The 63,924-nt window shown below is 34.4% G+C and overlaps 4 protein-coding genes across 7 annotated transcripts; 1 reads left to right on the top strand and 3 right to left on the bottom strand.

Annotated features, from left to right (window-relative positions):
- Positions 1–1,974: 1,974 nt before the first annotated feature.
- LOC110795457 (pentatricopeptide repeat-containing protein At5g47360) lies at positions 1,975–8,405 on the bottom strand. 4 transcript variants are annotated; one of them, XM_056830625.1, is made up of 6 exons: positions 6,451–8,405; positions 5,902–6,239; positions 4,294–4,702; positions 3,604–3,640; positions 3,259–3,470; positions 1,975–3,073 (listed from the first exon to the last, which is right to left on the bottom strand). In XM_056830625.1, the coding sequence occupies exon 1, from the start codon at positions 8,071–8,073 to the stop codon at positions 6,646–6,648; it is 1,428 nt and encodes a 475-aa protein (XP_056686603.1). In that variant the 5' UTR covers positions 8,074–8,405; the 3' UTR covers positions 1,975–3,073; positions 3,259–3,470; positions 3,604–3,640; positions 4,294–4,702; positions 5,902–6,239; positions 6,451–6,645. The 4 variants fall into 4 exon arrangements, with proteins under 4 accessions (XP_056686603.1, XP_056686602.1, XP_056686600.1 ...); XM_056830624.1 differs by lacking the exon at positions 3,259–3,470; XM_056830622.1 differs by lacking the exons at positions 3,259–3,470; positions 3,604–3,640.
- Positions 8,406–23,296: 14,891 nt separating this feature from the next.
- Positions 23,297–26,724, bottom strand: LOC110795051 (ent-kaurenoic acid oxidase 1). Its single transcript, XM_022000031.2, has 8 exons — positions 26,290–26,724; positions 25,369–25,696; positions 25,101–25,257; positions 24,666–24,938; positions 24,443–24,526; positions 24,126–24,311; positions 23,751–23,869; positions 23,297–23,651 (listed from the first exon to the last, which is right to left on the bottom strand). The coding sequence occupies exons 3-8, from the start codon at positions 25,194–25,196 to the stop codon at positions 23,561–23,563; spliced, it is 849 nt and encodes a 282-aa protein (XP_021855723.2). The 5' UTR covers positions 25,197–25,257; positions 25,369–25,696; positions 26,290–26,724; the 3' UTR covers positions 23,297–23,560.
- Positions 26,725–30,724: 4,000 nt separating this feature from the next.
- LOC110794618 (ent-kaurenoic acid oxidase 2) lies at positions 30,725–34,769 on the bottom strand. Its single transcript, XM_021999588.2, has 9 exons — positions 34,483–34,769; positions 34,047–34,374; positions 33,722–33,871; positions 32,866–33,183; positions 32,486–32,569; positions 32,326–32,404; positions 31,533–31,639; positions 31,263–31,381; positions 30,725–31,168 (listed from the first exon to the last, which is right to left on the bottom strand). The coding sequence occupies exons 1-9, from the start codon at positions 34,713–34,715 to the stop codon at positions 31,078–31,080; spliced, it is 1,509 nt and encodes a 502-aa protein (XP_021855280.2). The 5' UTR covers positions 34,716–34,769; the 3' UTR covers positions 30,725–31,077.
- Positions 34,770–39,952: 5,183 nt separating this feature from the next.
- LOC110795059 (uncharacterized) lies at positions 39,953–41,980 on the top strand. The gene has a single exon (XM_022000038.2). It carries the CDS (start codon positions 39,953–39,955, stop codon positions 41,978–41,980), a length of 2,028 nt encoding a protein of 675 aa, XP_021855730.2.
- Positions 41,981–63,924: the final 21,944 nt, after the last annotated feature.

Genomic DNA, 63,924 nt, shown 5'->3' with positions numbered 1-63,924 from the left:
CCAAAGACCCACCTACATCCCTACTCTCTAAAAAAACATTAAAAAAATTCCACTACCCCCACCCTCACCCCCTTACGGCCTTACCCCTTTAAAAGTTTGACACACATCCCATTACCTATATTAAAAAAATAGTCACTCCGTCTCGGAATACTCGCAACGTTTTGATTTTTTACACTATTCAAAAAATTCGCTTTGACACTATTTTATTTCAAATATACGAAAACAAATGTTAGTATATAATGAATTGTTGGCTTCATTTTAATATATATTTTCAAAATATTAATATTTTATAAGTTTTTATAATACTTCCTCCGTCTTTTAATACTCGCAACGTTTGTTAGTTTCACGCATGCCAATGCACAACTTTGATCATTTATATCTTAAATTCTCTTTATGTAAAAATTATAAAAAGTTGATATTTTGAAAATACACATTGAGACGAATCTAACAAGATCCCAAATGACTATGTTTTATCTTATATAAAAAGCACCAAGAATAGTCAAAGTAGATTATATGAATAGTGGCAAAAGTCCAAACGGTTGCGAGTAATAAAAAACGGAGGAAGTATGTAATTAAAGATAGTCGTCAAAGTTTGACATTGACAAACGTGTCCAGTCAAAGCGTTATGAGTATTCCGGGACGGAGGAGTATCCACTACCAACTACCATCTAGTAATTAAATAAAAAGTCAATTACGATATATTAAACTATGTGCCGATCAAACCATTTCGAATATTCCGAGACGGAGGGAGTAGTTTAATACCGAAGAGGCGAAGACATGAGATTAAAACCCAACTTTATCAGTAATGCATTTAGATCCCTGTAGAATTAAAAAACCAAAACTTATCCAAGTTTAAAACATTTCAACTAATCCAACTAATCACAGATTAGGTAAGTCACGTAATTTTCACCAATAAATAACATTAATTGTCAAGAAGTATAACTTCGTATTCGATCTTTTAGCTACCAAATAACCACATAATATAGCTTAGGAAAAGAAAAAAACCTAAAACAAGCCAACTACCAGATATGCTGAAACATAAAAAAAATTTGCATATGAAGAACTACCAGTTAAGGGCAGGCAAACTTTGTACAATCGTCAATTCGTCATCCTATCCTATCCTATCCTATCTTATCCGTTCTATTATTAATTCATTTTGCGTAATCTTCTTTATAGATGATGTTAAATATGCTGATATCTTCAGCCACCAAATGGCGTCATTCATTTAAGACCTGTAACTCCAAACTCACATGGTTGTTCGCTCCTTTGGGGTCCGCTAACATGAATCGTCGTAGGAGATCGTCATTGTCACCAATCAAACCAGAAAGGAGCAGGAGGTAAAAAGAAAAAAACAAGGAAGAGAATGTGGAATTAATGAAAATAAGATAAGAGAAAAGTGTATATATATTATAGAAGAAATATTGTAAGAAATAATAAAAAAAAAAAAGTAAAGTTTAAAATAAATGAATAAGTAAAATAAGTCTTTTCAAAATAGCATGTAAAAATAAAAAAATTCAAAAGAATTTTAAAAAAAAAATAAAAAAAAAAGTAAATAAAAAATAAATAAAAAAATAGAAAGAAACAGAAACATGAAAGCTGTATAAGTCAAATGAAGTCATCAATAACCTGACACAAAAAAGCACGACATGCTACAACACCTACAGGCACGCTAAATTTAGTAAAAATAGGTTTAAGCACGACGGCCTGATCAGAACCGACGGCACATGGGTCTGGGTCCTATTTTGGAACTTTTGACCCGGCCCGATATAGAGTTGGCTTTATGTGGGCCAGTCCTTTTCAGGCCAACGCCCGTGAACTCAATCGCAGCCCAATCCGACCCACAACCATCTTTAAAACGACATAAACATCCTTACCTAACAACTGTAAAACGACCTCAACATCCTTACCTAGCAAACATGTAGTCTACAACTCTACATCAACATCCTTACCTAGCAAATTTAAAAGGAAAGCAAGGAAAAAATAATCTTCTCTATTTTTATTTCATCTGCCTCAGGGAATGCGACTAATCCCAGAAATATATTACCGTCACTTACTTCGTTTCAGTTATCAACTTATCAGTCATGACTAACGTAAAACTTAACAGAAAAAAAAAAAAAAAAAAAAAAAAAATTGTCTAAGAAATAAGTATCATCCTTGTCCATTTCAAGAATATCACAGCAGTTATATCATAGCATGAATCCGGTAATGGACTCTTTTGGAAAATGAAGAGATCAACTTACTTACTTACTTACTTCCAGCCTTGTTGGCACTGAACAAATTGAAAAACTGCCCGTAAAACGAGTTAACCAGGTGAGCAAATGAAGTGATGGACCCTTTAGGCAAGTTAGCGATCCATCGAACGGCCGGACCTCTAAGTGTAGAACCAAACCCTCTACACATACAAGCTTCCCACTTATTTTCTGGGATTGGAACTCCCATCATCAGTACTTTGTATACAGCAACATGATAAGTTGGATCCGCCAATCCGTCATATTCTGGCATATTTGCCAGCACCTGGAAGTAGTGTGGGAGCAAAACATAAATGATTTCGTCAACAAAAGGAGTGTCATTGAATTGTTCGAGGCATTGCGGGATGGGAACCCCGGTTTGAATGCTAGCAAATGCTATGGAATTGATGTTATAGATCTGGGATTTCAGGGAATAGTTCTCATCCTGAAGTGCTGCAATTTCTGAGTTCATTGAGATCAGACAGTTTCGGAGGTCCCTCTCCCTCATGGTTGAGCAAACGATCCTTGATTGGCAATGTTTGGGTTTAGGCTAGGGTTTGTGAGAGTGGAAAAAAGGAGTCCAAAAAGACTGAGAATGAATGCTGAAAATGGTGAACAAACGATCTTCCGTTTATAGGTGTTGTAGTTCTAGCCGTTGGGAGGTTTGTTGAGGAAGTTCTTCAAATATTTGATATTCTCTCCTATTTCCATGCGATCTTCTGTGATCTTGTTTTCAATTTTCACTGGCCAGGGAGTTTTGTTGGTTGACTTGGTAATATTCACCTTCCATTTGTTGCAATGAAATCTCTTCAACCTTCAAGATTTGACATGTCAGCAAACCTGCACTGTTATAAAATTAGTGTTAAACACAATCATTAAGAACTTCAAAGCATATTTTTGGGTCTTCAACCATAAGTTTGCAGCAGAACCCAACTCAATTATTTATTCGTGCAAGTGAAATAATTGTCTAATTATTTGGAATATGAACTGAAGCAACAACAACAATAAGATTATTGGAAAAGATAGTTACAGTTTCAACAAGCAAGAACAGAAATTGTATATCCTCATCACAAGATGCCTGTTTTTCATCTTTTTCATCACTCCCTCTATCTGAAATAAAAATTGACTTCAAGGATACAATCCAGATTAGCTTCTTTGAGATACACATTCAAATCTCTTCAAGATATCCATAACAGATTTCTATCACACTTTCTCCGTTACTGTTAATTTGCAACACACCCCCTTGGTACACAATTTAAAAAATAGATTAGAAAGGTATTATCCAATCACTTCCTCAAATAAGGTGCCAGTGAAGGTGTGTTTGTTGCAAGTATTAAAAAAGGGTTACAATATTTGAAGCAAGTTGCACTAGTACCTTAATTTTACATCATACGAACATACTTTGGAAAATTCTGAAAAAAAGGAATAGCACAAACATGTTACAAACTTACAATACAACGCCTGAAGGGCACGCAAGATAATCTAGAAATTTTGATCTTCTGATCAGCAACTACAAGTTTTACAATCTGAGAACTATGTGAAATATCCAAGATGAACTGAACAAAGTAGCCTAACCTAACACTCTAACACTAACAGATGCCTTCCTTTTTCTCTACATAAAAAGTTCTATCTCAAAAAACTCACAATTTGGAAGTGCTAACTTGATTTCATAATCCAAATCACAGTACCACTTTGTCTAGGTTAAGATCTACAAGCCCTTGGCCTTAGCAACAATCACACTATCACGACCAAAAGGCAGGACCAAATGCTAAATTAAGTTCATTTATTTGTTCACCTTCTATTTCCTGTTTCGTGTGTAAATTGAAAAGAGCACATTCAAAAAGAGGCTTACTCTATACTCTGCTCCTCCTGTTCATTTAACAATTACTAGTTGTTGGACCGTGCCCGCTACCAGACCGGTCAAAGCTCAGAGATAACAGAAAATTTCCCAGTAAAATGCATTATTCTTCAAATTCAAAAACACAAGTTAACATATACTGACCAGAAAGTAATGACGTTTGGAGTGACAAAGATCCAAACCATTGTTAAAGAAAAGATAATATACCCCATTTCAAGAAGAGATGTTACGCTAGATTCCTCTTCAGAAGCCACCAGCTTATCTCTGCTTCCTCACTCCATTCCAATATCTTTATCACTGGAACCCTCCACCTGATTGTGAGTGGCACCAGCAACTTCTATATGCGGAACTTGAGGAAGGCCTTCCCCCGGAACATCAGGGTCTAACTCTTTCACTCTAACACGCCGACCTCGACCAACACCATCAGTTTGCCTAGCTCTTATTGCTGCTTTAGCTACAACATTTGTAGTATACGCTCCTCTCCCTCTACCACCACCTCCTCGCCTCGTTTTGTTTCGGGTAGGTGTAAGAAAATGTTCACCCCGGTCATTCAATTCAGGGGGAGGGTACTGAAGATCACTATCTCTCTTCGATCTTCGTGCTCCACTTTGCAAGTCTAGCATCATCCACTCATACAAGTTACATCCCTCGAGATTACAACATAATCCTTTTCTCCTTTTCTACCACAACATAAGAAATCATTTCATTCAAAAAATCACAAAATATTTTGCTAATAAAACCAATTAATTCAAATATTGCAACCAATCTATTCAAACTATTATGCAGAACTTGCAAAACCCACTTTTAGTACTCACATAAACCACTACCCATTTTTGTTTAAAACTAACAAAACATGGCCTAAAAGAAATAAAGTTAACCATATACATCTCAAAAAGCATATGGAGTACTAACTTTTTCGAGTGTTCTCAGAGTAATTAGTCTTATTCCACAACAAGTTACATATCAAAGTCTAAAACACATATCAGAATCTAAAAATTTGTACCATCTTCTAGTTTCACCACTCAGATATTGCCAAATGATCCTGCTCGAGTACCACATTCCATAAAACAAGAACATCCATTCTAAAGGTTCCATGTATAACAAGTAAATCTGAATGTCATCAAATTCTAACACGTCTAATTCTAGAAGTACCACTAATATAAAAGGGGAAAGCATTTCAACAGCTAGATTTTTTGTATGTTTTCTCGTCAATTTAATAATCTGGCCAGTTGCAGCAAAGGGGAAAATGACGAGTCCCAATCACCAGAAGCAAGAATGTGACACATAATTTGATAAATGGGCAAGTCCCATGTCATGGGAGAGCTCAGGAAAGGCAATAATACGTAATGAACCGTACACCCGCTAGATCTACCTTGATCACTAAGAAACAAAGATGGTAATCTTATTCTTAGACAATGCCAACATTGAAGAGATAATCTTTTTAATAGTTTCTGTAAGAAAGTTCTCAAAGTAAATTATAAGTTGTTAAGCCTATGTCCAGTTTGTTTTTATTGTTACTTTTTACGTATAAAAACTCTACAGAACAACAGTGTGACAGATATTTCAAACACAGACACACAAGCACGAGCACACATTAGCAATTTAGCATCACCAAACGGTGATAATTTCAAGAATAGCTCCAGTTCTATCAAGGAAATGCAATTAGTCTAGGGAAATAATGCCCGAGAAAGCATTTATTTCAAGATAAACTAACAGAAACATGATCAAAGTACATGTCACAAAAAGAAAAGATAAAAATATGAAAGTTAGCCATGTAGGAGTTACTTATTGAAAATGAGATGGAAGCACACCAACCTCATAAAAAAGAGTCCAGCAGTAAACAACAACCCTCCCACCGCCCAAGAAACCCGTTCAGCAAACAACATTTCTGTCACCCACTGCTGGAAATCTTCTAGGGGTCCGTAGTAACCATCTTTCTGGAAGTTGCTGGTTTGTGGCCTGTTCCACGACTCTACAATGGAGTCTAGACTTGCTTTCCCACCGTAGCAAGATGTTTCCTCAATGGTAAGGCCTGAATCTCTGTGGTTTAACAGAAAAACCTGCTGCACGGCGAAATTCTGTACCATTAGACATCTCACTATCTCAGAGGCCCTACCACATACAAAGTTGCCTACTCCACAAGGTGCAAGAACCTGGGACACAATGTCTGATCAGGAAACTCCCAAAAAATCTTAAAGCATACTATATGAGTCAAAATCATACACTGTGAATCTGCCATTGTTTGCAATGTAATACAAATAAAATAGTAGATTCTAACCACTGAAACCTCAGAATGTAACATCTATCACTTCATTTCTTTCCTATTCCCCTGCATTCCTCACATCACTCCAATATTATGCTTACCATGTACCACCAACAAGTAGCAACTTTGAAACTCTGCCTCAGTAATGTTCGTCTCACAAAGGAATTGGACCAAGATTGCACAACCAACATGCTTTTTTCTGTTGCCGATGAGTAGCTTAACTTTATAACAAGAAAAGTCCTCTGGGGATACAAGTAATAAGGACTGTAACTAAAGAAAGAATGTGTAGTTCAGCTTTATTTTCTAATCTCACACAATTCTGCCAGTGACTCTATCCCCATTGATCCTTTTAGGTGCTTGTGAATGTCATCAATATAATAAGCATTGATTTTAATCCCTTTCTCAACCATAACATTGGCCAGTTTCGCCACCTCTACCACACGGTTTTCCTCACAAAGACCAACAAGTAATGCTGAGTATATATCAGAATCAATTGTCAATACAAACCCCTTCTTCTCAATATCCTCATATAGACTAAAAGCATCTATAAATCTTCCTTTGAAACACAAATCCTTCATCAAGACACTACATGATAACCCATCTGGCCTCACATCACTTCCCAACATCCACATGAAAAGCTTCTCTGCCTCCTCAAATCTTTTGATCCTCAACAAAGAGATCACAAGGGAACTATAGAATTCACCTCGTGACACGTGATTTCCAACAACTACATCACTAACAAGTTTAAATGCCTTGTCTATGTACCCTTCACCACAAAGTCCTTGGATCAACACACTCATAGTTATCCTATTAGGATGACACTTAAAACTCTCCATCCGCTCCAATATCGGCAATGCCTTAACAGAGTTGCCATTTTCACACAAGCTCTGAATGACTGACGTATAAGTTATAACATTTGGAGTACACTCCCCACCTTCCTTTTCCATCTCACCCAACAATTCCAACGCTCTCTCGAAACTACCAACTCTACAAAGCCCATCAAGGAGAGCAGAGTATGCCACCAAGTTCGGAACACATCCATGAACTTTCATAGTCTTAAACAACTGACAAGCATCTTCCAATCTACCAGCATAGCTAAACCCCTTAAGCATTGACATATAAGTAATCATATCAGGACACAAATTACATGATTCCATCTCCCTCATCAACCCCATTGCCATATCAAGATCCCCCTTATCACAAAACAACCCAATAACCACATTATACATGGTCGAATCCGGTCGACAACCAAAATCACCCATCTTTCTCAATACCCACAAACCCTCATCAGCAACCCTAGCTTCTCTACACAAATTAAGAACAACTTTGAACAATTTCACATTAGTTTGACAACCTTCAACCGAATAACACTCGAGAATCTCTCTAATCCTACTTGGGCTTCGGCGAATTTGGAGCAACTTACAAGCTAAGCTATACATATATTGAGTATGCCTATACTTAGGCTGGAGACCAGCCCATATGAAAAAACGAAGACCCAATTGAGGTTGATTTGAGGAAAATCTACGCAAAACCTCACCAACACATTGAACATCTAATTGAGCAGTAATTTTAACTAGGGTTTTTTCAGGGTTTTGGGGGTAATTTAAGAGATGGGAGCAAAATTCTTCTGCAGTTGAGAAGTTAATTCTTGTAATAAGTGAAAATGATGGGTTTTTTAGTCTAATTGCGAAGGAAAGGAAACGAGGAATTGATGAAATCGCCATATCAGGTTAGAGAAATGCAGATTTTCAAAAGAGAAGGTAAATCAGTGAGTTAATTTAAGGAGAATGAAAGATAGAAATCAAAACCGAGATTACCTTGGTGAGAAATACTTCGTACGGAGTATCAGGTTAGATGCTATGAAATTCTTGTGACGAGGAAAGGAATGGAAGAAGACTATTGTGGTGATGAAGGTTCGACCGGCATCACAGCCGCAATCGCCGGAATTTTACTGGGCCTTTTCATGGATGAGGTGATTAGAGGTTGGATCAACAAAAAATTGAAAAATCCGGTTTGGTGGATAGTTGAAGTTGGGTTGGACCCATTTATTAGGCTGGAGCCCAGATAACGAAGACCCACTATAATTGAGGTTGTTTCGACGAACATTTGACATTTGACAGAGAATTCAGTTTGCCATTTTATTCATTTGAACAATCATGAAATACATTGAATATTTCCTTAGCCTAAATTCACCATTCACCAACATGTTTAATTGATTTTGTATTGATTTAATTGTACCGAATAACAACACTATGTACATAAAGCTTTTATCAATAAGCTACTACACGTTTCATGTTATTATTGCATAAAAAAAATATATAAGTACATGCTAATGTTATTAACGCAGTAACACGAGACATCGTCCGGGCCCAAAAAACTAGCTCTAAATTAAATCGAAGTGAAAGATAGAGTCCCAAATGAGAAAACCTTTTTCCGAGTGAAAAGTAAAAGTTCATAAACAAAACCTATTAAATAAATATAAAAAATCAGACCAAGAAACATGACTCAACTCAAGGTGGTTCGTCAGCAGGTCCAAAATCTAGTCCATGTTAAAATGTTAATCTAAAAAATTCTAGAAAAATATCCATTGTAATTCTTGATAGTGTGTAGAAAATCTAGTAAGAAGAAATAATCAGAATAACCTATAGGACTAACTTAGTGAGTTAAGTAGAATTCTCTAGAAACAATTTTGAGAGTTATCTAGCTAGAACAATCTTAAAGAAATAATCACAACTATAAATACGCCTCTTTTAAACGCATTGTTAGGAAATAGCCCAGAAAAAAGTTGGACGTGGAATTCACTTTGCCATTTTATTCAGTTGAACAATCATGAAATACAATGAATATATTACCTTAATTAGCCTAAATTCACCAAAATGTTTAATTGACTTTGTATTAATTTCATTATACCGAATATACAATTGACAATGGTTATTTACATAGCTTATGCTCAATCTTTATTCTAATTAAACCTAATTGAATCCTAGAGCCCGAAATGAGAAAACCTCTTTCCAAGTGGAAAGTAAAAACCTATGGACAAAACCTATTAAACAAAATAAATAAAATCGGACCGAGACCAGGCCCAAGATCTAGTCCAACCACCTAGTCCGGGGTAAGGTGGTGTGTGGGCCTTGTAGCAGTGCGTGGCCCATTGCTTGCTTCAACAAAAACTGTTTTTTCCATGATCTTCAAATTCTGATTCCGATCTGAGAAGCATATATTTTCGACCATTAAACAGTAAGTGGTTTCCATCTCAAAACATTACTTGAGTAGTAATTTTTTGACTTTTTGGAGTGTGTTCACGATCGAGTACCCGTAGCTTTGTACGATAGTTCGTTAATTACTTGAGCAGCAAGTCTTTGGAGTCGTGTGTCACAAGTTCCATATCATGCACCAGTTTTGTCAACTAACGTATTTTCCATCACCCATCTTGAACGTACGTAACCATCAAGAATTCGTACTCATCTTCATCAATCAAGAATCAAGATATCGAGTCACAAATCTGCAATATATCTTGTTCAATCAATTTCACACCCCTCCGAAAAGGAAACCTCTAATAATCCGCTACCAAATACGAAACGAGTTGTTTCAGAGGATTCTCGAAGTTTTGCACATCTTCACTGCCATTAACACCCATTTCTGCCAATTTATCTGCACAAAAGTTTCCCTCTCTCTTTTGATGTTGAAATATGCAACGCATCATCTTACTTGCTAGTTTCTACATTCCAATTAAAACCATAAGAACAATCTCATTCTTTATCCAAGAATGTTTCTCAAAGTTGCGGTCCACGTTAATAAGATCAATAGCAATTTTGGAATCCCACTCAATTATCACACCCTTAAAACAAACCTTGTTCTTTCGCTATCGTTAATCCAACTATGATCGCTTTGATTTCACCTTCTACTACTTGTTCTGTTCTTGGACCGACGTGTTTATCAAAATGATCTCCAATACAATAACCAAACCTCTCAATAGTCCAAAATCAATGATCACCCCTAACAACTACTCCGTATCCGATTCTTCCGTTACCCTTAATGCTAGCATCTGTATTTATTTTCACGAACCCGGGTGGTGGAGGAGCCAAACTGATAAACACTCTTCTCTAGTCTGGTGTTGCGGCATAGGAATAAATCTAATGGGAGGTTAACATCCATAATGTAATGGCAGTTGGAAAATGTGATGCATCATTGCCATGACAAATGTTTGATGTGAAAAGAAGTGAAAACTTAATCTAAATGAATACAAAAATATGCGTGTTTAATTTGGAACCCTAATAAAAATGAATGAAAATTAATTATACTTTGTATAATATAGGCTAGGATTGAAAAACAGTTCCTAATAGGATTCGACAACTTAAGAATTTAAGACAATCCCTAATGTTTGTCGAAATAAAACGATTCTTAACGTGATAAACAATCAACAAGGCAGATTCGGTTATTTGGCTAGCTATTTTTTAACTCGGTTATAAACACTCAACAACGCTAGATTTTGTGTTATTTGACTATTTTTTTTACTCATTGTAAAATGTAAATAATCCAATACGCACAACGCTCTCTCCGTATTTTTTGGTAACTCCTATACTCATCTCCAAATTGTTTATTATTTTTTACTTTCTTATTACCTCATTTAAATCATACGGAGTAAATAGTTCATTTTTGGTAACTTTTACACCTCACTTATTTTTTTTTAATTTCTTTATTGCTAACTACCCACTCACATTATTATTATATAATTCAAATATGATTTCTTAATATTTTTGTTGGTCAATATGTGACTCCTAAAAATATGTGGAAATAATATATAATAAATAATCTGATGCTCGGAATATTATACGAGACAACTTGAGATCAAGTATAATTAATAACTAGCTCCCCTTCAAAAACGGGCAGTTATATAATTGTTATTTAACCGTCTTTTAAAATATCACAAACTTCAAGTTTCTGATCACCGACCAAAGAGAGAGATGGAGTGAAAAAGGTTAATTAAATATATATATATATAAATTAAATGGTGAATTGATATTGAACAAAGAAAATATATAAAGTGGGGGAGGTGTTAAAAATATAGCAAAACAAAAGAGAAAATTGAAAGAAAAAAAAAACCAAAATTGGTGGATGACAAGTGTCATCTAATCATCTATTGTTTCGCTTTTTTAATACTACTAGCTAACTAGCTAATAAATTGAGTTTATAATAGAAGCTACTGTTAGGAATTGTTTTTCCTTGATTGTATTTCTGTCACAAAGGTGTTATTTATACAACCTAGCCTACGGGCTTAGATACAAGTATAGCCTAATTACAAATGGGCTTGACATGTTAGGAATTGTTTTTCCTTGATTGTATTTCTGTCACAAAGGTGTTATTTATACAACCTAGCTTACGGGCTTAGATACAAGCATAGCCTAATTACAAATGGGCTTAACACCCCCCCTCAAGTTGGAGCATGCAAATCACAAATGCCCAACTTGTCAAGTAAATACAAGAATTGTCGTTTGCCCAATGCTTTGGTGAATATGTCAGCGAGTTGGTCGTCCGTGCGCACGTGGGTTGTGCGTATAATGCCCTCCTGAATGGCGTCTCTCACGTAATGACAGTCCACCTCTATATGTTTTGTGCGCTCGTGAAACACCGGATTCTGAGCGATATGTAGCGCAGATTGACTATCACAATATAAACTCATTGCCCGTGGATGACTTATGCCCAAACTGTCGAGTAGGGCTTTTAACCATTTTAACTCGGCCGTGATAGCGGCCATAGATCAATACTCAGCTTCGGCCGACGAACGAGACACCGTGTGTTGTTTCTTGGTTTTCCAGGAAATGGGGGACCGACCAAGAAACACCAACCAACCACTAATAGAACGTCTCGTCAATGGGCAGCTTGCCTAATCAGAATCACACCAACCAGACAACTGTAAGTCGCAATCGGAATGAAGAAGAATCCCCTGACCCAGGCAACCTTTTAAATAACAAACCGTGCGCATGGCAGCGTCCCAATGGGCTTGACGAGGTGCTTGCATAAATTGAGCTAGAATATGAACTGTGTAGGCCAAGTCAGGGCGAGTAAAAGATAGATAGATAAGCCGACCAACTAACCTCCGATACATCTCAGGATCGCCGAATAAGTCTCCTGTAGACGTGGCCAGCATATGGTGTTGTTCAATGGGACACCCTGCTGGTCGCGCCCCCAATAAGCATGTCTCTGCAATAATATCAAGTGTATACTTTCGTTGACACAGAAAAATTCCCTCGGGACTCCGTGCTACTTCGATGCCAAGAAAGTATTTCAGAACGCCCAGATCTTTCATATGAAAACACTCCCCCAAGTATTTCTTAAAATCAACAATTGCAGACGTATTGTTTCCGGAAATTATAAGATCGTCCACGTAAACAAGTACGCTCAACTGAATAGGGCCTTGGGTTAATGTGAATAATGAGTAGTCGGAGTACGATTGAGTGAATCCGTACCTCTTCAGAGAGGTTGCTAACTTTGCAAACCAACATCGTGGGGCTTGACGAAGGCCGTATAATGACTTTTTCAACCTACAGACCATACCGGGCTTCGCGCCTTTAAACCCTGGTGGGGGTTTCATATAAACCTCCTCATCTAGATCACCGTGAAGAAAGGCGTTGTGGACGTCCATCTGATGTAGCTCCCAGTTCTGAACTGTAACCATTTTAGCAACTGGGGCGAATGTCTCGTTGTAGTCAATCCCTTCCACCTGGCGATTGCCAAAAATTACCAGACGAGCTTTAAGTCGTTCTATCTTACCATCAGCATGAAATTTAATCTTGTACACCCATTTGCACCCCAACGCTGTCTTACCCGGGGGTAACTCCTCCATAACCCAAGTTTCATTGTCCTCCAGGGCACCGATTTCCTTCTGCATAGCCTCCCTCCATCCCACATCTTTCATGGCCTCATTAAATGTTCGAGGCTCAAGTCCTGCAATTACAGCTGCAAGAAATATACGGTGTCTAACAGAGAATTTGTCACAATTTATATAGTGTGCTAATGGATATGGAGTACCTGAAGAGCTTGTAGTGGTCGATGATGGAGGTGATGGACTCAATTTCGGGACAGTATGTGCAACAAAATCGCGATGCCAGCCCGGTGGACGTCTCTCCCTCAAACCGCGGCCCAATCCAATAGGCACCGAGGCTGCAGGAGGTGGTTGAGCGAGAAGCTCGGCTGACTGGGCATCGTGGTCGAGAGCAACAGGTTCAGCTGGCTGGGCAGCGTGGTCGAGTGCAACGTCTGGCTGAGCATCCATGAGTACCGTAGGTGCTGCTGTGTGTGGCAGCTCCATGGGCACAAGTATAGGTGCACTTGTAGGTAGCCCATTATCGGATGTAGACAGGAGCTCACCCTCCTCCAAATCGTGGCCCATATCATCCAAGATGAAACCATCAGCTCTCATATCAAGATCGGACTCCGTGTTGGAAGCTACGTTGTCCCTAAATGCTTCGTCGTCCAAGAATGGAAACACATTTTCATGAAACACAACGTCACGAGGAACAAAAATCGTACCCTTTTGAAGATCATATACTTTCCAGCCTTTCTTGCCACGGGTATACCCAACGAACACACATTTTTTACTACGCGGTGCAAATTTATCACCCTTCGCCTTTTGATCGTGAACAAAACACAAAGACCCAAAAACTCTCAGCTCATCAAAATCAGGTGGTTGGTCGAACAAGATGTTGTATGGAGTTTTGTTATCCAATAGACGAGATGGTGTACGATTAATTAAGTATACTGCCCCAAGCACACATTCGCCCCAAAACTTAATAGGTAGGTTCCCTTGAAACATCAAAGCATGTGCCACATTCAATATATGCTGATGTTTACGTTCAACCCGCCCATTTTGTTGCGGTGTACCCACACACGAAGATTGAAAAATAATGCCCTGTTCGTCGAAATAAGGAAACAGACATTTGAATTCGGTGCCATTATCGCTTCTAACTACTTTGACAGATGCCTCAAACTGTCGTTTAATCATAGCAAAAAAAGTTTTAAATGCAGAATAAACTTCAGTTTTTGAATTTAATAAATAAACCCAAACTCCCCTGGAGAAATCATCAACTATCGTTAAAAAATAACGTGCACCACAAGTAGACGGAGTTTTATAGGCTCCCCATAAATCACAGTGTATCAATTCAAAAATATTACTGGCTCTACTTTCACTAACAGGAAAACTATCTCGTGACTGTTTCGCTTGAGGGCATACATCACATGGTTTATTCAAAACTTTCTTGCTAGAACTAGTACTAATAGTAGGAACTAACTTGACGACTTTATCCGACGGATGTCCCATTCGTCTATGCCACAACTCAAATTCAGAGATCTCGGGAACTGTCACTGCACTTACTGTAGGAATTCGTCGAAAGTAGTAGAGTCCATCCTTCCGTTCACCGGCCCCAATCAGGCTCCCCGAGCGATGGTCCTGTATAGCACTCAAAGAATTATTAAATGTGACAAAGCAATGAGACTCGTCTGTCATTTGAGACACCGATATTAAATTACAGTGTAAAGTAGGTACGAATAAAACATGTTCAAGATAAAAATTATTGGTCAAGGACACTCGGCCAGCTCTCGTAGCCACTGCTTGTTCACCGTTCGGAAGTCCGACTTGACGTGGCTCAATATCCCACACATCAATTAAGCACGACTCATCCCCCGTAACATGATGGGATGCACCGGTATCAATGATCCATGATGACGAGAAAAACTCACCAATCATCCTGTCAGGCTTAGGATTATTAACCATATTCAGCAATACTTGCAGTTGATCAGGTTTGAGATCTTCAAGAGTAACCCCAGATGATGCTGGCTGCTCTTCTCTTGACGGTGCTGTTGGGCTGACACTGCTCACAGCATGAGCACGGACCAGCGAGTTGGATACAGATTGCTTGCTGGTCGTACCAGCGTTGGGCAAGGGCTTGGATGCTGTCGCATTCCGTTGGCGAGACTTGTCGTGCCACCATTCGGGATATCCGTGCAGCTTGAAACACCCTGCATTATCATGTCCCATCTTTTGGCAATGAGTGCAATGCAACTTCGACTTGTCCCTCCAGCGATCACCTCTTTTCCAGCGATCAGTCGAGAGTGCAAAGACGTGAGTCTGTGCATCCTCGTGTGCGGTTGTCCCTTTTACCAAGCCACGAGACTCCTCTTCTTGTATTAGTGCTTCAAGGGAACTCTTCAACGTTGTGGGAAGTTTTTGAGAGAGCAGGTTCGTTCGAACCACCGCGTACAAGTTATCATCGATGCTAATTAGGAATTGATGCAGCTTCTCTTCGTCCTTATCAGCTTCATATTTCCCTGCGACATTGCAAGTGCACAATCCACATGTACAGCCATGAGGGGGTTTCAATTGGTGCAAATCGTCATAAAAGCCCATCAGAGTATTATAGTAATCTTCAATGGACGTTCCTTTGCCATGGCGGCACTCTGTGATGCGAGCATGTAGTTGTTGCAGTCGTGGTCCAGTAGCCACGCAGAACCGTTTTTCAAGGTAATCCCATAGAGGCTTGGCTTCCTCCATGTATGGAATAGAGGTAGCAACCTTGGGTAACATAGTTTTGGTGATCCAGGAGACCAACATGGAATTGTTCGTCTCCCAATCCAGCAGTTTATTGGTGTCCGTTGAATTCGGCTTCTTGATCGAGCCATCAACAAATCCATATTTCCGACGTGATTTCAAGGACAAGGTGATTGCCCTTGACCACGCTAGGTAGTTGTCTTTGCCCTTGAGGACCACGTGAGTGATCAAGTTTTCGGGCTGGTCTCCGGCGCATAGGTAGAACGGAGAAGATGGGTCGATTTTCGCCTCTGCCATGGGAGTCTGTTGGGCGAGGGTTCAAGAACGGCTAAAAAAAATTTAGGGTTTTGTGTTTATTGGCTCCGATACCATGTTAGGAATTGTTTTTCCTTGATTGTATTTCTGTCACAAAGGTGTTATTTATACAACCTAGCTTACGGGCTTAGATACAAGAATAGCCTAATTACAAATGGGCTTGACAGCTACACAAATAATTTGAGTAGTCTTTCCTAGCATCGGTATTTATTTTTACGAACCCTGAAGATGAGGAACCCAACCAATAAACTTTCCCTACTGTTGCCGATGCTGATGAGGGTTACTACACTTAAATCTTGTGTAAAGAAAAAGAGATTCGCAAGGTTATGGTAGTGTTATCCAGGCTTTTATTGACTATTATACTTATCTGTTGGGAAAAGCTGAGTGTTCCAGAATAGAGGTGAAAGGCGGAGGAAGTATTTGCGCATATCAGATATGTATGGGCAAATACATATCAGAACAAAAGACAAAATAGGAAAAAAGACAAAAAAGAAAGTAAATGGTACTTTTTCAAGCAAAAATGGTACTTTTTTTTACAGAATGGTACTTCTTTTTACAGAATGGTACTTTTTTAACATGAATGGTAATTCCTTTTTTGTCTTTTAGCTATTTGTCTTTTAGTTGATATGTATGTTGCCATACATATCAGATATGCGAAAAAACAACCTCGTGAAAGGCGTGGTGATTGCTCAAGGTGCAATTTTGAATCAGTCTCAACAATTGAAAAGAAGTGAAACTAAAATATTATAACCCAATGAATCTAAATCAAAACAAGGAATATTGTGTGTTTAATTTTGAACCCTAATGAAATGAAACAATTCAATTAACAAGGTAGTTTTGTTATTTGGTATTTGTTTTTGTTATTAGTGATTGTAAAATTATTCAATACGTGATATACATCGTACTAGAAAACATCTCATTGAGTTTATGATAAAAAGTTACGCAAATAATTTGAGTAGCCTTGATTCCTTAAATCATGAAACTGCATATACACAATGACGGCTTATTTGTAGCCAATGGACAAATGATGAAGGAAAATAGCTAAAGACACTCGAACGAGCGCGTTTTCCGGACAAGATCTTGATCCTCCCCCCAAAGGGTTGGTATATGTTCCATGTGTCGGGCGCGTCTGCAAAATGAGATTAGTTTTTTTTGAATGAGCGATAAGGACAAATAAATTATAAATAAATGCAGTAGACTTGAACATGCGACCTATTGTATAATTGTACAAAAACACTCAGTCTTAAGTCTTAACCACTAGATCAAGACTTCATTGGTTGCAAAATAAGATGTTAACATCAGGGTAACTATCAAACCAAATAATTATTAGCTTAATTATGTATTAGTAGTTCCAATTAAAATTGATTATAAGATTACTTACATCCCACTATATGGGTTAAATGACAATGGATCTTCAAATTTTGATGGATCATTGTGAACTTCCCTTAGCCAAACAATAAAACACTCCAACCTTTTGGTATTATGTTAGCTTTAAATTCAATATCATCGGTGGCTTTTCTGAAAACAAATGCAGAGAGGTTTGTCATCCTTAGGGCATGCTTGGATTGGGTGTAATGGATTATGGGGGTAATAAAAGTCAAACCACCATAATAAAAGGACAATGAAGGTGAATTGAGGTGGTTGCAAGGAGGGTGGTGTGGTGGTATTGTGATGAGAAGTTGTGGTAGTGGTGGTGTTGTGAGGAGAAGGGAGGAAGGGGGCAAGTATTACCCCCCAAATGAGGGTAATAATCACCCTAGTGGGATGGTGGGTAACTATTAACCCCATGATGAGGGTATTTGTTCCCCCTTCCCTTTTATTTTCTTCTTGCCAACACTAGCTTGTTCCCTTTGCCACCACTTCATCCCCTCATCATCACCTTTAATTACCTTAGTTTGACTTTTATTACCCCTTTAATACATTACCCTCAATCCAAGCATGCCCTTATTGTTTCTTCCGCAACATGTACGTAGTAATAAGCAATACTACGTATATAGAGTATTCAGAGGCGTATCTACATTGAAAGTACGTTGATATAATATACGTTTTACCTTATTGGTATACTTGAGCTTTGATATATCTTCATATGTGATGCACCCGTTGTTCTTCTCCTTAGACATAACGTTGTTCTCCTCCTAATTTTAAATTATATTAAGAAGTCAAACAAGTACACGTGACATTTTAATTATCCATTTTCTATGAGATTCCACGTGAGATACACAGAGTAAAGTCAACCCCGTTTTTGACAAATTTACCAAAAAAGAGAGTTATTTGCCCGAAGTTTTAGAAGAACATGAGGGGATTTAGCTAAAAATAGAAGAGACCAGGTGACTGCATAAGCAATGGAAACATGACCAACAAGGATCAGTGCCCTCAAACGGAGGAAGATAAAGATTATTTGGCTAAGGTTCCTTATGCATCAGCCATTGGGAGTTTGATGTACGCAATGGTTTGTACAAGACCAGATATTAGACATGCAGTGGGAGTTGTTAGCAGGTTTATGTCAAATCCAGGAAAAGTTCATTGGTAAGCAGTGAAATGGATTTTGAGGTATCTACGAGGTACCACAGAGAAGTGTTTGTACTTTGGTAAAGGTGAACTAAAAGTACAAGGTTATGTAGATACAGACTTTGGAGGTGAAGTCGACCATAGAAAGAGCACCACCGGCAATATATTCACAGTTGGAAATACAACGGTTAGTTGAATGTGCAGTTACAGAAGATTGTTGTTTTATCCACTACAAAGGCTGAATATGTAGCAGTAACTGAAGCCAGTAAAGAGATTATATGGCTTCAAGGTTTGTTAACTGAGTTGGGATTCAAGCAGGAGAATAATGTTCTATATAGTGATAGTCAGAGTGCGATACACTTGGCAAAGAATTCAGCATTCCATTCTCGAACAAAGCATATTGGGCTTCGATATCATTTTATCCGATCTTTACTAGAGGATAAGGTGTTAAAATTGGAAAAAGTTCAAGGAACTAAGAATCCGGCAGATATGTTAACTAAGGCGGTGACTATTGACAAACTAAAGTTATGTTCCACTTTAGTTTGGCATGCATGAGTAACATACGAGAAAGTTGTACTCCATGGAGTAAGGTGTGAAGACAGATTAAAATCAGTCTTCAAGTGGGAGATTGTTGGATAATTAACAAACACTATTATTTTAGTTTAAGAAAAAAAAAAAAAAAAAGGAAGCAATGTAATCCTTAGAATTTTTTAGAATGCATGCATGCATTGTCTTAAATTTGATAGGATAGAAATAGTTTGCTAATTTAACAATCTATCTTTAAAAAACTAAAAACTATATAAACGTATGTAATAAATTTTAATAACTATCCCAAAACAAAAAGAAAAACACAAAAGCAGATAGAGAGAGAAAAGCTTTAAGAGAATTTTTTTGAGAAAAATTCTTGGGTGTAATTGGGGTGCGTATGGGATGTGAGTTACAATAAGTGTTGTGAACACTTGTGTATTATTTATCTTTCCAGTAAAAGTTTTGCAGCGTATTTAGAGATTATAACCCTTGTCGGATAATCAATTTATTTGTGTGTTATTTTAAATATTATTGTTATTTCTACTAATCTGATTCATTAGGAAAGTTGCATAATTTCCTAACAACTCGGGCCTTGTAGCTTATGCTAAATCTTTAAATTAAACCGAAGTGAACCTAGAGGGGTGATGATAAAGGTCGCAAGTTGCGACAACTAAACCTTTCAGAGTTTAATTGGTATATATAGGCGTCACGTAGGTTATGAGTCATCATAACATGACTCATAACATTTTACTATCAATGCAATATTTTTACTATGAAAATATGTAAATAAAGTAGACGATATAAAGAAGGAAACAAATTAGAATATTAATATTTTCCCACCTTTTGTTTGAAACATGTATAATAGGATATATAAGTTAAATATTTTATTTTTCAATTTAAATAATGACACATAAGCATGCATGTCATGTCATCATTGTGACACGACTTAAATGTCACATGCTGCGACCTTTCTCATTTGAGACACTTCGAACCTAGTGTCTCAAATGAGAAAACCACTTTACGAGTGGAAAGTAACACTGTAACAACCCATAAAAAAAAAAACCGGTCCAAGAAACACGACTCAATGCAAGGTGGCTCGTGAGCATGTCCAAAGTCTAGTCCATATTAAAATGTTAATCTAGAAAATCCCGGAAAAAAATCTATTGTAATTCTTGATGGTGTTGTAGAAAAAAAAAATCTAGAAAAAAATCTACTGTAATTCTTAATAGTGTGCAGGAAAATCTAGTAAGAAAAAGTAATTAGAATAACCTATAGGACTAGCTTAGAGAATTAAGTAGAATTCTCTAGAAACAATCTTGAGAAATATCTAGCTATAACAACCTTAGAGAAATAATCACGACTATAAATAGGTTTGTTGTTGTATAAAAGAGGAATGAAATAAAGTACTTCCTCCGTTTCTTATGAGATGTTTGATACTATTCACACGAGATCCTTTAATTTTCTTTTGTGATTTATATTTAAGAAAAAATATAATTACGTGAGGTATTATTAGATTTGTATTAATAAATATTTTTTAAAATAATTTTTTTATCCATAATTGAAAGTATTAATGTTTGAAATCGAACGTGGCTAAAGAATAGTGTCATTTCAAAAAAAAAAAAAAAAAAAAACAGAGGAAAGTATAAGATATTATCTCATATAAGGCCACTCTTGTTCTCCCTATTAACATTATCAACAAAAATGCAAATATCCATCGAGTCTGCCGTATCTATATTTCTAACAGTGCGACCACCTAGTCCAAGGTAAGATGGTGCATAGGCCTTGTAACAGCGCATATGCCTTGTTCAGTCAACTTTACACCCCTCCGAAAAAAGAAACATCCAATAATTGCTATCAAATATGGAATAAGTTAACGATGTTTCAGAGGATTGTCAACGTCTTACACATCAATACTGCCGTTAGCACCTATTTATGTCAGCTTATCTGCGCAAAAATTTCCCTCCCAATTTTGATGTTGATATGCAACACATTACTTCGCTTGCTAGTTTTCTACATTGCAAAATCATAAGAACAAACTCATTTTTCATCCAAGAATGCTTCTCAAAGTTGTGGTCCACGTTAATAAGATCAATAGCAACTTTGGAATCCGACTCAATAATAGACCCTTAAAACCTTATTCTTTCGCTATCGTTAGTCCAACTATGATATCCTTGATTTCACCTTCTGCTTCTTTTTCCGTTTTTGGACCAACGTGTTTATAAAAAGATCTCCCACCCCTCCTATAGTCCAAAACCCATTATAATACCTAACAACAACTCCGTACCCGATTCTTCCGTTACCCCTGATGCAAGGCGGCAGCGGAATAAGCTTAATTGAAGGTTGACATCTATATTGTAATGTCAGGGGAAAAAGTGATGCATCATTGCCATGACAAATGGTGTGAAAAGAAGTGAAAATTAGAATGAAAAATATGCATAAACTAATTGATATTATATAGGCTAATATTGAAGTGGTTGAAAAAAATAGGATTGAAAAACAATATTCCACAAATTAATACAATTCCTAATGTTTGTCGAAATAGGAAAACATTTTTTTCTAATCGGTCAACGTGATGAAGAAGGCAGATTATGTTATTTGGCTATTTTTTTATTTGGTTATAAACACTCAACAACGGTAGATTTTTTTATTTGACTTTTTAAAAAAAAAAAAAAATTAGTCATGGTAAAATGTAAAATTATCCAATACCCATTACTCTCCTTCCGTATTTTTTGTCGGTAGTCACAATTACTACTTTGGCCGTAACATTTTTAGGAGTCACAATTTCATTTTGGTAACTTTTATATATACTGATCTCCTAATTTCTTATTACTCTCTCCGTTTCTTTTTGTTCTTTACGTTCTTCTTTTTGGGTGTTTCAAAATGTTCTTTACATTTTATTTTATATTATCCCATAAATGCTTTAATATTCTATCAAAATTTGTGTCCAATGATTATTTAACTAATTAAATACATTGGGTTATTTAATCTTTCACACTTTTCTATTGGGACATTAATTTTTTCTCATTTTCCCCCAACATCAGAATTTTGATAAAAGTGAAATATTATAAACAAACGTAATTTTCCTTGTTTAAATAAAAAAAATTGAGGAATCTCAATGTACATTAATTAGTCGTTAATAAACGTGTAAAAAGCCAAACGTAAAGAACGGATGGAATACTTTTTATTTCTTATAACCCCAGTTCAGTCATAAATAGTTTCATTTTTGATAACTATTACCCTTCACTTGTTTTTTATACTTCGTCCGTTCCAAAAATAACGCACCATTTGTTTTCCACACTATTCACACTACGACTTTGGCCATTTTTTGTGATTCGTAATTAAGAAAATTTTAGTCATGTGGGGTCATGGTAGATTCGTATAGATATATATTTTCAAAATATTTTTTTTTATAATTTTTACTTGCACACGATTTGAAATATTAAGAGTCAAAGTAACGGTTAGAAGAGTAAAAGTCAACCATGGTGCAAATTCAGGAACGGAGAAAGTATTTCTATATTCTCAACCACCCCACTTGCATCATTATTATATCAAATTCAAATATATTTTCTTAATTCTTGTGTCTGTCAACATGTGACTCCTAAAAATATACAGAAAGAATATATATAATATATAATCTGATGCTCGGAATATTATACGAGACAACTTGAGATCAAATATAATTAATAACTAGCACTTGAGCCCGTTAAAAACGGGCAGTTATAAAGTGGTTGTTTAGCCATCTTTTAAAATATCACAATTTCAAGTTTCTTATCACCGACCATAGAGAGAGATGTAGTGAAAGAGGTTAATTAAGTATATGAATTAAACGTTGAGTTGATATTGAATAAAGAATATATATATATAAAGTGGGGGAAGTGTTTAAAATATACTACATCCATTTTAAAAAATCTTTACAGTTATTATTTGCACGAACTCCAATACAATATTTAACTATTAATATATCCAATTTCGTATGTGAATAAATTATAGAAATTTGATATTCTGGAAATACATACCAAAACCAATCTAACAAGATCTTACATATAACGTGTTGATGTATATAATAGTGAGAATCTACGGTCAAAGTTTTTATACTTTGGACACATTTTCCAAAGTGTAAAGAACTTTCAGAAACGGAGGTAGTAGCAAACACAAAAGAGAAAATTGAAAAGAAAAAACCTAAATTGGTGGATGGCGTGTCATCTAATCATCTATAATTTCGCTTTTTAAATACTAGGTATGGATGCATACATAAAAACATCTAATTAATTGAGTTTATAATAAGTTACACAAATAATTTTAGTAGCCTTAGTTCCTTAAATTTTGGTAAAAGTAATTTCAAGGCCATCAATAGGTAATGGATGTGAAAGATAATTGACCCTTGCTCCAGGATTAAGCAATTCCCATCTGCATACATAAAATCATCGTCAAATTTAGACTGAATGATTTCTAGGCATAATATAAAGAAATGAATAATGAAACTGCATATACGCAATGGCGACTTACTTGTAGCCAATGGACAAATGATGAAGGAAAATAGCTAAAGAGACTCGAACGAGCGCGCTTCCCGGACAAGATCTTGATCCTCCTCCAAAGGGTTGATATGTTCCATGGGTCGGGCGCGTCTGCAAAATGATTTATTTATTTATTTTTTCGAATGAACCACAAGGACAAATCAATTACGAGTATAAATGAGGGCAGTGAAGTTGAATATGAGATCTGTTGTACAAAGAAACTCAGTCTTAAGTATTAACCACTAGGTCAAGATTCCATCAGTTGTAAAATGAGAAGTTAACATTAGGCTAACTATCAAGCAAATAATTAGTAGCATAATTATGCATCATAGTTCCAATTAAAATTGGTAATTAAAAGAATACTTACATCCCATCTATCTGGGTTAAATGACATTGAATCTTCAAAATTTGATGGATCGTTGTGGAGTTCCCTTAGCCAAACAATAACACTCCAACCTTTTGGTATTATGTAACCTTTAAATTCAATGTCATCAATGGCTTTCCTGAAAACAAATGCAGAGAGGTTTGCCATTCTAATTGTTTCTTCCGCAACCTGTAATAAGCAATATATAGAGAGTATTCAGGGGCGTATCTACATTGCACAATCGGACTTTTACTAATCCAATTTAATTAACTAGATGTTACTTCTAATTATATGAAAGTTGATATAATTATACGTAGTACCTTATTGGTATACTTGAGCTTTGATATATCTTCATATGTGATGCACCCGTTGTTCTTCTCCTTAGACATAGCGTTGTTCTCCTCCTAATTTTAAATTATATTAAGAAGTCAAACAAGCACACGTGACATTTAATTATCCATTTTCTATGAGATTCCACGTGAGATACACAGAGTAAAGTCAACCCCGTTTTTGACAAATTTACCAAAAAAGAGAGTTATTTACCCGAAGTTTTAGAAGAACATGAGGGGATTTAGCTAAAAATAGAAGAGACCAGGTGACTGCATAAGCAATGGAAACATGGCCAACAAGGATGGTGCTCACAACATTATCTAACACCTCTTCGTCGCTTAATTGTCTCCCTTCTTCATCCTTCATCTTTATTAAACCATCCATTAGATCATTTGTAGTCGTCTCTCCTTCTGCACTTTCATTCTTCTTCTTCTGCCTCCTTTTGTCTAGCTCCTTTTTCAGCTTCTCGGTTATCTTCTTCCGACACTAGTTCATTTATATGCAACGTACTACATGCTTAATTAGTTGATCACAAACCAATTTTATTTTCCCAAAGCTCTGATACCATGAAAGAATATTTTCCGTAATATTTACATAATCTATTACAAAAAACGGAGAAATTAGTAGGTTACATCTATATCATGTTACCTTGAGGGCATGATGATAAGTTGTTCCAGGAATGTTCCATGGTTGGGCTCTAAAGCCATAAACTATACCCTCAAATAGCTTCTCAATAGTATCCATTTCTAGTATCTGTATCGCCTTCAAGTTTAGCGGTATATTTCATTGTGTAATCAAGTGTTACCTGTAATTTGAATACATGATTAAGCATGCACATACAAAGTTATACCTTGTACATGAATTTCGATCTATATATGTAGCAAGAAATAGATGTACTTCAAATTAATTAGTTTACCTTTTTAACTTGATCAAATGTCTTAATTTTAGACATTTGAGACCATAATTGAAGGGCAGCAACAATGGTAGGCTGGATTTGGAGCACAATAGAAGAAAGTGAATTGGGACGGTTGATAGATTTGACAATAAAACTCTTGATAACACCATGTCGTGGACCTTCATCAAGTGTTATTACAGAATTAGTTCCTAAAACTTGGGTGGTTGGCCAATCTTGTACAAATTTGTCACTTGAATTCAGTACAAATTTGCACAGAGACGGGGAACATGCTATGATGCTTGGTGACCCATACAAATGGCTTCTGTAAATTCCCACATTATCTCCATACCTGTCTCACAAAAATTGATCAAACTAAATATAATTAAATGGGGCAGTATAACGACACGGAGGGAGTATATTATTAGATAACTAGTAAGCACCCGTGAAATGCACAGTTTCTTTAAGTTTTTTTTAAAAACAATTAGCTTATTCAAATGCTGCATTAATATGGGCAAAGGGTACTTTTAAAGTTGGCATTAGTTAATAAATTTGTTTTTTAGTATCGACAACTAAAAAAAAGTGTTGAATTTAGATGCAATAAATAAAAGGGGGTTATCTCGTAATTTACTCCACATTGAATATTAAGAGGACATCATTGTTTCCAAGAAGAACTAAAAAAAGAGTTGCATTAGTTAATAATTTTGATTTTCAGTATCAATAACTAAAAAAAGAGTTGAATTTAGATGAAATAAATAAAAAGGGGTTATCTCGTAATTTACTCCACATTGAATATTAAGAAGACATCATTGTTTCCAAGAAGATTAAATTAGTGGTAATACTTAATGTCTAAAAAACCAAATTTAAAAAAAAAAGTGAGGTTTTGGAGGGAAAAAGATAATGTACTTTAGTATAATATATGGATGAGAATGCGCAAGAACATACTTGTGTCTCTTGGAGGAGATAAAATCATCGGGGCAGCCGATGATGTTAAAGAACCATAGAAAAGAGAGGGCTTCTCCAAAGAAAGGGAAGCCCAAGTGGCCCGGAGGCATTTTGATTTTGAGTGTTGAACACCTTGTAGTAACCGGCCTCACGTACCATATCTCATTCCACCACCATAATAAGTAGAACCACCCTAGTATTGACACTAATAAGATAGCATATACCATCCACTTTTCCATGCTACTAGCTATTAGTTGCATCTTGATGTAGTATGAACACGAAAGGATAATCTATCGGAGTAGAAACCTAAAAAGAAGGAGGAAGCAAGAAAGAAAGAAAGAAATGTATACTATTTCTAGTTTCATTAACTTTTTTCCAGAAATGTATTTATATTCCATGTTGCTAATTAATGTTGGAACTTGGAAAAAGGTCACAACTTGCCTTGAGTGTGAACCACTTGTTTTTTGTGATACTACTACTCTCTCCTTTTTATTGTCCATATACTCGGATTATTTTGAGATGTCTCTTTCAGTTTGTCATATACTCCCTCCTTTTTATATTAATGGGACACTTTAACTTTTGACACTATATACAATTTTTAATTTGATTATCATTTGTAATTTATAAGTAAAGATAAATATAGACGTGTGAGGTCTTTTTTGATTCGTCTTAATATGCATTTTCGAAATATCAATTTTTTATAATTTTTACAAATACAAAATTATAGATAATATCCAAACATTTACATTGACAATCGTGAAAAGGTAAATGTAACCATTATTTCTTTTGGTATGTTTTTTTTTTACTTGCTCTATCTTTATCTCTTTTCTCATACGCCTAAATTTTACTGAGCTATGTTGCAATTTACATTCAACTTTGAATAAAGTGGTGAAATTTATTCTACAGAGAAAATACTCTGCAACAGTAATAATAATACTCCCTCCGTCCCTTAATACTCGCACTGTTTCTACTTGACACGCTTGCCAATGCACAACTTTGACCACCAATATCTTTAACTACATATTATAAAAACTTGTAAAAATATTAATATTTTGAAAATATATATTAAGATGAAGCCAACAATATATTATATACTAACATTTATTTTCATATACTAGAAATAAAGTAGGATCAAAGTGAATTATGTGAATAGTGCGAAAAGTCAAAACGGTGCGAGTATTAAGGGATAGAGGGAGTAACAATAATAATAATAATAATAATAATAATAATAATAATAATAATAATAATAATGGGCCCGGGACGGAAAGAGAGAGGACTTATAATGTGTAAAACGTTTGTTGAGAGGACTAGTTGAGGGACGGCCTATATTCCACTGGTGTGGTGAGTATGTAGGCTACGCTTCAACATCATTGATCCTACACGCCTACACCTTAATACCTTATGGCTTATGATATTGGGGATACTATTTTTTATACGAAGTATTCATTCCGTCCTATAATATTCGTAACTGTTTGACTGGATACGTTTGTCAATGCACAATTTTGATCATTAATATCTTCAATTATATATTATAAAAACTTTCCTTTTTTTACTCCCTCTGTCCCAGATTAGTTGGTACACTTTCCTTTTTCGTCCGTCCAGATTAGTTGTTACATTACTAAATTAGGAATGACCCCACAATTATTATATTGTCTCTCTCTTCCCACTAATTTTTTTTGTCCCCACAACCTATCTCAATCAATTAAAAAAAATACCCACTAACTCCTATCGCATCTACGTTTTCAATAAAATAACAATTGATAACCAAACAATCACCTAAAACTTTGTGCAAAGGTAAGTGTAACAACTAATCTGTGCGGAGGAAGTATATAATAACACTTATTTTCATATACCATAAATAAAATAAGGTGTAAAAGGTCAAACCGTTGTGAGTATTCCGGGATGGAGGGGTAGTTTATTTGGTTGGTGAACTACTTTGATATATTCATATGACATATCGTCTCTCAAAATATAAGTCAAATGTTGGGCTGTGGGCCTTGTGGCGTTGTGGCCCAAATTTGAAAAAGCTCAACTTAACATCAATGGTTCAATGTCGGTGCAAGACGGTGCTTATCATCAATATCATGAAAGAAAATTACGATGTACGGAGTATTAAAAATTCATGCGTGCTTATCATTAGAGCATGTACATTGGGGTTTTTGGAGTGCCTCTCCAAGTAGCTTTCCAACAAAAACTATCTCTTGATCAATATTGGGGCTCTTGAGTAGCTCTTTATGGAGAGCTACTTCTCTTCATGGATAGCTACTTCAAGGTAGCTCTTGCCCAAGAGCCCTTCAAGAGTTGATTCTTGTTGAAAAATGGGGAGTAACTTTGAAATTTGGATAGTAATTTGGTTAAAAACACAATTAATTGTGGACCACAAAATGGTAAAAATGATAATGGAGAGCTCATTTGAGTAACCAACAAATGTTGGGTGTTTTTAAGAATGAGTTCTTGAGTGTGTCTTGTAGAGAGATAGTGGTAGAGAGAGAGGGGAGAGTCCTCCAAGAGCTCTTTTAAAGAGCCAACAAATGTTGTTAAAGAAAAAATCGCCGAAGATGATTGGAACTTCTGGTAGTAGAAAAAAAAAATCATGAAAGAAAATTAAGGAGCATTACACACTTTAATACTTCAGTCCGCCAAAAAATGTCGGCAAATATTAGCAAGTCAACACATTATACGTATTTGTGTGTATTCCATTGATCATATTTAGTGTATCGTTATTTGACGTCCGTGTACGTTAAAATCGTCCGCATTATTTATTTGAAATGACAATTTTACCCCTACCATTTTCATCTCAAACTGATGCTCTATTATTCTTCAACAATCAATTAAAACTAAATCGATGTCTCCATCAACGTCGCTAACTCTACCAGTTACATAATTTACACTCTCTGATAATATCAGGTAAATCATATCGCTAATTTACAAATCAAAGAGTTGCAAAAAAAATCCCCAAAATGATACAACTCCAAAAAACAGGATATCCAATACAGTATAAATATATACTCCGATTGAATCTGTATATATGCGCTATTGAGACTAAACAATCGTCCATTCATAATGCGCCCATTTATCAGATGAAGAAGAATAATCAGGAAATTGATACTTAAAACAAAATTGAGACTAAGCAGGAAATCCAATTCTAAACCAACGTCACCATCAAAATATATTGAGACTTTTATCAGATGAACAAGAATACAAACTGCCGACCACGCAAGGAAAATGCGCCAGCGACATGGCAACCACGCACAGGAATTGCACCGGTCACAAGGCACCCGCGCAGATCTTGTGCGCGGCCGCCGTGTCGCTGGCGCATTTCTCGTGCGCGGCCGCTATGTCAATGATGCAAAATCGGTGCGCGACTAAAAAATTGCGATTTCTTATCTCTAACATCGTGGTGGCTGGTGGTGGTTTGCTAAGAGGAAGAACGAATTCTTTCACAATTACCCGCATTAGAGAAGGTATTACAATAGGTAAACATCTTTTATTTTAGGAATGTAAAATTTTGTCAAGTGTACAGGTTTACAAGTTGATTTATGGCTATAATTAAGGCTAAGATTGTGTTTTGATTAACGTAAAAAAACAAGATATATATATATTGAATATACACCTTACTAAAGTAGAATATTATTAGTTTAAAACATAAAAGATTAATAAATTAAAGGATTAAAGGGTTTAAGAAAGGGTGAGTTGAGGGAGGGCAAATGTGTATTTTCACATATAAAACACGGGCGATTTTAGGAAAATACGGGCGTCGTTTAAAAATCTGCACCTTGCCGAAACCGGACTCGTATATAATTACACACCATATCTCATTCCACCACCATAATAACCACCTTAAATTGGCAATAAGGCTAGTAGTCCACTTAGATTATACTCCCTCCGTCCCATAATATAGTGCCTGTTTTCCTAAATTGGTGTCCCTAAATGATGTGCCTATTTCTATTTTAAACCATTAATTTTTACTTTGAAAATTGTACTTTTTGACCTTTATTCAACCCATGTGCTTGATTTTTGTCCTTTTTAGGCCTATTTATTATGTACACACCTTTAATCTATAATTTATCTCTCCATTTTTTCCAACTAACATGTACTTTATCTTGAAAGTACAAATCATTATTGTTTTTATTATCAATGTTATCCTTTACCTTAATAACCGTGATTTTGGTCAAACGGGCACTATATTATGGGACGGAGGGAGTAAAATTTAGAAGCGCTTTACTTTTATCTTCCGATGTGGGGACACAATACTCAAACTTACTTACTTTCGAACACAAATATCACACACATTTCCATGCTAGCTAGCTGCATGTTGAATTGTTGATACGGGAAATAATTAAAAGGAAAATACAGAAAAATACTGTTGAATTTGAGAGTTTAGGGGAAGTTTGAGAATGAAATAAGGAAGATGAGGGTAGCCATTGTTGTTGAAGCTTGAGAGCTTGTAGCCTTGAGTGAGAAAGTAAAGGACTACATTTTTATTAATGATGTAATTGATGTGAGATATTACAAACTACTTATTTATACTTCGTATTTACAAGCTAGTTACAAGCTAATTCTCTATACTCCAATAAACACTCTAGTTTATTTATTACTCTGACCTTATTCATAAAACATACAATCATATTTATAAAACGTAAAATCATATTTATATAGTCAATCGATATTGCTAATATTGGAAATTTCAAATGGACCACTTGATCCACTTTTTAATAATTGTGATATTATGAATTTGCCAAATAATTATCACAAACTAGAACTTCCAACATTTCATTCCTTAATTCCTTAAAGTTTGGTAATAGTAATTTCAAGGCCGTCAGTAGGTAATGGATGTGAAAGATAATTGACCCTTGCGCTAGGATTAAGCAATTCCCATCTGCATATATAAGATCATCGTCAAATTTAGACTAAATGATTTCTAGGCATAATGAAACAAATAATGAAACTGCATATACACAATGGCAACTTACTTGTAGCCAATGGACAAATGATGAAGGAAAATAGTTAAAGAGACTCGTACGAGCGCGCTTCCCGGGCAAGATCTTGATCCTCCCCCAAAGGGTTGGTATGTTCCATGTTTCGGGCGCGTCTGCAAAATGAGATGTTACTACTGTAAGATAAGGTTTTTTTTAGGGAACTGTAAAATTAGGTTAACAATTGAGCCAATTAATTACTACGTAATAGCTTAATTATGTATTAGTAGTTCAATTCCAATTAAAATTAGTTATAAAAATACTTACATCCCATCTATCTGGATTGAATGACATTGGATCTTCAAAATGTGATGGATCATTGTGGAGGCCTCTTAGCCAAACAAGAACACTCCAACCTTTTGGTATTATGTAACCTTCAAATTATTTTTCAAACTCAAATTATGTAAAACAATTTCTAAAAGAGGAATTAATTATATTCTGGTTTGTGGTAAATATAAATATAATTAGGTAAATTTGCCAAAAATGATATTTTATAACCCAAATTTTGCGAGAAATGACCTTATATAATTTTTTTGTGATATCACACCTTAATGTAAAAAAAAATTTGCGGGAAAGGACCTTAAATTATTTTTTTTGGAAATCACAACTTAATGTATTTTTTTTTGCGAAAGACAACAAAAAGTAAGTTTCCGGCATTGACTGAGCTTTTCCGGGCATTGAGTTGCACATTTGCACGTGATAAGCACGTGTGGCTTTATTTTCCTAACCACACCCAATTTTCCTCCAAAATTCTAAGCTTTAATACCTAAAGTTGAAAAAAAAATCTAAATAAAATCAAGTTTGAAATTCAAGACTCGAGAAAATCAATGTCTTTAGCTAATTTAAGCCACATGTGCTGCTCACGTGCAAGTCAATGCCCGGAAAAGCTCAGTCAATGCTGAAAAATTCTCTTAAATCCTTTCTCGCAAAATAATTTACATTAAGGTGTGATTTCACAAAAAAAAAATATAAGGTTCTTTTTCGCAAAATTTGAGTTATAAAAGGTCATTTATTTCAAATTTGCCATATAATTATATACTATAACTTTAATTATGGAAACCTTGGAATTCGATATCATCGGTTGCTTTCCTGAAAACAAATGCAGAGAGGTTTGCCATCCTAATTGTTTCTTCCGCAACCTGCAATCACCCATATAAAGTACTAAGAGCATGATTATTACTCTCAAGTTTTGCTGACATGACACATTAATTAATGTGTACCTTATTAGTGTACTTTAGCTTCGAGATATCTTCATATGTGATGCAACCCTCGTTCTTCTCCTTAAACATAGCCTTATTCTCTTCCTATATTTGAATTATTATTATAAACAAGTCAAAAAAACACACATAAAATTTAAGGGTACGTGCATGAGTTATATTGATTTGATTTTCACTTCTTTTTTCTGAACTTATTAGAAATTTCAAAACTTAATATAGTTATAAATTGTGTTTGGTAACATTTGTTTTTTCTGAACCTATCTTATCTGAATTTATCTTAACTTAATTGAATTTAATTAAACTTTTTTTTATGAAATAAGTGAAAATAAGGTGAACAGAACATAACGTACATGCCTTTCACAAAAATGGAAAATCTAACTTACCCGAAGCTTTAGAAGAACATGAGGGGATTTAGCTAAAAATTGTAGAGACCATGTAACTGCATAAGCAATGGAAATATGGCCAATGAGGATGGTGCTCACAACATTATCTAACACCTCTTCATCGCTCAATTGTTTCCCTTCTTCATCCTTCATTTCCATTAATCCATCCATTATATCACTAATTGTAATAATCTCTCCTTCAACATTACTCTTATCTTTCTTCTTCTGCATCTTTTTCTCCACATTACTCTCATCTTTCTTCTTCTGTTTCCTTTTCTCCAGCTCCGCCTTCAGCTTATCGGTTATCTTCTCCCGACACTAGATAATTATAATCATGGATGGTTAATTAGTTTATCACAAATTAAACCAACCTTAATTATTTACTAAGGTAACATGTACTTCGTATGAGTTACATGTCATATAACATATGACATAATGCTTTCTCCGGTCCTAGCTAGTTACATGACATATACTAGTAACATATAACATGTATGAGTTACATGACATATGGCATATAACTAGACCTGATCAAAAGGCGAGTCGGACCGGGTTTGATCCGGGCTGAGGACATAAAAATCCTGCCCATTATGTCGGGTCGGGCCAAGCTTCTGGCCAATTTGTGTGTCCAAACCCGCTATTTCGGGCCAAAATAGTGGCATTTTTGGGCCAATTTTGGGCCGGGTCAACTTTATAACTAAAATTGTTGTTTTACGATGCCCAAAACCCTCAATTTTTTTAAAAAATCGGGTCGGGCCAGGATCTTCTGTCGAAACCCCGGTAATTTTCGGGCCGACCCAGCGGGCCGGACCATGTTGGTCAGCTCTGCGTATAGCATATGCCTAGGGTTGCACCATACCTTGAGGGCATGATGATAGGTTGTTCCGGGAATGTTCCATGGTTGGGCTCTAAAGCCATAAACTATACCCTCAAATAGCTTCTCAATAGCGTCGATTGGAGTACCTTCTTCAAGATGAGCGGTATATCTCATTGTGTAATCAAGTGTTACCTGTTAAATATACATTACAATTAGCTAATTAATTAAGCAACCCACGTAAAATTTATTAATATTACACGTAAAACAACAGTTGTACGTACGTACGTACATGTATAGTATGTGCATGTAAAAATCAAGGAACAAGAGATCGAACGATAGATGTTAGAGATAATGGTAATTTATTAACCTTTTTAACTTGATCAAACGTCTTAATTTTAGGCATTTGAGACCATAATTGAAGGGCAGCAACAATGGTAGGCTGGATTTGGTGCACAATCTTAGAAAGTGAATCGGGACGGTTGATAGATTTCACAATAAAACTCTTGATAATACCATGGAGTGTTCCCTCATCAAGTGTTATTACAGATTTAGTACCTAAAACTTGTATGGTTGGCCATTCTTGTACAAATTTGTCACTTGAATTCAGTACAAATTTACAAAGAGATGGGGAGCATGCTATGATGCTTGGAGACCCGTACAGATGAGTTCTGTAAATTCCCACATTATGTCCATACCTGTCCATCAGATTTTCTAATTAGTATACGACATAAAAATCTCTCACAACAAAAGGGTCAATTATAGAGTATATTGCTTTGTATTTGAGAATGAAAATGAGAACCTACTTGTGTCGCTTGGAGGAGATAAAATTATCAGGTCGGCCGATTATGGTAAAGAACCATAAAAATGAGAGAGCTTCCCCAAAGAAAGGGAATCCCAAGTGGCCCGGAGGCATTTTGATTTTGAGCGTTAAACACCTTGTTGTAACCGGACTCACATACCAAAACTCATTCCACCACCATAGTAACCACCCTAAAATTGACACTATTAACACTACAAATAGCATCCACATTTCCATAATTGATAGAAAGGTAATTAATTAAAAGGAAAAGAAAGAAAGACACTCTATTAAGTATTACCTTATTCATAAAACTACGTAAAATCATCAGTTTCATCATATTTATAGTTGATCGATGTTGCTAACGTTGGAAAATTTTAACAGTGGGTCAACTTGGGCACTTGGTCCACTGTTGAAGTGTTGAATAATTGTGATATTACGAAATTCGCATAGTAATTACTACGAAACAGATTCCACGTGAGTACGTATTTTCTATGTACTTGTCGAAGACTCCGAGTATTTTCGAGGGAAAATTACTTTTGTTTGTTTCCTTATTAAAAAAAATTATAAACAAAGAAAAAACAAAGAAATGGAAATGAGAAATGGATAGGGGATTATTATCGCATGGACCTGGCATATACAATAATATATACTGGATTTATAAGTCAATAGTTTTTTCTAGTAACCTTTTATATACATAATGACCTTTAAGAATTAGTGATAGATAGGAGGAGAAGGGGAAATAATATAAGGGATTAGAGAGAGAATTTTTTAAGAGCTTTTTATTAAAATAAACAGAGCGTAGGTGTGTCATTGACCACTGAAAATTTTAAAGATTCTAAAGGAAACAACGTAAAGAAACGGATGTGACGGTGTAAAATACATCACTTTGCCTTGTTAAAGAACCTTAAACGGAACTACGGAAGTATGGGAGAACCTCTTTGGCACTATTCATACCTAATACTCCGTACGTTTGACTTAAATTATTACCATACATAATAATCAAATGTTACTATGAAAATAATCGTTGGATTAGTCACAATACATAGTTTCATAATATCAACTTTTTAAAAAATTAGAATATTTAATGGTAAAGTGATACATTGACAAGTGTACCGGTCCAAATGTGTATCTCCAACTAATGCAATTTAAAAATAAATTAAAAAAAAAAAAATGGAAATAATATTTATCCTTGATCGTATGTAAAAAGGACCATACATAATAATCTTTTTTTTTTTTTTGACAAGACCATACATAATAATCAAATGTACAACGTTTGTAAAAAGGAATTCAATCAATTCATCCTTGATCGTATATGTTTGAAGGGTTGGTACAGAGTAAACTACTCCATACACTACAAAAAAATCGTTTTATTGAGACGAGGAATTTTGTCTCTAAATAGTCAAAATGATGATTGGAGACGGATTTGAGACTGAAATGGAGCGTCTCTGTAGAGGGCGTCTCAAAAAAATTTGAGACGGATTTTGGCAAGTCCATTACAAATTTGAGACGAAAATTTTGAAACTCTATATACAATCCCATCTCAATTTTAGTTTGGAGACGAAATTTAAGTAATCCATCTCAAGTTTGAGATGCTTATAGTTTCCGTCTCAAATTCCGTCTCTAATAATCCATAATTTTGTAGTGATATATACTTGAATGGTCGGTGAACAGTCCATACATCATGTCTCAATAAATCATATGTTGGGTTGTAGCCCAAAATTTTCAAAGCCCAACTTAGTACGAAGTACTACCAAATCACGATCTTGGATGCAATTCAGTCCGCAAATAATATGTCGGCAAATATTATCAAGTCAACACATGTTTGTGAAATTTTGAAGCAAAGTTGTAATCTTGCTAAAATCTATCTTGTGGCTAATTTGGAGCTAAAAATTCTCAATACAAACAAGAAGAATCTAGTAGAGTATTATCTCACATTAGAGTTTTCAGATTGCCTAACACTAATAGGGTGTTCAAATTAGTGAGCTTTTTATATTTCATTTTTTGATTTTATCTTGTTAAGTGTCAGGCTTAGTTGAACTTGTTTGTGAATGTGTTTATTTGTATTTTTTATCTTAAAAATCGAGCTTCAATGTGGGTAAAGTGAACTTAAATAACTAAACAAGCTTTCATTAGCTTATTAAAAAGGACTTTATTCGAATTAAGATGCTATCCATCTATTTAATTACTTTCATATTTCTTTTTAATCTTCACATAGAGATTGCCAAACCTTTTATGGTTCATTAACTTGACAAAATTAATTGCCAAGCTTTAGTTTTTTTTTTTTTTTTTTTTAATATATTGATCAAGATATGCAAAAATGTTAAGTATAGAGTAACTTTAAGATGTTGAATAATTTTTTTGTTTTAAACGAGTTTTAGAAATATAAGTTATATTCTAACATGAATTAACAACCTTATGGAGTACAAATAAATGAACTTTAACGATTTGTCCATCAAAATTGACGAGCCGAAAATAATGAAGAAATTGTTGGGCAATCTCCTTAGTTGGCGAATTTTGTCAATCACGTAGTATTTTCCTAATAAAAAATAAATAAACATACAATCTATAAAGTATGTATTTTACACTGGATCTCTTTTATTTTTCTGACAAAGATGGATAAAATTCATTTTAGATTGTCGTACATTATTTTCAATTTAATTACAAAAATGTCACTTAATTTAGTGATATCGCCAATCAAGGAGATTAATTAATCCTGTGAAACTACCAATGATGTCTTGCCTAGTGGTTAAGATTAAGAGCATGTGTACAATAGGTCTCAGGTTCAAATCCCCCCACCCCCATTTGTAAATTATATTGCCCTTGTGGCTCATTGGAATAAAAAATTAATCCTGTGAAACTCAACAAAAAAAGTGTACGAATTTGGCTTAATTATTTGCTTAAAGAGCATAAATTTTAATATATGTTGTTAACTTCCCGAGAAGACATTTAAGTTTCATTTTAATTTTGCCCCTTTGATAACATATTACTCCGTACTACGTATGTATTTTGTAATTTTATTCTCTTATTTGAAATGTCATTTTACACAATTTTATTCTCTTCATTAATTAAAAGTTTTAGCAAACTTCTAAGTGTTACAAAACATGTTTATACAAGTATAAACATCTTATTAAATCTGCTAAACAAAAATGTAAAACTCTAACAGCTAACTCTAAACTCCACCTCTTAAACTCTAACCTCTATTTGTCAAATACATGAACTGCACCACCAAGACTGTTGTCAACGCAACCGTTGCCGCTGCCACAACCACCACCGTTGCCGCTGCCACTACCACCACATTGGATTGAATCGTAATCTTAGTTTAGCGTAGGCAAGACGAAAGAAGAATCTTGATTCCACAAGCACATGAACGCTACCTATATGCTCCCCTTTTTGGACAAATTCTAATTCCATGTCATTCTTTTTTTCACAATTTATTCTCATATGACATAATTATTCAGCTATATAATCACTAATAGAGAGTTTCACATTTAGCTTGTTTTGATCTTTATAATACATGTAAATATCAAACCGACATTCTGAACTACGAAGATTGGATACAAAGAAGCTAATAGAGCTGCATATTGAATTGCAGATATTGTATCACTTAATCAGCTCTAGTATGGTTATAGAAACTTGTCCGCAGTTATTTTCCTTTCTTCATAGTGATTACGTAGGAGAAGACCTCGTGCAAAAGGGCTCCTAGTGTATATTGTCCTCATCTTTCAAAAACAAAAACAAAAAACACTGAACTACGTAGAACGTACCATTGACTATCTTTTCTGAATTGTCTTTCCATGTATACAAATTTTTATATAAGGCGGTCTCACACAAAACACCACATTGGTGTCATATAAGTTAAGCAATTAAATCAATTAGTTAAGCACTAGAACTAATTAGTTAAACACCGAAATCAATTAGTTAAGCAATGAAACTAATTAGTTAAGCATTATAACTAATTAGTTAAGCAATAAAACCAATTAATTAAGCAATCAAACTGATCTTTCCGATAAAGCCCTCTTACATAAAAGTTACCGTTCCACGTTCGATACGGAGATTTTTAATCGAGAACTACTTCTTCCAAAGATAATAACGTTAGTGATAATCTAACAAAGTTCTCAAACGCCCGGTCTTGATATTGTAGTATTAGTGCCAATATTCAAGTGTTAGAAATTTGTATACAGATAAGAGAGTGGTTATCCAATTGTGTTATCCACGCAATTGATAGTATACCTATGCACTTGATTTTTTTTTTTTTTTTTAAATCACTTTAAATTTTCAAAAACTTTGAAAATTATCACGTGTTAACGGTTTCGGGTACATTTTTCATCAGTAATTTTGTGTAAGACCGCCTTGCCGGAAAGACCACTTTGGTTGTTTAACTAATTGGTTCAATTTCTTAACTAATTGGTTACATTACTTAATTAATTGATTCAATTGCTTAACTAATTAATTCCTTTGCTTAACTAATTGGTTTCAGTGCTTAATTAATTGGTTCCATTGCTTAACTTATAGGATACTAAAGTGATCTTTTGTGTAAGACCGCCTTATAAAAAAGTTTGTATTATCAAATCAATGTAAAATTTCAATTACAAAGCGGGATAAATCATTCCTCTTGATCAACACCAAGGGTAATAAAAAAAAGCAATGTGTATTGAGGGTGAGAAGAATTAAATAAAATAATGAAAGAGGGAAATAAATCGTGAAAATAAAGAAGAGAATTAGGAAGGGGGAATCCAACGTGTAGCTATAGTTAACGGAAAACTTGATGGAAATCATTAAATAAATTAAATAAATATTTTTTAAAAATAAATTATTTTATTTAGTCTATGTTTATTAGAATATAGAGAGAAAAAAATTAGCACGACAAAATATTTGTCTAATATTAATAAGACACAAAGTATGTCAATGTCCTTAATGGTCATTTTACATATTAAAAAGCTAACAGTTATCAACTAATTTACCAAACACTTTTACACAAACATCTAATGCAACCAGCTAGTCAAATCAGCTAATGCTAACAGCTAACCGCTAACAGCTAGTTAAACCGGCTATCAGCTAACAGCTAACAGCTAACGGCTAACCGCTTCTAACCAAACAGGGCCAGCTTTATTTTGCCGCCAACAAATCCGGCGCTAGATTAACTTCTCGACTAGTGTACCTATCGGCTATCGCAACTGGCTTTCCAAAGCCAAATCCCAAAGAATTTGATAATATTGGATAGTACTAAAAGCAAAAGAAGATAAAAACACACAAACAATAAAAAGTTGCCATGGCATCAATGCGCACTAAGCAATGACTGTTACAAACCCAAAAAGAAGAACAAAGCAACTCCTTAAAACCAGTCTCACGTCTTCTAACCATTCTCTCTCTTTCTCCTCCATTTTTCTTAATCCTGAAGGCTTCTCCTCTTCATCTTCATCATCTTCTCTCTGCAACTATTTCAATTAAACCCCCCAGCTTCTCTGTATTCATCAATGGCGGCGGATGGAGCGTTACACACAAAACCCAAAAGGGTGTCATCATCATCATCATCATCAACAACAACAACAAATCAAACCCAAAATAACAAAAAGAAGGCAAGTAAATTCTACTCTCATTTCATGTTCAAAGCCATAATCATAGCAATTTTCCTAGTTTTAATCCCCCTTTTCCCATCTGAAGCTCCCGATGTTATCAGCCCATCAATTTTTTCACGATGGTGGGAGCTTCTTCACTTAATTTTTGTGGGAATTGCTGTTTCCTATGGTTTATTTAGCCGTAAAAACGTTGATTCTGACCCTGAAATCGCCTCTAAATTTGATACTGCTCAATCTTATGTCTCTAAATTGCTTCAAGTTCCTTCTGTTTTTGATGATGATGTTGATAGCCCAACTGGGTCCGATGATCTTACTAATACTAATAATAGTAGTAATAACAATAAGGTACAAACATGGAGTTCACAGTATTATAGAAACGAACCTGCACTTCTAGTAGCTAATAATCGTTCTGTAGTGAATGAAAATACTAATAAAATGGGGGCCGGCGAAATTCCCCTGTTGTTGCCTGTAAGAAGTTTGAAATCTCGGGTTTCAGATGGAGATGGTGATGGATTGGTTGATTCTGGGGTTTCTAGGGTTTATGCTAGATCTAATTCTATTCACAATATTACGGAATTCTCTAATGATTCAAGGAGAAATGGTAGAAATGATGAGGATTCTGGGGTTTCTAGAGTTCATGCTAGATCTAATTCTATTCACAATATTACGGAATTCTCTAATGATTCAAGAAGAATTAGTAGAAATGAGGAGGATTCTGGGGTTTCTAGGGGTTATACTAGATCAAATTCTAGTGTGAATTTGAAGGGATTAGTGAATGATTCTAAGAGGATGAGCAGGAATGACAGTGGGAAGTCTCGAACCTCGGTTCGTGGTGAATTTGGGTCTGCTAATGGGGATGGTGAGGTTTCTAGGTCATTGAGTAGAACCAGTTCAGACTCGAGTTCACGGGGTTTTCCGAGGATTTCAAGGAAATCTTCTGGTGGGGATTATGGAGGATTGGATGATGAAGGTGTTGGTGAAGTTAAAGAAACGAATGTGCTACCATCTCCAATTCCATGGAGAACAAGGTCAGGGAGAATTGAAGTTAACAAGGAATCCTCTGATTCTTCTTTACATTCATTGCCACCATCACTTGAGGAAAGTGGTGCTGCTCAGTTGTTGAGATCACAGTCCTCGTTGTCATCTCGATCAAGTTCACCGAAAAGACTATCTCCTTCACCATCGTTGTCATCGGAATCCATAGCTAAAAGTGTTGAAGATTATGGGAGAAGGAAGCTTGTTTATAGTTCCCATCTTCCACCACCTCCTCCACCGCCACCACCACCACCTCCATCGAGTCATAGAACACACATTGTGAAATCGTATTCTAGCAAGGACAAGGAAGAAACTTCCAGCCCGCGCAAGGATTTCAAACGAAGTATATGGAGTGAACCAAAGGAAATAGTAGGCAGAGCAAATAGGGAGGAACAACAACTGGACAGAAGTAATACTACTGGGTTGGACACAAAAGCTAGAAATAGCATTGATAGTTCATCATCTGTTGGGAAATCTGTTAGAACTTTTAGAGCTGATGAGATGATGTCAACAAGAAAAACCCGAGAAATTGAGGAAGATGACAGAAGATCGGAGGATATTGGATCTGAAAATCAAGAGAGAATAACTCCCGGGTACAATCCAGTGTCAAGGGTATCTTTCTCAGACTATCCAAAGGAAACTAGGGATTTTCTTGAACAGGTTCTGGTGGGAAGTGATGATGATTCTGGAAGCGAGGATGAACATTATGTTGAAGAACGAGTGGAAACTGCAAAGGTTGGTGAAGCGCCTTCTGATAATGTCGATGAAGGGCCTGATGTTGACAAGAAAGCTGATGAGTTTATTGCCAAATTCAGAGAGCAGATCAGACTTCAGCGAATTGAGTCTATCAAGAGAACAGCTGGGCAACTTAAAAGAAGCTCTTTGAGGTAAAAGAAAAGGTTTTTTGAGCTTTCTTATTAGCAATTTCACTAGTCCTTCCTCAGGAGCCCATATTGTTGTGATTTTAGTTATCATCAATTTTACTGTTTGGATTTGGGATACGGTGTATAGAAATTTGCATGGTTTACTTACTTTGACATATAGATAGTAATCTATACTAAATGCTATCATGTTATCATCAGAATTTTATTTTTTACTACCGGTGCCAAAGATGAGCATTTGTTGTTGAGTTTTGAGTTGTAGTTGGCAGTCCAACACGGCCATTTAGTTGCGTGAAATACTTTGAAATCAATATGACACCGGTAGAGTTTGGGTTGACGTTATCTTACAGACTTCAGAGGATTGAGCGTTGATTGTGTTTAGTGTATGGTATGCAACGGATTTTAAGTGCTAGGTTTGTGTTGATCTTGTTGACTTTGATCAGGTTATTGAAACTTGAGTGATTATGACCTACATTCAGATATTTTATGATAACATAGTTACAGAAGAGAACATAGCATCAATAAAGGGAGACTCTTATTTAGAAGACTCTTCATCTCGCTCCTATGCCACCTAACTTCAAATAAGAATCTCCTCCCAAAATTTGTGGAAATGCACTAACTCCTAACCCTACCTCTTATCCTCTCTTACACTCTTTTTTAAATTTTTATTTCCATGCAAAAATGATGATGTGGCACTAACTCTTATTTGTTGGAGCTAACTCTTCTTTCAAAATATTCTCTTACAAACTCTAAAAAAAACTCTCGTTACTCATCTAAGAGCTAGCTGTTTTTTTTTTCTCTTTCCGTTAGAGTCACCTAGGGTTTTCCAAAATTTTATGGAATAGCAATAATTTGGTGAATTGTATGTCATTTAGCTGAAGTGTTAGTCCATAAAGTGTTCGGATGAACAAGCTACATTCTTCAATTGGAGTTTTTACGCAATATTGTTCACAAATTAATTCTAGGCGGAAAGAGTGTATTTCAGTGCTTTTATTTGGTAATGTTGTATGAATCTAGATAGACTTGAAACATTTGTTCTTATTCCATAATAGTTAAGAGAAAGAAAAGCAGAACTTTCTCCTTTAGAAAGTGAAACATGGATACCTTCTTTGAAGAACAGGTAAGGCAATTGACAATCTGGTAGTATTCGATTTTGCTTTATGGCTTTTGTTGACTGCTGGAAATTTGTAGTTTAAGTTAGAGTAGTTGTTAATTTGGAATGTAATGTGTGAACAAAGTGAATGGGAATTTTTCCTTGGGGCGGAAAGAAAACAGCATTACCAAATACCATTATTCTTTGCCGAGTTAAAGAAAGCTAAAGATGCTGCTTTTTGTTATTCTTTGCTTATGGTAAAAGCTTGTTAGTATGAGTCACTGCCTGTTCGAAAAGTATCATTTGGATCTGGGTATCAAGGAATACAGAATTAAAGGTTGGATTTTCTTGACATGTGAGCAATCTGATAACTAAGGCTGCGTTCTGTGTTTGCGTTTGCGTGTTCAGATTCGTATTATTGTTATTCGGGTTGTAGGGGTGTTTATCGGTCCACTCGGACAGGACTGAATACCCGAATTTTGATAATTCAATACCCGGAGACCACACCGGTTATGCTTGGACCGGACCCGAAAAACCGGTTCAAAACCCGGACCGGACTGGTTTAGCTACTAGATTTTCTAAGAGAAATATACTATATGGAGAAGGTACCCTCAATATTTATAGAATTGGAGTGGTTGATTGTAGAATTGATCAAAATTAGAGAAGACACCCTCAATATTAATATTACTACGCATAAGCTTGTAGTTCGTATACTATTAGCAATACTAAACCTTGTAGAAATAGGATTACAGAGCAATAGAATAGGAAAGAAATCTCTATTGATTTTTTTTTTGATTTTTTTATTGTGCAACTGTTAAATATAAGGAAAATAATGTAAATCCAATTCCAACTCTAATTCGGTAATCCACGATTCAAAGTGTTGACCAATTTTTTTTTTTTGGTTTTTTTTGAGGGAACTCAAAGTCTGACCATAATTAAGCTAAACAATATCACAATTCACAACCAATTGTTTGTTGGTTCAGTGGTGATTGGGACTGAACTTGGTAGGGAGGACTCGTATTCGATCCCCCGCAACAACAATTGGGAGGGGACTGGAACCTATCCACCCAGAATTCGCCCCGAATCCGGATTAACCCTAAGGGTAAACCGGGTGCTAACACCCAAAAAAAAAAATCACAATTCACAAATAGAAAATTCTAATTGTACGAAATAGGAAATTCTAAGTGTAAACAAGCTTAATTAAAGAGAAAGTGTTATGTAACTTTTAAATTTGATTAATACCAAACGAGTTTTAACTAAATTAACTGGTGTTTTGCATGTTTTACTTAAGCTAAACCCACAGTGTTCCAGGTTAATTAGAGTTGTCATATCTGCTAATTCACTATGTCCAGAACAAATTTGGGTCGTTCTCGAGCTAGGTTAGCTTTTGATTAATTTTTATGTGTATGGAAGATAAAAAAAATCCCTCAAATGTTTCACATAAGATTGGATACCTAGGCCACAATATGAATGATATGTGGTGGGAAGTGATACCACTAATTCACTATCTCAATCTCTTGTTTAAAGGGGTAAAATATATAGAACTACTAAGTATGTATTTTATAAGTGGACACTAAAAAAAGTCAACCTCACGTGTTCCCTTTTAAATTGAAGATGTACATGCAACCCTTATTACATTATGGTTACAAGATTGTCGCGATTTAGGGTTGTCATGCCAAGTTGGATCATGGAATCGGTTTCATACCCGTTATAAACAGTTCGAGTCTTGTCGAAATCGATTTAGATTGATGTTTTTATTTGGCCAATTTGGATCGGTTTAGATAACTTTGAATTTTGATTTACTCGAACAATATATTTTGGTTATTTTTCCTAGGCAGTTTTGGTACGGGTAATTTATGTTCGGTCGATCTCGAAATCGATTTTAACTAGTTCATGTATAAAACGACTTTGTATCTGTTTGATTTGGTTAAGTTCAAGTTTGGTTCACGTGTAAGTTGGATTCAAGTAAAAAAATTACTGGCTTATAGCGGGTCCGGATCATGTTAGGGGATAAGTCTCGGATGTGGGTCCATTTTAGATCGGTGAGTCCCATGTGTACCTTAGATTCAAGTCAATTGCGGATAGTGCTTTTGGTTCAAGTTTATATCAGATTAGACTTGTATTCTCACACTTTATACTTTATAGATTGAGTAACTCTCGAGTTAATGATCAAATTTAGATCATTTTATTATTTTGAAACCTTTATGCCAACTAAAGAACTTTTAGACTACTATTACTTTGTCTCCAAATTATATACGGAGTAATAAGAACATTGGATAACTTTTATACATAAAATTGGCTTTACATTATTAACTGTTTAATTTATTGATAATAACGAGTAAATTAAATCTGCTTCAGGAGAAATCGGATTATTTTTTAAAATCTTTGGTGGATTTCAGTTATCGGGTTGATTAATGTTAGATTAATTAGGATTTCGGATATAATCGGGTCAATTTGACAAAATTCCGTTTAATTTAGATTTAGGGTGACACGGGCCGGGTTAAATCAGATATCGAATTTTATCGAGTCAGTTTGATTACGATTGTTATCTGGCAAAATCAGTTTTCCAACTGTTGTTGGATCGGGTACAACTTCAGTTTGGTTTAAAGGTATCATATGAAAATCGAGTTGCAGGGTATTCTCATGTTGTTAGCGGTTTTTGTTCGGATCATAGATTCACGGGTTTAATCGAATTTCGAGTCAACACCGAATCGGGTAAGTTTTTAGATCCCTATATCCTGAAAATATCGGTTCAGATATCGGTCGATTAAGATCGGTTTCTCGGGTCAAGTGGCTTTTTCACAACCCTAATTGTGCATATGAAGTTCCATGCACACATTGTGTCTCGTGTGGATATACAGCCTATATAAATAATGCAACACCGCTAACACATACATGATTCGACCCAAATCACCCACTAATAACTTTTATAGGCGCGATAGGCCCAAATTTCAATCCAAAACCATTGAGGCCCATTCAATAGAGGACCTCAATCCATGTTAGTTTATTCGATACCCACTATCTAACAGCCCAAACCCACGTTACTCTCTTCTTGAACCCATTATCATGGCCTCTATATATCATTGCAGGAACTAAAGAGCGTAAACATAATACTCGTTACATCAATATGTCTATCGAAAAGTTAATAGAGTTGTTAACTATGGTATGTGATAAAATTTGCTACTTAGTTATTTTTTGGTGTGAATGAGGCACAAAGAAAGTACAAACAAATGAAAAAATGGATTATGATCTACTTTGTATCGTACATATGACCACGGCCTTAACCACTAGATCGGGACCTCATTGACTATCTCATACAAATTTATCTTATGCATAATTGACAGTATTGTGGCCCATATACCATTGGAATTTCCATCCACCCTCGTATTATTTTCTTTCACAAATGCGCCACGACGATTTCTCACCGTCAAACCGTTTTATAGTAGTAAAAAATGAGAATAATGGGTAAGATATTTTATGTAATTTGATTTTGTAATGAAAATCATGCCTTGTTTGTATAAGATTTTTTTTCCAAGCTCACTTGATTAACATTGATAAATTATACCTTTACGATTTTAACTTATTTTATTGAACATAAATTTACATATATACTTTCCTACTTAATTTTTTATGTTTTATGAATGACTATATACATAATGGATGTAGAAAATCAGTTGTCGTAACTTTTTAAAAAAAAATGACAAGCAATTAAAGAAATTGAGTTTATAGGAAATGTAGAAAATATCATGTCAACAGCTAAACCTTAAAACACCTTATGCTCTTTATATAAACCTATTACCTATATTATAATTAATGCTCAATTTATATAATAATAACATGATATTGTTGAGATATATGTTAAGTATGGATCTTGCATGCCAAAATGATTCATCTAACACAAAAAAAATGTATCAAAATGAGATGACAAAATCTCATAACAAGAGTCAAAATGAACTTGTCCTAGGTTCACTATGGTCCAATTAGCAATTATTCTTTAAGACATGATCAAACTTAAATAACTAGGTTATATGATTGGGGAATACAACCATGATTAGTGTGGCCCCGCCATGCCTCGCAACTATGACAATCCATCATGTACTTGTGTGACTATTCTAACCCATTTTTAAATTATTAGACTATAATTATATTACAAGTATTAATTATTGATAATAGGGCGATCTAGAAATTTGATTATTTGAATCAAAATCATGATTAGGCTAACATCAGTCGTAAATAAATTAATGGTAATGATTACACATATCATGTGCAATTCTATATTCTGTCATTTCCAATTATGGGAAATCCCACCAACCAAACATGCTTCCCCATCACTTGTGTCTTTCCATAAATAGTACTCCCCCTCATTATTCTATTTTATCAATTTGCACTTGCCATAAAAAATTATACTCTTAGCCCATTTAAATTAATGTAATAATACCAAAATAATACTAAAACGGTATTCCAAGTAAGCCAATATTTTTTTCACCTTAAAAATATAAGTTCAATAAAATTAGACGAAAAAGAAGTGGCTTACATAGTTTGGGATGTGCAAATTTGGCATGTCCTAAATTTACATCACTAAGTATGTGAGTATTTCTAAACTAAAACGATAAAAATAAAATGTTAGATTAAACCCAAATGTCCATAGATATAATTAGTATTCTATTGTACATGATATATATTTTGTGTGAACCTTGTTTCTTTTCTCTTTTTGTGTTGATGAACATTGTGTGAAGTGAACTATGAAGGTAATTGTTTTTATTACGGTTTATAGTGTATAAAAATGATTAACAATCGTCTATTAAATACTTTGTACGTATTTTAAGGAAAAAAAAAATTGTTGTTATTTAACCAGTCGAACCGAAATAATATAGTCAATCGCCTTCTTCTAACAAATCTCTTTTATTCCAAAGAGATCTTTAATTTTGTTTAACAAACAACTTAATTGTCTTCCAAAGTGTCATTCCAAGGAAAACTTGTGTTTAAGAAATATAATTAGTCCGACTAAAATCATTGACCAAATTAAATTCTAATGTACCATCTTATAATTTGTCATGATATGAACTTGATTAAATAAAACAAATATCCAATAATGAACAATAGTCTAATTGCTAAAGCATGCGGGCGAGAGGGTTAGTCATTATTGTCAGCGATGGACACCTTAGTTATACACCAAAAATAAATTGACTGAATATGAATAATCACTCTAGACATCCTTTAAGAACGGGATTAATCTTTAAATGTACTTGAAGAACTTATTTTATTTCACTCAATCTATGCTATAAATGTATAATCGTAACATGTATAGAAAGGTATGTAAACTATTTAATAGTTGGATAGGATATTTTTGTAATGTTTAACGTATTTTGACTTATTTTAAACCAAAGTAAATTAAAATATTTTCAAATAAGTCATGACAAAATAAATATCCTACATATAATAATAATTTAATAAACTATAAATGTTGCGTCTTTATATGATTAGGTGAATGATAGTTGGTTGATAATCTCTACCCTCCTAATTACGGAGTATAATTCAGAATTCCAACAAGATCTTTTGATTAACTATCACCTTAACCGTTTCCTGGAAATCACATGGTGACCAACTAAACCGGTCACATGGGTCCAGATAAGTTCGCACCCACTTCTTCATTCTCTCTCCTCAAGTGCACGTGTGGGTTGATCTAGGGATCAACGGCTTCAAGTAAAATAATGGAAATCCAACGGCTGAGATGAGTCCGTACGTGCTTCCACGTAACCGGTGTTTCCCGGGATTTACCTAAAGTAAAATACTCCCATATTCCATAATAGGGAATAGGAAATAATTGAGGGGCTAATAATTGGGTTAATCTTGATATTAAGCCCATAATTTGACCGTTGACTAGATCTCTAAAGGGAAAACATTGACTGAAAGTGCACGTGCGGGAAGCTGGGAATACACGTGTGCTTTGCTGGGTGTGTGCTGGAAAATGGAGAAACGTTGGATACACATGAGTTGTAATAATGGAAGAGTTCATATGTTTTTTATGCAACTTGGGTTGTGTTTGGGAAACCCGAGGTTAACAATGTGGTTGCACGATGTTTTTTTCCCAATCCTTAATCTACGTTTAATCTTGTACTTATTTGTCCTTCGAATTGATTAAAAAGAGCAACTTTTACTAAGATTAAAGGGTACGTACTTCTTCCCACAAATCTTACTATCTCGAATACAATAAAGAACAAGAACTACGAGTTTATCATTGTTGCAAGTTTTGAAGTTAAACGCCAAACTCACAACGAGACAAACACTTGTAAGAGTTAAGAAATTATCTTAATTGCAACGGAACGTAAGATTTCAGTATTTGGGATTACAAACGGCTCATCAAGAGTTAACAAGCCGATTTGTATTATATTGGGTGGGTTAAAGCGGACCTTAACATGATTATTTAAGGTTCATAGACATTGGCCCATTAAGATCGATCAATCCAGATGATTTAAGGTTCAGCCAACTATACTATGTCGTTGTAAATAAACCCATAAACCTTAAAGATTCTAGGCTAAACCTGGATAAAACCTCATTTGCATCGAAGAGGGATTTATATATCGAAAATGTTCTCATTGCCGCACTTGTTTTTGGTGCAGGTGACCGTCGTAATCATTCAACATAAGTTATCTCATACGTATAATTCGCCAGTCGTCGATTACATGTGCTCATACATAAACGTTTAGCAATGGTGATTATTGCTAAAACATATTATCGATAGGGTTTAGAATGTATATTGCATAACTGTTATGCTTAATATCGATTTGAAAAATAGTTATCCCTAGTTGAAATATTTAAGAAAAATAATCAAGTTTCAATACCATTATGTCACCGAACTTTTTGAAATATGGACTTTGAATTTTGATTGATCCATTTAACCAATCGTCCATGATGATGTGGCATGTGTTTGTGAATATGATCCCACCTCTTTCCAAGTAATCACAAATGTACAATAAGAATAATTGAAGTTTGTAAGGAAATCATTACACCTTGCAATAATTATTGTCTAATTTTAACTTGACAAGCTGCCCGATTGAATTGGGAATTTATGAGCAAGTAGTCTTATAGATTATGAAGTATAAATTGTAATTTACTGATTAATTTTGTACGGGTAGGTAAATTATCGGTCTGTTTGGTAGCCGGTAATAAATGTTGAAAATAAAACAAATCTACTCCTTACGTTTCTTTTTGTTCTTTATGTTTGGTATTTTGCAGGCGTTTTCAGTTTTAACAATACTCCCTCCGTCTCTTTTTGTTTTTTACGTTTGATGTTTTTCACGCGATTTAACGACTATTTAATGTGCATTGAGATTCCTCTACTTTTTTTATTTAAACAAGAAAAATTACGTTTATTTATAATGTTTTCACTTTTATAAAAAATCTGACATTGGGAAAATGAGAAATATTTAATGTCCAATGGATTTAATTGGTTAAAATAATATTTGAGCACAACTTTTGATAGAATATTAATGCATTATGTGACAATATAAAAGGAAATGTAAAGAACAAAATGAAACACCCAAAATAGAATACGTAAAAAACAAAAAGAGACGGAGGGAGTAATTAATGTGCATTGAGATTCCTCTATTTTTTATTTAAACAAGGAAAATTACATTTATTTATACGGAGTAATGTTTTCACTTTTATCAAAACTCTGATATTGGGAATATGAGAAAATTTTAAACCTATGGCAAATAAACCTATGGCGGCAACTTAGAAAATGCACAAAAAATTGCCTAGTATGTTATAGAAATGTAAAAACTTGTGCATATATTTATATAGACTACTATTGAGGATAAAGCAGTTATCCTATATAATAGAATATCGAATATAGTAGAGTTATGTTATAAATAGGCTATATGATATAAGATAGAATTCTATATGAATTAGAAAACTTATGAAAAGTAGGAGATCTAGTTTGAATTATAAATAGAGACGTATGCCCACGAATAAAACAACACAACATTATATTATATTTTCCCCTCCATAATACTCCCTCCGTCTCGGAATACTTGATCTGTTTTCCTTATCGGGCCGTCCCTTAATACTTGACCAGTTTCTAAAAATGGAAATATTCTAACAATATTATATTATTTCTCACTCCACCCCTAATCCCCTATTAACCCACATACCACCTACTCCATACAAAAAATAATTAAAAATTCAACCCCTACTCTCCCCCAACCCCACCCCTCTACACATTTCCCACTAACTACATTAAAATAACACCCCACTATCAACTACTACCTATTAAATTAAATAAGTCAATTCAAGTCTCTTAAACTTTGTGCCGATCGAACCGGGTCGAGTATTCCGGGACGGAGGGAGTATATTTTATCATGGTATCAGAGCAGGTTAGATCTTGGAATCGATTTATAAAAATTTCCCCCGCCGGTGGGTTAAAAACTTAAATTCACCGGCGTGATTCATACACTATATCCAAAATAATAGATTTTTTATCTGATTATTATACTTCCGCTGTGATTTTTACGTTTCTTCTATTTTATTCTCTTGATAATTTATCGTTCTCCGTGTGTCTTAAGATATGGACAGTTCTCCATATGTCGTAAGATGTGGACGGTTTATCATGTGTCGTAAGACATGGACGGTTCTCCCTCTGCCGTGAGAGAGGTTTTTCATATTGGCAATTTTGTTCCTTGTACGAAACGACAAAACTCCTTGAAACGACATCATTGATAGGAATCCCTGACACGACAAGGCAGTCATATGATATTTTTTTATTGTACGAAGCAACATGACTCCTTGAAATGACAGTAATGACAAGACTCCTTGACACGATAAGACAGACATATAACATTTTTTTCCTTGTACGAAACGACCGGACTTCTTGAAACTACAGTAACGACAGGACTCCTTGACACGACAAAACATGCATATATGACATTTTTTTTCCTTATACGAAACGACATGACTCCTTTAAACGACAGTAACGACATGACTCCTTAACACGACATGACAAGCATATGAATTTTTTTTTTATTTCTCTAATCGCAACGTTCGTGAAACTGCCGTTCCGATTGCGTAAGGGTATTGAGGATAACGCAGTTATCCTATACGATAGAATATCGAATATAGTAGAGTTATGTTATAACTAGGCTATATGATATAAGATAGAAGTGTATATGAATTAAACCTATGAAGAGTAGGAGATCTAGTTTGTATTATATAAATAGATTCTTATGCTCACGAATAAAACAACACAACATTATATTTTCCCCTCCATAATATATTTTATCAACTACGGAGTTCAAATGTTGATTTTGGTAGGTAATATACCTTACAAAAAATTGTACCATTAACGACGGGAAATCCCGTCGCGAAAGGCCAATAATCGTTGATTAATGACGGGTTTTTCGGTCGCGGACCCGTCATAAAAAGGGGCCGTCATTAATGAAAAATCCCGTCGTTAACCCGTCATAAAAGACATTTGCAACGGTTGTTCCCGTCTTTGTTTGGTTGTTAGCCCGTCGGAAAAGGCTTTTGCGACGGAATTTTTGACCCGTCGTAATTAGATTGTCGTTAAAGATGCAGATTCGTGTAGTGTTAGTGGCAAAGTGATTTTGGATAGTATAAACCATAATCTACTTTTACTAAACTGTGTGTCGAAATCAGTTTTCGTATTAAAAGAACATGTACAAGTAAACAAAGCAACAAAGACTTCCTACTAGTAAAGTAATACTATCAATAACAACATTATTGTGAAGCAACCATGGGTTTCCATATCTCCAGACAATAACTGAACTCAATCTATATAGGCTCCACACTTATAATTAGAAAGATATCAAGTGTTTCAATTCACGAAAGCCCTTTTGTTATTGTAATTAAACCAAATCAATCAATCATTAAAGATTTGCATGCATTGTCTACTAACATGTTCACATAATCCTATTGGTGCAACTAATTAACTAACAAGGTTAACCTCGTAAGTAGATTTAATCTCTTGTAACGCAATTTACCTAAAAAAATCAACAACCTATATTAACATCACGGTAGTAGGATCATCTTGTAATTGTTGTTGTTTTTCCCCTTTCAATCGTAATCCAAAAGTTTTTACCATACAAAAAATTATTAAAATAAGTGTTTGTCGAATTCTTCATTTACATTATTAATTATATCGGCTCGTATTGTTTCAACAACCGGCGAGAAAGAATTTTCCACCTCCTTACTTAAAAATGAATTGTTCAATTCAAATTTAGTTTTACTTGTTTGATATTATTATCTCATAGGATTCCATATTCAAGGTCATTTCTTATGCGAATACCCTACTCCAATATCCAATCTCCTGTTCACATGGTACACATGGACTAGATTAATTTTTAGACAAGACATCGATTACTATAAGTTGGTTGATGGAAAGTATGTCAATAATTAATCACACGGTGTGATCTTTAAAATAGACTGGAGACCACGATCACCACACAATAAAACAGTCTCATGAAAAATTTACAATATATACGCGTTAGTTATTGGTGATAGTTGAAAAACGTGATAGATTGTAGACCTCATGAAAGACTCACGTGATAGATTGTAGACCTCATGAAAGACTCAAACTAAAAGTTTGTAGTTTTAAAGACATGAGAATGACAAATGCATGATGCATAAATATAATGCATGGGGAAGACTTTCCAATTAATAACTCGAAATTGATATCGAATCCGATGAAGATACTCTCATCTTAAAAAAAATAAACCTAGGCAGACTTATTTTATGTAGCTCAGATATTCCGCAGTTATGCTGCCTGCCAGACATTATTAGGTTGGTGTTGTTGTTGTTGTTGTTGTAATTGTTGTTGTTGTTGTTGTTGTTGTTGTTGTTGGTAGGATCCAAATACCTATCAAATCTATCAACCCTACTCTTTCTATACGGACTTATATCTACCAAGCCTTTGCCTATCTAGGAGGCTATGAGAGAGAAATTCAGTATTCTTTTTACCAAGACATGACAAACCCCTTCTTCCAAATTTTGTGTTGTCCAATCACTCATTTTTTCTAACTATGTAAATAAAAAAAGATAAAAGTATTCAAATTCCTCAAAACACGAAAACCTTCGCTTCCAAGGGCCCATCGTCCACGGTCCAGATAGTGGAGGAGGTAAGTCGCAGGATGTGCCTCAGTTGATCATTTCACACATATATACGAGTAGTTGTGTACTTGTGTTTCTCAGAGTATTTAAATGTTAGACACATCATACGTGCATAGATTATCTCTATCTCCTGACCAATTTTTTTTTTTGTATTTTTAAGGTAACCAACAAAGGAAATCAAGCAAGATCTTTCATGAGATTAATATTCTGAAATTAGATATTGAGACCACTTTAACGAGACACGATATTTACTCTTGGTGTTCTCATTGAAAATAGTAAGAAAAGAAACAACGTCTTGTATCATTTGCAGAAGTACAAACTCATTGGCAAGGTACTCCCCCCATAGTTCATACTCAGGGTATATACGGAGTACGTTCAAGAGTTTTGAAACTTATTCAAATTGCATTTTACGTTTATTAATATTTTATTCACAAAGACGACTCAAGACACAACCAATCAAACAATACTTCTTTTAAAATTATTAAGATTTGTGATCAATACGAGACCTCAAATAAAATTACTCCAGGGTTCCCTCTTAACAAAATGTTAAGTCTCCGACATGGCAGTTAAATACGTAGAAAATAGCCAAATAGGGGTATAGAGTGGAATAAATGAAATAGTCAAAGTATTTAAAACTAAATATATTTGGAAAAAACAAAAGGAGCCCACAAATCCTATCTTAAATAGAAAATAGCCAAATAGGGGTATAGAGTGGAGGTTGGGTGTGCGTCCATAATTATTACTCTATCATCCCATTATGATTGATTGAACAAGACATTACACAAAATAAATAAAATTAAAAAGGAGAAATAAAATGAAATAAAGGGTAAAATAGTAAATTGAAGAAGTGCATTGAATAATCACAAATTGACAAAAGCCGTAGGGCAACGAAACTTCACCATCGAAAAGAAGGGGAGAAGGGGCCGAGTTCACGTGTACATCACATGGGGGAAGTGAGCCTCGTACGGCCCCAGGAGGAGAGAGAGATAAATATACTTAATTAATTAATTATTATTTTTATAAAAATAGTGGGACCCACAAGGGATGATGATTGGTAGGGATTAAATTTGTCGTGAGATGGAGGATGTAATTATTGGGAATATGAAAGAGGGGACACGTGGGACAGCTAGCACGCACTCGTGGGGACACTCAATCATCATCCAACATCTTGTCGGCCCCCTGCTCCTTTGCTTCACTCTATATTTTTACACTTCCTAAAATTTTAAAAATCTAAATTAATAAAAATAAAATAAAAAGAGTACTCGTAGGAATTATTATGGGAGATAATAATAATTGGTATATCATCGTTATTTCCCCCCATGCCCATGCTTCACTTGCCAATTATCATTGTTCTTACTTTGAATCATTGTCTACCTCTCAAATGCTTTTATGGCCCTACTTCCCAATCTTTATTTCTAGACTTTTGACCTAATTTAGACATTTTTTTTTTTATTTGCATTTTTGGCACAAATTAATTTTACTTTCTTCGACATCGTTATAAAAAATAATTCTTTTCTTCGTAAAAATTGAAAAATTAAGAATACGGACTATTTTAGTTGCACAAATTCTTATTTACAAAGGTTGTACAATAAATATTGTACACCGGAGTAAAAGTTAACTCAAAATGCTTAAAAGTTAAGCTTATATATGTAAAAGTTATCTATTTTTAAGTGATTTTTTTTTTCATTTTAATAAAACTTATTTCTTCAAAATCACTAATAATGTATAAAAATAATCATTTTACCCTTTAAAATATTTATCTATCAATTTTTTTTTACTAATATAAAAGTTAATCAAAACTAAGTTAAAGTTACCAAAAAATTAGTAAAAGTTATCTTGGTGTACAATAAATTTATTGTACACCTTGTGCGCAAGACCTTTTGTTTTAGTTGTATTTTTACTACTTTTTATGCTTACACGGAGTATTATCTCATCTCGAACTTAAAAATGAATAATTCTTTTCTTTCTAAAATGAAAATAAGGATACGCAGTATTTAGGTGTTTTTTTCCCATTAATTTCAGTGTTTGTACTGTCTCATCTCAACTTAAACGTACATTATTCCTTTCTTTATAAAATAAAAAATGAGGATATGGATTATTTACACTACAAAAAATTGTACCATTAACGACGGGAAATCCTGTCGCTAAAGGCCAATAATCGTTGATTAATGATAGAATTTCCTGTCGCGAACCTGGTTCGTCATAAAAGGGGGCCGTCGTTAATGAAAATCCCGTCGTTAAACCGTCGTAAAAGACATTTGCGACGGTTGTTCCCGTCTTTGTTTGGTTGTTAGCACCGTCGCAAAAGGCTTTTACGACGGAATTTTTGACCCGTCGTAATTACATTGTCGTTAAAGATACAAATTCTTATAGTGTTATATGGTGTTCTTTTCATTTAATTTCAACGCTTCTATATATAATGTCATATGAAGTTATATATATGAACTAAACATATATTTCATCTAGTCTTTCGTGTGTTTTAAGAAAATATCAGTTAATTTAGGTCTTATTAATCAGTCTATTTTAGTACAATATAACACTATAAACCCACTATAAATAAGCTAAGTCCAATATTTATTTAAGAAGAACAATGCTTAATTACCTAAATTCGTTAGAGTTGAAATGGGTAAATCCAATTATTCTTTTCTCTTTATGGTCAATTGGCTTCGTCCTCGTAGCCTATGTTCATTTCCTAACAATTATTTGTAGTCAATTAATCATTTATTTGCGTATTTCATACGGGGTATTAGATACCCATCACCCATATAAAAACAATTATTGATCGAGCAATTGGATTATTTAAAATGAAATAAATAAAAATAAGATAGGGCAACGACAATGCGATTATATTCTCGTACAGAAAGATCATGATTTGCCACATAATCAGCATGTGATAGTTTAAACAAGTTGGATTAATAATAATATCAAAGTTTGGCTTTAGACATACAACTTTATTGATTAATGATTCCCACAAAACAAGCTCTCACCATGTCCTTAAAAGGAGGCCTCGTAATAATTAATATGTTTAATTATTTGATTAATTTGACTACTTGATTAGAGGATTTCCTTGCCTAAATTATGGCTGAATCTAGAAAGTTTATGTACTATAGAGTCTCATAATTATAATTATCAATAATTATAATTATGATAATCTAAAAGTCTTCAAATGCCAACGTGGTGTCGCAACGACATAACATGGCCTACTAGCGTGGAAATCCTTAAGACCAATTTGATTCAGTCTCTTAAGTCTTAATAGATTTTTACTAATAAAAACAAAAATATTTTTATTTTTAAATAAAGTTATTTTAAATGTCAAAATATATTAGTACAATTTACAAGTAATATAAAAATGGCTGTACAGGCTCAAAGGCATTGAGCCGGCTTTGGTTAATTAATTAACTACGTGGTTACAAATTTTAGATCGCTCTTGGGGTTATTCAATTGGACATATAATTAAATTTAATAAATTATTTGTACTAATTGTATTACTAGACAATGTCATTTGTGTTCCAAGCGTGAATTAAGTTTGCTAATACAAAATGAATCGTAATTAATTTGTGATAAATAATTGACTTAGCTTTTATCCTAGACTACATAGGAGTATTCAATAACAAGCTGCTAGCCACGATTTTATGATTATTCTTGAAGAACATAATGTCAAGTCACCCGAAATTATGCTAGGAATATCATGATTATGAGCTTTACCCTACCTTCTAAATTACTCCCTCTGTCCCTTAATACTCGCACCGTTTTGACTTTTTGCACTATTCACATAATTTACTTTGACCCTATTTTATTTATAGTATATGAAAACAAATGTTAGTATATAATATATTGTTGGTTTCATCTTAATATATATTTTTAAATATTAATATTTTTATAAATTTTTATAATTTGTAGTTAAAGATATTGGTGGTCAAAGTTGTGCATTGCCAATCGTGTCCAGTCAAAACGGTGCGAGTATTAAGGGACGGAGGGAGTAATTTTTTCCCTTACAAGACAGCATGTCTAGTCCGTATAGTATATGTATGACTTGAAAATAATTGTATTTTTATTAGGTTTTTCTAGGTTATAGTCCTTAGTTTATGTTAATTATGTTCTCTACTTTGTATTCGATTACTATAAACTATTCTCTTGAATAATAACAACCACTTATATGTAGAGCAACTGAAATTAATGGGAAGGGAACAAAAAATGATGTCATAAGTAGTTTTGGACTTTTGGTTTTAGATGAGAAAATGACACGTGTTTACAGATGATGTCTACATTTTTTTAATTTAGTTATAATTATAATAGATAGGAAACTAAAAAAAAATTGACAATATGATCGACATCAAATCATGAATGCCCCTATCCCTCGAGATTAGTTAAAGTGTATTAATTACATGCTTATACTACGTATTGCTTATGACGTGTTTATTCAATTGAATTTGAAAATTTAGAACTTATCTTAACTTAGGTGAAATAGTTAGATTTCCTTATTTTTTAAACATATCGGAACTTTAAATAATGTAAACTATTGTATGTGGAAAACGAATTTAGTTTGTTATTAGGTACTAAAGTTGTACAATTCTAGCTTCGTATCCCAATTAAAGCGTATAATGTCAGTCTCCTTAACATAAATCAATCTGTTCAAATTAGAATACAATTTATCTATGATATTATACTTAATATCAATTAGATATAATTAACACAATCCATCACACATACTTCGTACTCTGTATATGATATTATACGTAGTACGGAGTATCAATTAGAATAACTACTATAGCCTCAATGGAATTCGTACAATTTATGTGGGTTTGGTGAGTGATAACGATATTCTTGACTCTAAAAAGTTGATGATAAGAATTGGCATTCCTTTGACAAAATACATTAAATAATTGCACAAATGACAAAATAGAAGCCACCAATTAGCATGTCGTTTTAAAGTATGATCACCTATATATAATGACTAATGCGTGATTTCATTTTTCAACCAATTATGTAAATGCATTGCTATTTGCATGATCACCAAAATTTGGTTACGCAACTCCTTACAACACCTTTTTAATTTATTCAATCTTATTGATTCTTTGGTTTAAATTAACTTTGTTGTAACATCATATTATCTTTGTCGACACACTAGGAAAATGACTTTTTAAATTTAAAAGTTTTAAAGTATTAGTTAATTACAATATCTTCTAGGACAATCTAAGATACTTTTTTTTAGTGTGTGGAAAGCAACTAAGATAATCTGATCGTAAATCTGGGTATCATCTTCAAAGACTTTAATCCGATGATTAGTAAGTAGGTTGACTTTTACCGACGTCTCTCGAAACTCAAAATGGGTTCGAACATTTAAAGATGCCCTTGTGTGGTTGGTTTATCACGCCTTGTTGGCTTGTTGCTATCAATTATGTTCCAACTAGGAGGTACATATTGTCCTGTATATAATCAATCTACAACTAATAGGCCGCTTGCCTACATACTCAATCTTTAGCTTTAAATAATTGAATTGGAGTTTAGTTGTATAATTAATTAACTTGATTGGTACGTACAACATCAATTTCTAACTTAATGCTACTGACATTACACTAATTGATTCATAACTGAATTATTGTTAGATCTCAATATAAACCGAACAAAAACATTTTGATCTCCATACTTAAGCCAAATCAAACTCAGCTCGTTTAGTTTCAGGAAAATAAGGATTACTTAATTATTACGAACAAGTTACCTCTAAGATAAGTTGTACGACGTAATAAATTCTAATTTTTTTTAGGGGGTTTTTTTAAATAAATTTAGGTACGTTTAAATTATAAAAAAAACAAGTAATTAAAAATAATCCTGCATCATAATTAAAGAAAAGATGTTGGTTGTATGGTAAGGGAGACAATAATTAGATTATCCACTTAATTATTCATCTTAATGTGTGAAATGAGTAATTGATTAGAAGTATGAATTGAAGTAGTGTCATATCATCATCATGTTTCTTAGAAAAAAGAAAAGTTATGATATCATAAATCATGGTTGTGATTGAAGTTAATTTGAAGATAAAAGATGAGGTGTTTTTAATAAGATTCAAAAGAATCCCATGACATAATATTTCGCAAAAAGAGGGGACCAAATACATCAAAAGTTGAAGTGATGAGTTTTGGAGAACCCAGAGATACTCACTGATGGGTGCAATCATTTCATGTATCAACTTTTTTTTTTTTTTTTTTTAATTAATTTATTTATTTATTATACTTTGTATTATATGCCCACTTGCATAGGCTCAGTGCTTAATGCATCAACAAATTTTACACCTTTGCAAATTAAACTTTTCCAATTTGCATGTAATACCATATTTGTCCCTTACAACTGATAACTGGTTGACCCAATTAGCCAAATTGCAATCCACGTCATGAGATCGATCTTTCGTTAGATGTGTGACGTGTCGAGTCGTGATTTCGAGTCCTTAGTGTTTCGAGCTTGGATAGGCGCGAAAATGATTCCAAATCCATCTGTAATTGGTTGGCACATTAACTCTCTGGTAAACAAGACTTGTTTAATAAAGCAGGTATAGAGAACAAGTTACACCTGTAAAAAAGGGTTTGATGTTGCCATTTAAGACTCGATTTTTAGACAAATAAGCTTTTTCCTAACTAGATACCCGTCTAGATTCATAAATGATCGCCCTAAAATAAACCAAAATAAATGTTGTCCTTGCTCGCTAATTAAAAGTTCATGTGATTGTTGAGGAAGGAAAAAGACCTAAAAGATAAAAGCAAGTACCTCGATCCAATTTGAAACATTTGACCTCAAAAATCAAAATAACCATGGTAACTTATTTTTACCTGGCCCTTTAAAGGCATGGTCACCAATTGTACTGCTTTTCTACAAATACTCACGTAATTAGTAAAGAAATCCTTTCTACTACGACACCACGATAATTATAATAAAAATAATTTCATTGGGGATAAATAAAGAAATGCCTCAAATGATTGTAAGCTTTGACGTGTCGGGTCAACAAGGGACAACATTACACGCACGATCGGATTAGTTTTGCCGTGTGCGTGGACCCCACTTTCCCCCTCTTTTTTATTTTATTTTTTTCCCTTAAAGAATTTCTTTCTTTTAATAACTAAATAAATAAAGTTTCTTTTCCTAAATTTTCTTTTGCATGGGAAGGAGGAGGGGGGTGGTATGACACCCACGTGTCAACCAGCACAATATGTTTTGGGCCACGTGAGTTCCTTTAAATATATTCACTTGAAGAAATGCTCTTTATTAATTTCTTAATTAAAATAAATATAAATATAAATAAAAATTAATATAAATAAATAAACAAAATTGAATTATTCTGTCTTTTTCTAAAAATGCCATACATGCTTTTCCTTCATTTTCACCAAAGACCACCCCCACCCCCCACGTGAAGTCCCACACTCCCCCCATCTCCCCTTTGGTCCACCCCCTTCAATGTTTTCATGACTTTAGGGTTGTGGCTATGGGACTATGGGTGTAACTACCCCTTTCCTACCTCCCCATTTTTCCTATTTTAGTACCATAATTATTGCTTCTTACCCTAATTTGAAACCCAAGATTAATGATGATAATAGACATCGGTGTTGTTGACTGTTGAGTCGTGCCTATACATTATTGCATTGGTTAAATATGGCACGACATAATGACTTCAATACAAATCATCAACTTTTTTTTTTATAAAAAAGAACCAAATGCCAACTCAAGCTTCACATCACTCAAGTGTGGTCTATGAATTATGGGCTCGTTCATGTCATCATTTTGATTTTGAAAAGTTTGAAACAACTATTGTTATTTTAATTTTTATTAGCCTGTTATTGGTTAAATTTTAATTATTAATTTAAATGTGTTCAATAATACAACACTAACAAGTAACGTACCAAATTGATTATATTTGTCATTATGCAATTAATCATGAAATTAAGTGCTAATTAATTGTGTCGTACCTTGGTCAACCATAAATATAAGGCTTTTATGCATAACATATAAGTATCTCTTAAAGTATTTGAGCTAAACATCGTTTTATTGATTTTGACACTCCTACATAGCAGAATGTAAATACGCTAAATTCAGGCCCGACCCTGGGCATAGGCAAGGAGTGCGACCGCCTAGGGCCCAAGGCCGGGAGGGGCTCAAAATTGCTGGCTGATTCGAAAACAGCTAACATATATTTTAAACGGCGCCAATTATACATGATAGAGTAATAAAGCGTAGTGGTTCTTTGTATTTTTACACTCGCCCTCAACTTGGGTTCGAATCTCGTTGATCGAAGATTATTTATTTATATATTTAGATTTGTATTCTTTTTATCTTTTACTTTTATTTTCTTAATGGCAGTTTCTTTGTGTTTCGTATAGACTACGTAGTAGTAGAGTACTAGAGGAGTAGTAAATATTTCTTTTGAATAAAATATTATGACTATATTAGTTGTTTATACTCTTTGACCTTGATTGGATTGTGTTAATAATAGAAGAAACTCAAATAATATACTATGTAAGAGTAATTGGTTGTAAAAATAAAATATACGGAGTAATTTTGTAACTAGCTTACTTTTTTTGGTAATCAGTAGTTCGTACTTCCTATTAATGTATTTGAGGGGAATGTATGTCCTGTTATTTGGTTGATTGCGTAGTTAAACATATATAGTACGAAATATTTTTATTGGAAATAAATAGAAATTCTCCTTGGTGACCGTGAATTCTTGCAAATTATTAATACTAGAATTTGTTAACTATGCAATCAACCAAATAACAGGAATTTCTTCACATTTCTTTGTGACCACCAAATAACACTTCTTAAACATAATTTCTTTAACGAAACACATTTTTTTTTCTTTGCAAATAACAGAATTTCTTAACGTAACACTTTTTTTATTTGCAAGAACCAAATAATAGGAATTTCTTAACGAAATTCTTGCAAATTGAATTCTTAAATAAGGGGCTTTTTTTTTTTCTTATTTTACCTAGGGTCCATAAAATATCAGGACTGGTCCTGGCTAAATCAATATCACCTAGGGTTACTTTACATTACGATTTTTTTTTTGATAACCATAGTCTTAAAAGTAGCCACCTCCTAGTGAAAAAGTATTGGAAAGGCATAATAAAATTAATAACAAAACAATAAAAAGAAGAGAGAGAAAAAAAATCCTGAAAAATAAAAACAAAATAAAAAGGGTGAGGAGTCATAATTGCAAGGCTGTAAGTAAGCAGAAATAGGGCAGCACCCCTCCCATATGCAATCATAGCATTCTAATGACCCAACTCGATTCTCTTTGGACATTTCCTCTGTTTAATCCACTGCATCATTATTTGTGGATCCCACCTTCTTTTTCAAAAATTTCACAATCTCTCTTCACCTTCTTTATGCTCGCGTTATATTCACGCTCCTAATTTATGAACGAATCAGAATCCTAAGCTACTTTCGTTCTTCTTTTTAATTGAGGGGATACACGCGCTACATCCTTAAAAATGTAAAAAAAAAAAAAGAAAAAAAAAAAGGAAAAGCAAAAAAGATGTATCTGATCTGAGCAAAGAAAGACATTAAAAGAGTGAAAGGGTTAAGAAAGCGACTCCTTTGTCGGGAGATCTACACCCCTCGTGCAGTCGTGCTCATACCTCCCTGCTACCCTTTTATTTTATTTATTATTTATTTAAACTAGCTTTTCTTTTCTTTTTTCTTCTTGTTACTCCATTATTTTTTATTTTTATATATTTACTCTTTTTACGTAGCCC

This window comes from Spinacia oleracea, chromosome 6 (assembly GCF_020520425.1).
Source record: "Spinacia oleracea cultivar Varoflay chromosome 6, BTI_SOV_V1, whole genome shotgun sequence".
NCBI classification, from domain to species: Eukaryota; Viridiplantae; Streptophyta; class Magnoliopsida; order Caryophyllales; family Amaranthaceae; genus Spinacia; species Spinacia oleracea.
This window is presented reverse-complemented; position numbering and strand designations above follow the sequence as displayed.

Coding starts and splice junctions, on each gene's coding strand:
- LOC110795059 (XM_022000038.2), top strand. CDS start 39,953: ATGGCGGCGGATGGAGCGTTACACACAAAACCCAAAAGGGTGTCATCA.
- LOC110794618 (XM_021999588.2), bottom strand. CDS start 34,715: ATGGAAATGTGGATGCTATTTGTAGTGTTAATAGTGTCAATTTTAGGG. Junction 32,570..32,865: donor ATGTTCTTCTAAAGCTTCGG/GTAAGTTAGATT, acceptor ATTCAAATATAG/GAAGAGAATAAGGCTATGTT. Junction 31,640..32,325: donor CGATGATATCGAATTCCAAG/GTTTCCATAATT, acceptor AATAATTTGAAG/GTTACATAATACCAAAAGGT.
- LOC110795051 (XM_022000031.2), bottom strand. CDS start 25,196: ATGGATACTATTGAGAAGCTATTTGAGGGTATAGTTTATGGCTTTAGA. Junction 24,939..25,100: donor CTTATCATCATGCCCTCAAG/GTAACATGATAT, acceptor TAAATGAACTAG/TGTCGGAAGAAGATAACCGA. Junction 23,652..23,750: donor CATTTGTCCATTGGCTACAA/GTAAGTCGCCAT, acceptor TTATGTATGCAG/ATGGGAATTGCTTAATCCTG.
- LOC110795457 (XM_056830625.1), bottom strand. CDS start 8,073: ATGGCGATTTCATCAATTCCTCGTTTCCTTTCCTTCGCAATTAGACTA.